This window comes from Nicotiana sylvestris, chromosome 10 (genome assembly GCF_000393655.2).
Source record: "Nicotiana sylvestris chromosome 10, ASM39365v2, whole genome shotgun sequence".
NCBI lineage: Eukaryota > Viridiplantae > Streptophyta > Magnoliopsida > Solanales > Solanaceae > Nicotiana > Nicotiana sylvestris.
In genome coordinates this window covers 169845290-169917378 of record NC_091066.1, presented here as the reverse complement: position 1 = coordinate 169917378, position 72089 = coordinate 169845290, and the positions used below count along the sequence as shown (strand labels likewise).

Sequence of the window (72089 nt, the reverse complement as noted above, 5' to 3'; positions counted from 1 at the left end):
AGGATCTCTGCATGACGAACAAAATTCCTTGCCTCTGAACCATGATTTTCCTCATGGAGGGTTCCTATAGATCGAACAAATTTTCCTTTCCCCTTCTCAAACCGCCTTTGTGCTGACAAAATTTGGGCATGACATTTGAAAAAAAAATCAATCTTCCAAGCTTTGATTTGGACACAATATTTGTCCATGTTTCAAACAAAGAAAACTTGTGAGTTTATAAATATGGTGGTTGCTTTGTGGCATTGACTTTGAAGGCGATTGCTCCTTCACTTCCCATGATAACTTTGGTTTCAACTTGAAAGACCTTGCCTGTTTATTGACTGACCACTTTCTCTGTCACCCTTATCACAGAAAATACCTCTGATCCGTTCAAACCCAATACCTTCTATCTGTTGCATTGCTCATGAACCGGCATCTACCAAACCTTTGTGTTTCACATGATCCACACGGTATATTGATTATTACCAACTTCAATGCACACATTGTTCTTTCCCGATTTAAATCACTGGCCTTGGTCTTGAGGTCTATTGCTCCATTGCTTGCCATGATAGCTTTGATTTCTGCATGGAAGATCTTGTTTGTCACTGGTTTACCACCTTTTTTTCCCTTGTATTTCACATGGATCCCAACGCATGTTGATTGTTACCAACTCAGTGTATATGCTGTTCTTCCTTGACTTAAACCACTGGCCCTGGCCTTAAGGTCTACTACTCCCTCGCTTGCCATGATAACTTTGATTTCTGCTTGGAAGACCTCACTTGCCACTAGTTAACCACTTTTGTCAATCTTAACACAGAAGATACATTTGATCCGTTCACCTAACACCCTCTATTTGTTGCATTGTCTATGGATTGATATGTACCAAAGCTTTGTATTTCACAAGGATCCCAAAGCAAGTTGATTGTTACCAGTTCAGTGCGCTTGTTGTTCTTTACTGACTTATGATGCTTTGATGTGCTAGCCAGATCTCATTTTGTGCACTTGGAAAGCTGGTGGCAAATTTGAAGTCATTTCTCACTTGTTTGGACCAAACAGACTCAGAAAAAGGAAGTAAACACGACAAAAGAAACAGAGTATAGGACAAGGGAAAGAGATGATTCCTAACAAGAAAACTACAAATGAGAAACCTATCAGATTGGATACCAACTTTAACGATCATGACATGCACTTGTGGCCTATTCTGTCAAGCAAGTCTGATGTTCAACTATTGTTGTACCCTCTAAGCCGTGAAATTGGGCTTCAATGCTCCAATTATCCAATCTGATTTACAATCCTTATTCGACTTGTAGTGCCCAAAGGGTTTTCACCATCAAGCCTCTCTCATTTGATTCTTTCTATCAAATTTCGTCGCCTCAAGGTGCCCGTGAAGGTTTTCACCAATAAGACTCTCTCATTTTTATTTCTCTCAACTCTCATAGCCTTACGGTGCCTGTGAGGGTTTTCACCGATAAGACTCTCTCATTTTCATTACTTTTCCTGCTTGGACCAGAGTGTTACCCTGATATGAATCACCTCTATTTGCTCGACTTGGAATCTCTCTAAGACTGATCGGAAGGTCTTTATTTGGACTGTAATGTGGGATTTTGGATGGGGTTAGAAAGAAAGGGTATCAAAGGCTCAAAACAGTTTGACATGAGTTTAAAATTACAACTTTTGGAATCAGATTTCTTACAGCAAACACAACTTCTGCCCCAGTTTCTTTGCTTAGGGACTTTTGGATTTTTATTTTGATGGGACCGAATCGTGAGGCTGCCTACGTATCCTTAAAAGGAATCAGGTCGAACATAGTTCATGACATAGGAATTGCTCTGTTGTTGTGATTTTTCTTTTCACTTTCTCTTTTCTTTTCTTTTCTTTCTTCCTTTTTCTTTTTTTTGTTGTTTTGTTGTTTTTTTCTTTCTTTCTTTTTCCTCTTTTTTTTTCTTTTTCTTCTTTTCTCTTCTTTTTTGTGTGTTCAATTTTCATTTTTCTTCTCTCCCTTTTCATTCTATTCTTTTCTCCTTTTCCTTTACTTATCTTTCACGCTTGTGTTTCTGATCTTTGCTACTGATTCTGAAAGAGGGGTATGAAAGAAAATAAATGAGGCTCAAAGGGGTAACTAAGGATAAGATGTTTAGATAGCAAAACAAAATGCCTTCGTCATTCCAATCTTCAAAACATGCCAAGTACAAACAACACAATTAAACAAACCAAGGAAAACAATCGTAACATCTTTTAATTGTACCAGACTTGATAACCATATCTACACATTCGCCTTCTACATCTGTTAAATATAAAGCACCATTGGACAACACTCTCACCCTCATTACCACGAACGACTCCTAGCAATTTGGGCAAACTTGCCTTTAGCTTCAATCCGATGCGGCATGATGCATTTTAGTAGGGTTTTCTTTACGTTCTACCTGCCCCAGTTTCACACAATTCGGGCTGGAAGTGATCTCAAAATGCCTTTACTTATTTCCCTCAAATGTCCATATCATCTTCAAAATTGTTCCATTACTTCATAACTAAACTGACTTTAAGACCAGGCCTAGAATTTTGCATGCATGTCATGTCACTAGAACCAGCATTAGACAAAAGACAACATGAAAGGATAGAAAAGAACTAAACAAAGAAAATGACTAGAAATAACAAAAGACAGGACATTGCATTAGACAGACGGTGAAACGGTTTGAATAACAAAACAAGTAAAACAAACTGAGATACAACCCTGGAACAAACCTAGACAGCACTAAATGAGATATTACGACTAAAGGAACTAAACAAAATAAAAGGATAGAATGGTTTGAGTCACAAGACAATATCCAGATTACAACCCTGAAATAACCCGAACAACAGAAATGACAACAAACTAAGCCACTAAAGCTCCTCCCCGGCTCACCAAGAAAAGAGCATCTTTCCAATCCTCAAACTCAACATCTTAGCCACTGACTTCTGCATCAACAATACTAGGAACTTCACACATCTTCATCACATTGTTCTTAACAAATTGCTTTTGGGTTCCTTCCGCCGACTCATTCTTAAGATCAACTTCTGACAGCGCTGAAAGCTTAGTAGCATGTGAGCCTCCGAGGCTCCCAGAAGAATTCTCACATTCCTTTTCAAAATAAATCATACCCACCATATGCGTCTCATTATGCAGAGGCGATGAACTTTGGCTGGTGTCTGCTGCATCTGGATTTTGCACGATAATGTCGCCTGCATCAATAAGCTTCTTAATCGCATTCTTCAGATTCCAACACTTCTCTATGTCATGCCCCGGGGCATCTGAGCAATATGCGCACCTTTGAGAAAAATCAAACTTCTTTGATAGGGGGTTCAGTAATTTTATCTGGATCGGCTTCAACATGTCCAATTGCTTCAACTTTTGGAACAAACTGGCGTATGACACTCCCAATGGGGTGAAAGCCTTTTCTTTTTTCAGCAACCTCTCATTCTTAAATGCTTGATTGGGCCGGAAACCTGATCCAGGGGGTTTTCGATAGGCTCGTGGGGGTGGATAGACATTTTGTGGAGTTGGGTACTGAGAGAGTGATGTACGATTTTGGGAGTTCCGTGGAGAGAAGTGGCATTGGGGATGATCACCAGGTGCATCAGGATATCCATGGGGACGATGTCGAGGCTGGAAGTATTGATCGGGAAAGCCCATCGGATCATCTTTTCTGTTTCTCTTTCTTCCACCCAAGCTTACTGGGATGTTCTGAATGTCTTTCGAACGACTCATGATTTTTCCTGACTTGATTCCCTCTTCTACTAGCTCCCACATTTTTAACACATCTTTGAAAGGCTTTCCCAAGGCCGGGATCAAATGACTGAAGTAGGTGGGCCCTTGGGCTCGTAGGAAAAGCTCAACCATTTCTTCTTCACCAATCGGGGTATTGACTCGAGAAGCCTGTTCCCTCCATCTGAGCCCAAACTCTTTAAAGCTTTCCTCCGACTTCTTTTCCATTCTGGATAGGGAGGAGCGGTCTGGGGTAACGCCCGATTTGTATTGAAAGTATCGAATAAAATCTTGAGCCGTGTCACCCAATGTAGGCCAATTACCAACATCTTGACGATTATGCCATTCCAAAGCTGCCCCAGTCAGGCTCTCACTGAAGTACGCCATCAACAAATCATCTTTCTCGCCAACACTACTCATTTTACTGCAATACTCAAATGGGCTACTGGATCTTCACACCCATCATACAAGTTAAACTTTGGCACTTTAAACCCCGCGGGCAGGCGAACGTCAGGGGACACAGATAGTTCTTTGTAGGACATGCTGCATTGATCTTCCCTTCCTTGTTTGTTCTTCGAGGATTGTTTTATGCCTTTCAGCCTCCTGGGTATCCCCTTTTTCCTTTCTCTTCCTGTGAACCTTTTATTTTCAACATGCAACTTATCCCGAGGGCTCTGTTTGTATGAGTTGGGAACTTCGTGGGCAACCTCTAAGGGGTAATATCGGGCATCGTGAGCTTTGAGTGGGTGCTCATTGTTGGGGATGGTGGAAAAGACAGGAGGGCAATTTTTAGGAAAGGTAATTGGAAGATGAGTGACGGAGCTACTAGGGTGGTTGGGAAAACCATGGTAAGCGGGTGAATCTAGAGAGTATGGGGGATCATTTGGCACTATGACCGGTGTTTGGGTAAGGGTAGCATTTAGGAAGCTAGTTGGTGGCGGGGGTGGTGCTCTCCCAGTTATCCAGGCCTGATACATGTCCGTCATGTGTTGTCTTAACATCCTCACCTCTTCAACCAACCCCTTATCCTATTCAACCAACTACTTTCGGGCACCGGTATCAACCAACTCAGTTCTGTTGTTGTCTGACATTGCCTTTTGACTTTGTGTTGTGGAGAAGAGTTACCACTTTAAAAACCACAAACCAACTACCCTTCTGCTCTTGAATATAACAAAAGGAAACCATCACGTTAGCGTTTGGGCATTTAACATAAGATAATCTCACTTCATGTGCAATGCACCTAGCCACAGTTATCGGTTCTAAAATGACTTCGAGGGTACAAAGGTCAGTTGACATAATCCCATTTTGTTCATTTCAACCTCTCTTTTCTTTGTTTTTCTGGTACTTCTTAGCTCGCTCATTTTCCTTCCCCTTTTTCTTTCTGATTATCGCTATTTTTCTTCCTTCTCATTTCTCACATCCCATGACTGCACCTTTTTTTTCTCTTTTTTTCCGTTTCCCTTTTTCCTTTCTTTTAATAGTAAAAAAAAGTGATTCGATCGAACCCTATGTAGGTTGCCTACGTATCATGACCCCGCATAAATCAGATCTTTGCGTAGTTCTGGAAGAACGGGAATAAAGTAAACAAACTGACATTCACCTTCTTCTTTTTTTACCTCAACAACTACTCTGATGAGAAAAGATAAATAAAACTAGCAAATCCCCTTTTTTTTTTGAATTTCTAGACTTAACGTTCTATGACCTATTCTAAACTCAAGCTTAACGGGCATGTTTTTTCTCTCTTTTGGAAACAAATACTCTATGGGAATTATTAAGGGAAAATCGTAGAGGAGAAAAATATATTTTTTTTGATTCTTTTTTTTAGGAAGAAAATCTAAAGAATAAACCACAGAAAAATATTTTGAATTTTCATTTGATATCTTGACGCAAGATTTTGAAACAAGCAAAAAAAAAATATTTTTGATTTCAATTTTGATTGTCTAAAAGAGAAACTCCGAAAATAAATTAAAGGTAAAATATGTTGTCTTTTTTTCTCTTCTATGTACAATATCCTAAAGAAAATAAAAAGAATTTTTTTTTTCATTTTTCACTAATTTCCCAAAGAAACTTCTCAAAACAAAATATTTTTAGATTTTGAATTAACACCTTAAATAAAGCTTTTAAAGAAGTACTAAAAGAAAATTCTCTTTTTGTTTTGGAATTTTGGTCCTAATATACTTAAAGGAAACATAAAAACAATTCATTTTAAGTCCTAGATATTGATTGCCTAAAGGAAAAACAACCTCAAAATTTTTTCTTTTTTCCATTTCTAGAATTAGTAATCTAAAGAAAACTTATAACGGAAATATAAAATGCAATATCTCTTTTTTCTGGATTTTTGAGTTACAACACATGTTTTTCAAATATAAAGAAGAAAATACAATAACAAAAAACTTGACATTATTGTACAAAACTAGAAAGTAAAAGACAGACATAAAATGAAGAACAGACTCAAAACATAAAAATAAAACAAATCTCCTTAAGCAACTCCTGATTGAGCGATCCTGACTGGATGGTCACGGGGTGTCTGTCATGCTCAAACTCCGATAATTAAATTCACACCTGTATGAGAAAACTTTAAACCAACACTATGTGAGACAATAACACTCCTTGCTGGATACATGCAAGACATGATTGAGGCTATTTTTGCAAAATGGCTTATTTGGCCAAAAGGTGGCTAGAAGTACAAAATTTGGCTAATACCCCGCAAAGCCAAGAACCTAAGATTTACTACGAAGACCGGACCCTATGTGGGTTGCCTACGTATCCCACCCCGAGAGACGAGAATCAAGTTCGCGTAGTTCGGGCTGATAGGATACGGGCAAGAAGTAAAAATAACAACTAATTTAGAGAAAATATATTTTTGTTTTCTTTCTCTTTTTATTTTTGAAAAAATGATGAAACATGTAAACTCTTTTTTTTTTCTTTTCCCTTTTTTGATTTTTGATTTTTGAAAATGATGAAAAAGTATAAAAATCTTTTGATTTTCCAAGCTCTTTTTTTTTTCTTTTCTCTTAACAAAATGTAACAGAAAACATAATTATGCCCAACTCGCTTTATCTTCACACTTCACCCTCTCTCTTTTTCTTTTTTTTTTATTTTTTTTTCATTTGCCCTCAACTATCATTAGTCCGCCAAATGACCCTTTTACCCTCGAAGAAATGCAGCATGTAGCACATAGGATGCATCAAGATGGGCTGTTATTTTGGGTACACCTGTCCTAGACGGACCCAACCCCTGTGTTGAGTCCCCAAAGTCAAAATGCACATGATGCAAACAAGCGTTCCTACTAGGGATCCGGCATGAGGTATTGTTATACTAGGTTTAAAACCTGGGTTTATTTGTTCTAGACCTGGCTTACCCGAGCGGACAACTCGATCCGAGGGGGGGCTGCGTATCGGTAACCAAAAGATCATCTGATTTTGCAACTTGTCCGAACCTCATTCTATTTGGAATAAGACACTAACAGAAAGAAGTCACAACCAGCGTGCACTCTTCAAGAAAGAGAAGAGAGGGATTTCGTAGCAGTTTATATATACAGTTCAGATAATATCAAAGCGGTAAAAGAAACATTTAGCACATTAGGCCCAAACATGTAATAAAATCAGATAATAAACAAAGCCAGATATAACAATTATTATAAGCTCGAATTCTGAACCCTAAACCAAAAGTTCTGGGTTCTTGGTCCCCAACAGAGTCGTCAGAGCTATCACACCTCCTTTTTCACACCCGAAGGTGATATAAGGGAGTTTTTCCAATTAAAGGACAATCGAACCGGAATTTATTATTAAAGATTTAGAGTCGTCACTTGGGAGATTTATGGTGTCCCGAGTCACCGATTGAATCCCGAATCGAGGAAAAGATTGACTCTGTATTACAGTCCGCGAACCAGAAATCTGAGTAAGGAATTCTGTTAACCTGGGAGAAGGTGTTAGGCATTCCCGAGTTCCGTGGTTCTAGCACGGTTGCTCAACTGTTATATTTGGCTTAAATTATCTGATTTTAACAATGATGAACCTATGTGTAAATTTTAACCTTAACCGCTTTTATTTATTTATAAAGAAAATTGCAACGTCATTAAAACAAGTCTTGAACCACGTCACATAAATGCACCCGTGGTTTTTGGACATACTTTAACATCGTTGGGATTTGGATTTGGGTCACATAAATGTGCACCCGAGTTTAGGGAGGTAATGTTATTAAAATACGCGCCTAAAGAGACTAACCCATTATTATTTTGGGGAAGGCCGTGAAATTCGCTAAACGGTCCGTCCCGAAATCTAAGTATTTTAATAAATACAATTATCGAGGGCCCCTCAATCTAGGTACTTTATTTGGCGAGGCTCATATCGTTCATTATTTAAAGGGCAAACCTAAGAGCAACTATGATTCTCTACTTTATTTGTCTCTAAAATAAAAGAAAGAGTCCTAGTTAATTATGTATTGAATTATAATACGTTGAACTATGAATTGAATTCTTCCAGCCAAGTCCAAATAATGAATTTGCTTGTGCACGATCGCAGCAACCTGGCATTTCAGCCACCAGCATTTGGGCTTAAAGTCGTGGATCAATTCTAGAGCCAACGTTCTTTTAATCTCCCCTAGGAGACCTTTCTGTGGGTTGGAAATCTTTGGGCTTCTTTGCCACACATTCAAGCCCAATCTCCATGGTCCAAAAATTTCAGACTTTAACCAAACAAACTTACACTAATGCCTCAATCCTTTCCTTCAATATGCAATTAGTGGGCGAATCATAATAACTCAATATCGAAGCTAGAAGAGATGTAACTTCAGAACTATGACTACATGATATCCAGGCTAGGATTATTGACACTAAACAATGAAGTATAAACCATTTCTACTATCTATTATACATGGAATTACTGGTACGAACATAGACATTCTTCCTAACCTTTTAGGCTCCATCATATTCCAGTTTTAATACTTTATAGAACAGGGTGCCATACTTGGACTATACTAAAATTGAACCACACTAAAGTCGATTCTATTGAAGAGAATAGGCATAGGTTAATAGTCCATATACACAGTATCTCAAGTATTCAATTAACTTTACATACCACAAATATTCAGATAAGAAAGAAAGAGCAACATGGTTCCCAGAATACACTACTTGTACTAGGATGAAACAGACTAAACTAACTACTTTCACATTATGCTACTGGATTCCAAACAAGTTGTTATTGAAGACTGAAGGCCAAAGATCATTCATTCATCAAGCTTCATGTAATTACAACTTTACATATTTCTGTATCTCATCTTCTATGGATTCAAGGGATACTTGGAAATGGCAATACAATGTGAAGAGAAGGAGGTCAACAACAAGCTAGTAGCAGTCAATACAATAGCAATACACCAGCAGCAGCGACTCAATCAATACTTCAGAAAAACCCAAAAAGGTTGTAAACCAACAGAAACAACAAATATCAAGACAAACAGACTCAACCAAGCTTGTATTAAACCCAAAACTGAATCAGTAGACCACTGAACCACTTAAGCAATCAAAAGGAATGAGAATCACTGTCCAGAATTCGAATTACACCTACGGATGCAATGAAACAGTATCTTTCTTTAATTTTTCTGTTCTTAAACTCTCCAGCACTCCCTAAAAGAAACTGACTGTTTACAACTCTCAAAAACTGGCCTCAACTATCCTCAACAATTCTTTTAAATTTAACCTCTGAAAACTGATCCTAAAAGCCCTCAAATAAAACTGATCTTTTGGACCCTCCAAACTGCTCTCTAAGACTGATTAGAGAGGAACCAAAAGCAGAACCTCTCTCAAACTCCTAAGGTCTCAAAATTGAGAACCTTTTGAACTCTTTTAACTCTCTAAAACAACTGATCAAAGACTGATCTCCCTCCTCCCAAAATCAGCCCTTAACTCTGTCCTAAGTCCCTCCATTTATACCCAAACACTGACCCTGCCAGCTCGTAAGAGCACTTAGGCAGAATTAAGAAACTAATTCTGCCCATAATATTCTTTAGAACTCTACTAGAGTATTTTTGTTCCCCATTAACCCTTGTCTTTTCTTTATTTAAAGTTCAAGCAGGTATGGGCAACATATTTTAATCAATTCCTTTTAAGCCTCCCCATACCATTATGTTTTCTTCCCCACTAACACATTATATTAATGGTTAATTAAGTACTTTACTGACAACCCACTTAGCAAGACCATTTGCCAAACTTTTAAACCCCAAAATACCCCTGAAGACCCTGTGACTGCAGCTATAACCAATTCTCCTAAGTTCCGATGCAACCTTATAACTCACTACTATCTAATTAATATTATCATACCAACACTGAATTCAAACCAATGTCAGATTCATTTCAGACCCTAAATAGTAGGATTCAATTCATCAAACTCAACAACAGCTTAAGCTTGAACCAGATTGAATCAAATAGCAACAAAATAAAGGCCAAGGATTTTAATGATTCAGAACACCCTTACAGGGAATGACACAGTAGGTTCAGGTGACAACCAAAACAACAGTTCATGTATTTTCAAAGCATTTCAACTGACCAAGTAATTCAAAACAATGTGACGACCGACTAAGCAATTCAAACATTGTGATGAACTAATCCTTAATTTTAGCAAACGGATAAACTTAGTTTATCGATTGCAAAATCGGAAATGTTCTAACAAATCGACAAACTGACTAGCTTCAACAATTGACTAAAATTAATGAGTCAACACCAATTACCAAAACAAAACAAATTGATGTGACAGGAAATTAATCCGAAAAGACACATATCGAATGAAGCCTAAAAATGAGATGAAACAGAGAATAGAGAAAAAAAAGAGAAAATGAGGAAAATGAAAGCTAAATGACAAACTCCGAATGGAAATGGGAAATACCTAAGATGAACGACCAGCTCGGCTTGAAAAAAATCCGGCATCTTTTGATTTTGGTCGGAATAGGTCTTAATCACGAGTTCTCAAACGAGAACACACGAATAAAACCTATTTCGGCCTCAAATCTTCAATACAGGCTCTTGATTTGAAAACTCAGCGTTCGTTCATTCGAATTGAGATTCGACAAACTCCGGTTTGATTCGAGGGGAACTAGGGGTGGTTTAGGGATGAGGGAAGTCAGGTGGACGTTGGGTGTTAGCCTGGAATCGATTGGATTAGTTAGGGTTTTTTGGTCGATCTTTGATTGAAGATTCGAAGGCCCTGATCAGGATTCGAGGGGAATGGTTAGAGGGGTTAGGTTCAGGATCCAACGGTTATGATCAAGCCCAAGCGAAACGGGGTCATTTTGTTTAAGTGCTGGGGCGGGTTTGGGCTGGATCGGGTACAGGGACGGGATTGGGCTAGATTCGGTGTGTTCTGGTTTGGGCCTAAAGAAATTTGGCCTGGTTTCGATTCCTCCTCTCTTTCTTTCATTTTGTTTTCTTTTATTTCCTTTTTTTTAATTCCTAATTACCAATAATTCTAAATTAAATTGTAAAACCAAAATAAACTTAAAAATACTAATGAAGTGGGTCTGGCGAAGCTGCTAAGGGGTTGGTTCAATTTGGAAAAAATATAGATGAACTTGTTCTATCTGAACAGGCAATCCTCGCGGACCTACTAATAGGGTTATAAATGGCTTCAAGACTCATACCATTCCCTATGGCTTTATTCTCACAATTGTGCTTACATATTTCAAGGTACCTATGAGAAGTGAGATGCTAGTACAAGGAAGGATCATTTTGAGGTTAATACTCTACTTGCTTGCGATTATGAAGTCAATGCCATTTCTAAAGAACCTAGTTCATCCAAAAGGTACCAGTAAATAGCAAGGTTAGAGCCTTGGTGCAAGAAAGTGGGGCTAAGGATGCTGAGATTGAAAGGCTAAAGAAGAGGTTGGTTGAGGTGGAGACTGAGAGATGCTCTCAGAACTGAGCTGGTGAGAGAAAAAGAGAAGAATGATATCATTCTTCAAGATATGCTAAAACTCCTCCAAGTCAAAAACCAAGCTTCCCAGCCTTAAGCCTCCTAGCCTAGTGTAGATCAACCAGTGACCCAATTCGGAATTTTTTGTTGTTTTTGCTCATGTTTCCAGTATTTTTATTTCTTCTTATGCTCTGTGGTAGAATCTTATTAATCATCAATGAAATTCACTGTCTTTTGCTCTAACTTTTGTTTATATTTCTTTAATGGTTAAAATTCTTATCTTGATCTATGATGATTAATCAATGATTGCATTTGAAGTATCCCCAGTGGCCATGAGTAAGCTTTAAAATCTGGTTATCTCACCTTTTTATGTAACTTTTCGATGATGCCAAAAGGGGAAAAAGAAGTTGTGCTTTATACTCTGAACAATGATGTTTATAACCTAATGTACATGGTCCTTGATGATAAGTGATAAAAAGGAAAATGTTTCTAACATTGTGTTATGTTGAGCTAAGTTGAAACATGCCCTATGCTTATGAAAAATACAGAGTTTGTCATCATCAAAAGGGGGAATTTATTGGCCCAAGTGAAGGTTAGTTTTGAAGATTGACAAATGAAGCTCAAGCATGAACCAGGTCCATCTCTCAGGTGCACAAAAAGGGGCAGATTCGAGCATGTGGGATGCACGTGAAGGGGATAAGATTAACTTGGTGTATTTAATATCTCGTGATCGAAAAGGTTGCATAATTGATAAGGAGAATGACTCCTTACTCAAAGAGAATATTATCCAAGATAGGTAAGGAGTTAGAAGTTGAGATCAACTAGAACTTTTCCACCAAGGAAGAGTTGCATCAGAACTCTATTTATTTCTTCATCTACTAACTTTATAAATTGTAGGATGTTCTCACATTACATGTGTTGCACAAAAACGCAGAAGTTAAACATGAATTGAGAGCAAAATAACAAGGCTTTTTGCAAGCAGTTCATGTGTGATTCAAGTGTGCAAACCTAAAGCTACGTGAACCAGATAGAAGAACCAGTTCCAAGTGTCTGTCTTTTATTCTAGTTCAATTATAGTAGGTGTTTTCATATTGTACCTTTCAGCTTTATCTAGAGGCAATTGTAATAGGTACTCAGAGTATTCAAGCTAGAGTTAACTTGAAGTTGTCACAACAGTTAGAGGCTGTGTGCTACAACGAGATTAGAGTTAATCCTAGGTTTAAAAAAATATTTTTATAAATGCAGTTTTTAGCTCAGTGATTTTAGTGGTGAGTTTGGGAAAATCCTACTGGGAAGTAGGTCGTATTTTTTTTCACCTTTTGAGCCGAGTATTTTTCACGTAAAAATACTTGTATTCTTTATTTTCTACACTTATTATTACGCAACAGTAGTATAAGAAACACATAGAAAAACCAGATCCTTCCATAATCAGTTTAAGCGAAAAATTGGTCATTACATAAATCACCCCCATCTTGTGTGGTATTGAAGTATAAAACATCAAAACCTCTATATTTCTCTAGAACCTTCTCACAAGTGCTAATCTATTTCATATGTAAGCTTCCACATGACATTAATATATATCAAATGGAACCTACGTGACACGATGATGTGGCGGGTCATGACAATGAATCCTGTAACATGAACGAGTGATATTATTTTGGCAAAATATAAATTGGCTTGCCAGTTGAAACTAATTATATTTAAGAGCAAAAATAAATAAATATATATATATATATGTATATATATATATATTATATTAAAAGCACGAAGGCCCTTAGCGAAATGTCGTTCGCCTTTTTTACCCTTCAAAAATAGATTTCACACTAGGCAAAATAGTAATTTAATTATTACATATATTTAAGAGTTTGAAATTGACTAAAATATATGATACTAAACATTTTCCTATTTTAACTATGTACGAGTCCTAATTTGTACATACATTGTATCTTTGATTTATAAAAGCTTTATTATTATTTCCTTGTATTTATTAATTAATTAATACTTCTAAGTTTATACAAGAAAATTGATTGATTTTTACGCAAAAAATCTCTTACTCCTAATAACTGTCTAACATAGTATAAACAAGTTATATAAAGAAAATATATTTCTGAGTAACTCATTCATTCATTAATCAATACTTTTAAGTATTAATAGATTTTTGTTATCCAACTTATGCGATTTTTCCCCCTAATTAATTTATATCTTTTACATAGACAAAGAAAATATTATCAAAAAATAAATACTCCTAAATCAAAAAGAAGTTCAAAGTGTTTTGTTTTTTTCTAAACCTAAAAGGAGTACAACGTATGAATGAACTTGAAATTTGAATAATATGTCAAATTGAGTTGCGTGTGAATAATATGCCAAAATTTTATTAACTAAAAACGACCCTTCTAAACCTAAAAAGAGAAATTTGATACTCCAACGTATGAATGAACTTGAACATGAACAAAACTTTCATAGTGTAAATTCAATGTACTTGAAATTCTAGAACATAAAGGTATTAAAACATAAAAGTTATAAATATTAGGAAATAATTAAATGATTACTCCTAAATAATAGGGAATTAATTAAATGACTATTCCTAAATAGTAGGAAACTAATTAAATCTTTATTCCTAAATATAGGAAAATAATTAAATAATATTTTGTTATAAAATAAAGACTATAAAGTAAAGACAAGTATAGAGAGAAACTGATATATTATTCGAATTCAAACTGATGTACATAATGAACTGAAATCTCTTCTATTTATAGAAGAAAGAAAGCTGCTCTATAAGCTGCTACTACAAGCTGCTGTGTAAGCTGCTACTACAAGCTGCAGTGTAAGCTACTATAAGTTGTTGTGTAAGCTGCTACTACAAGCTGTTGTGTAAGCTGCTACAAGCTGCTGTGTAAGCTGCTGCTGTACCAGATATGGATAATCTTCTACTGAGAGCAATATTTATCCATAACGGAGTACTGAATGGATAAGCTTATTATATCTGGTATGGATAATCTTCTACTGGGGGTAATGTTTATCCATAACCGGGTACTGAAAAGATAAGCTCATTATACCCGGTATGGATAATTTTCTACCGGGGATAATGTTTATCCATAACTGGGTACCGAAGTGATAAGCTTCTTCAGGAAGCTTATTTCCAATATAGTACTAAATAGATAAACATATTTACGGTGGAGTCCCATATGGATAAGCTTCTTCAGGAAGCTTATTTACAACGGAGTACTAAATGAACATCCATAATATAATATATTTATAACACTCCCCCTTGGATGTTCATTAAAAAGATAATGTGCCTCATTAAAACCTTACTGGAAAAAACCACGTGGGAAAAAAATTCCAGTGAAGGAAAAAGAGTACACATATTTAGTAAGACGCATTGTTAGGTGCCTCATTAAAAACCTTATAAGGAAAACCCCATGGGAAAAAACCTTAGTAAGGGAAAAAGAGTGCATCGCGTATTTTACTCCCCCTAATGAAAACCTTGTTTCAAATATTTGAGTCTCCGCATTCCAATCTTGTATGCCATCTTCTCAAAAGTTGAAGTTGGCAAAGATTTAGTGAATAAATCTGCTGGATTATTACTTGAACGGATTTGTTGCACATCAATGTCATCACTTTTCTGAAGATCGTGTGTGTAGAATAATTTTGGTGAAATGTGCTTCGTTCTATCTCCTTTTATCAATCTTCCCTTCAATTGGGCTATGCATGCAGCATTGTCTTTGTATAAAATTGTGGGTCTTTTCTCACATTCCAACCCACATATTTCTCGAATGAATCACTGATCTCAATCATATTCACTCCCTGCTTGCCGGTTTGAGATCGAGCTTTATGGGTATCGGATAAATAACCTGCATCTGCATTATCAATACGATCTGCACCACTTTTGTTAGCATTAGCAAGATAAATAAGTGCAACATCTACACCGAGATAGAGTATTTCAGGACCAAGGAGCTCTTCATCCTCTTCTAGAGGTTGGAACAGATCCTTATTCACTTCAAGTGATTGAATATCCAATGGTGTACTTAATGGGTACACTTTGTCCATGTAAAAGCATTTTTAAGACCCTCTTGGAGCTCTTCTGGAGTTCCAATTTATGTCACCAACATAAACAACAAGTGTAATAAAGTCTGATGATATTTTCTTTATAAAAATACATGGACAAATAACATAATTTATGTAACCTTCTTTCAGCAAATATTCACTAAGGCGATTATACCACATGCGCCCAGATTGCTTTAAACCGTACAAAGATCTTTATAATTTGATCAAGTACATTTCTCAAGACTTTGAATTATATGCTTCGGGCATTTTCAATCCTTCAAGGATCTTCATATAGATTTAGCCAAATAAGTCATATAGGTTAAGACTTGTATCTAAATGGTACGACATCTTCAAGTGTCTGGACTGCTAGTCCGATCCTCACAATCGTTTACAATATTGTGCACTATATTGTATTAAATATATCGTCGACGATCATTTTGTGTCAGTTCCAAAGCGACATAACTTGTGGAGATCTCATCACTTTCTTTATTTTCAGGTACCTGAACTTTTTCGGGAGTTTCATGAAATGTTATGTCGTGGGCTCTTCTAGAGCTTATTTCCTCCTCATTATGATCATTTCGATCATTAGCTCCTACTATTTTTCAAGGATTGTTACCTTTGGAACCGATTGGTCTACCACGCTTCATGCGTACAGTAAACTCTATCCTTCAGGGACTTTAATTTTAATAGGAGCATTTGCAGCTGAAATATGATATTTAATTTTGGATCAGCAAATGCTTCTGGCATTCGACTTGAATTATCTTCTAAGTGAGGATCATGATAATTCGATTCATATAGCATATTTTTCAACTGTTTATTCCATCCCCCAAATGTTAGAAAAACTAACATATATCCCCAATCATCTTTGGGAAACATATCTTTGTGTATTATGGTAGAGAAATTAATCATATACCACACAACAAAAGATAGTAAAAATATTTGGTTTCTGATCCTAAACCAATTGTGAAGGGAGGACTTATCATATATTGTTGATCTGATGCATACAAGTGCTGCTATATGCAATTTAGAAAATCTTAGACCAACACATGAAGCTTTGTTCTCATAAGCAATGGTTTAGACATTAATAGGAGGTATTCAATGCTAAACCAGCTTGGATATAAACCAGCATTATCAAGATGAACTGTCTTGATTTCATAATCTGAAAATTATGCTCTTAATCGAGAAAAGCAATTCCAAATGCCAAACTGCAGGTTGACAATAATTACACATGTAACCATCTCATATATGCACCTATAAGTGGTTCACATGATAGGTGAACGGGCCCATATTCAATCTTCTAGTTCTTTAGTATATGCTTATCTGAATTCTCAAATAGCTCATTTAAAAATGGCAAATGAAAACTTCAAGTTTATCATGTCATGTGCTATCTCTTAGTAAACTTCTGGTTTACTATGACATAAACTTTTGCTTTAGTAAACTTCTGGTTTACTGTGATACATGATATAGTACAAATTAAAGAATAAGGGTAGGTAACTTCTCACATACATATTATTTTACCCCCTATGATTGTGGAAACATGAAGATAATCAATCTTCCAATCATTTGTAGTCTCAATATGATAGCCATTTGTATTAGTAAACTTCAGGTTTACTACAACATATGTTTTGACCATAATCATATAATATGAATGACATATTTGTATATAAGCTCTTCGAGAGCCTTAATTTATTATCCACAATCTAATATTTATCTGGCACTACTGGTGTCATGTATTCTTTAGGCAAACATTTAGCTCTTCAGGAGTTATTGATACATTTTGTACTATCAAATATTGCTCAGACACTGCTGGTGTCATGAGAGAAAATCACAATCAAATAAACAATGTAAAACAATTGTTTAAGCACACGAAAACTCTTCTTCATAATATTTTTCCACTTCAGGAGGCAATTTCAACTGTGTTACTTCTTCAGGAGCAAATTTAAAATACGAAATATTGAGTATATATTCTCTCAATTATATTAACTCTTCTGGAGGTGAATTGTAATGTATTCACATCAAGAGCGCGTTCATATTTACCCGACTTATTAGTATTGTCACATTCACTTCAGGGAATGGATTAATATTATCAAAAGTTCTCATCCTTCAGGAAATCGAACATAATTATCTGAATGCGCATTAATCACATCAAATTGTGATGCCTCAACCTCTTTTAAAATATTTACTACTTCAGGAGCAAATCGAGGCGTGCATTTAATATAGAGAATATTTATGTAGCTTATCTTCAATTGTAACTATAGAAAGCCTAAATTATCACTTCTGGTGATCATAGACATATACCACTTCTGGTGGTTAACAAAATATAATTACAATGAGATATATGAAATATAACTACTTCTGGTGGTTGTATATTTCTTGCAAACTCTGCTAGAGTTTAAGTTGATCTAATAATATTATCCATATTCTTTAAAATGACATAAATAAGATATATTATAGTAAACATCATTATCAAATCATAATTTTTCTTTATGTACAACAATTACATAACCATACTATCTATTACAAATAACAAAAATTAAAATATTTATATTTCTACAGATTCACCACCGATTACATTTCTCCTTCTGGGAGTGCAAAGTAATCAGCTACATCCAAATGCATGAAGTCTAAATTATCTTCAGAAATAAAATTTGCTTTAGCATTTTTCTCTGTCTTCTTCAGGGAGGCTTAATAAAGCTCAACCAGGTGCTTTGGCGTACGACAAGTACGTGACCAGTGCCCTTTTCCTCCACATCTATAGCATGCATTTTCTACATTTGGCGCTTGCACCGCTTCATGCTTTTGTTTCTTCCTTTTCCACTGCTGGTGGTGAGAAGGCTTCTTTGGTGCATTATTATTACCATGATTGGGATTTTTTTCCCGACCACGGTCATGACCACGACTGGGGCCACGACCTCTTCCACGTTTAGCTTGGTGGAAGTTCGTCTCATTCACTTCAGGGAATGGACAAGAACCAATAGGTCGGCTTTCATGATTTTTCATTAATAGCCCATTATGTTGCTCTGCTATAAGAAGATGTGAGATAAGTTCAGAATACTTTTTAAATCCCATCTCTCGATATTGCTGCTGCAGGAGCATATTCGAGGCATGAAAAGTGGTGAAAGTTTTCTCCAACATATCATGATCATTAATATTATCACCACATAACTTCAATTGGGAAATAATTCTGAACATAACAGAATTATACTCACTGATAGATTTAAAATCTTGTAGCCTTAAATGAGTCCAATCATATCGTGCCTGTGGAAGAACGACCATCTTCAGGTGGTCATATCTATCTTTCAAATTATTCCATAGTATGACTGGATCTTTAACAGTAAGATATTCCATTTTCAGGCTCTCATCAAAGTGATGGCGTAGGAATATCATTGCTTTGGCACGGTCTTGGTTTGATGCCTGATTTTTGTCTTTGATGGTGTCTACCAGACCCATCGCATCAAGATGAATTTCAGCATCAAACACCCAAGACATGTAGCTTTTGCCCGATATATCCAGGGCTACAAATTCAAATTTAGAAAGATTTGACATTATTTAGGAAAAGAAAGTTCTTACCTCAGATACTTTCAAAATATTTGCTCGAGATGGCAGAGTCTCGTGCTGATAACGTGTTATAAAATAAAGACTATAAAGTAAAGACAAGTATAGAGAGAAACTGATATATTATTCGAATTCAAACTGATGTACATAATGAACTGAAATCTCTTCTATTTATAGAAGAAAGGAAGCTGCTCTGTAAGCTGCTACTACAAGCTGCTGTGTAAGCTGCTACTACAAGCTGCAGTGTAAGCTACTATAAGCTGCTGTGTAAGCTGCTACTACAAGCTGTTGTGTAAGCTGCTACAAGCTGCTGTGTAAGCTGCTGCTGTACCAGATATGGATAATCTTCTACTGAGAGCAATATTTATCCATAACGGAGTACTGAATGGATAAGCTTATTATATCCGGTATGGATAATCTTCTACTGGGGGTAATGTTTATCCATAACCGGGTACTGAAAAGATAAGCTCATTATACCCGGTATGGATAATTTTCTACCGGGGATAATGTTTATCCATAACTGGGTACCGAAGTGATAAGCTTCTTCAGGAAGCTTATTTCCAATATAGTACTAAATAGATAAACATATTTACGGTGGAGTCCCATATGGATAAGCTTCTTCAGGAAGCTTATTTACAACGGAGTACTAAATGAACATCCATAATATAATATATTTATAACATATTTCTAAATATTAGAAAAATAATGGAAAGACTATTTTGTCCAGTGTGAACATTATTTTAAAAGGGTAAAAAAGGCGAACGACATTATTTTTCGCAATTGTTTTGTATGATTCTAGATTTATTTAGGTTTCTGTTCTATATATTTTTCAATTTTATTTCGGGATTTTATCTGTATGATTGTAGTTAATTTCTCTATATATTTTTGTTGCTGCGTCATTGCTTCAGGTACGATTCTCCAATTAGTTATTTTTATGTTTATTTTTCAGATATTACTATCCTATTTTTCCAGAATCTCTAATTAATGGAGAAAAATAATTTTTGCTAAGTGCCAAATTATGAGGTTGACCAACAAGAACTTTGTTTCCCGTGTTAAGTAAATTACAATTCGTACGTGTAAATATCATAATGGGATACAATCTCTATCGCCCACGAATTGTTTACATTCAACCCTTTCTGGGGCAAGCTTCTTATGTCTTTTTTTAATAATTTTTATTGTACTCTTGGATTTTAACTATAGATACATCACTATGCAGACGATGAAATAAATCTCTTTCCTTAAATAGCATAATTCCTTCTAATTTTTAAATGTCTATAAAATATTACCGGAGCATATATTTCTCTCCTTATAAAGAAGTATGTTTGTTCATGAATTGTAAATTTTAGTACGATTTGTTGCGTAGTAAGTTTGAGTTGAGATGGGGATACACTGATTTGATACACATGAATTTGATTGCAGCAACATTTAATTTATAATATAACAATCTTCTTTAATTTTCCTTTTATCAAGAAAATTTTAGAACTTTTCTTACATGTATATTGTGATGGCTTGACATCTATACAAACTAAACTCAATTATTGCCTTTTTTTAATTGGCACTGGTCATAAATATATTTCTACTTAAATGACATAAAAGTAAAGAACTTGATAATTATAAATTTTTCAATCGTCACTCATAAAAGTCGAGAGATAACATTTATTATTTTCGATAACTTACATTTTTTAAATTTTATTTTATAACTCATGTATATTATTCAACAATATTAACATATCTCTTTTAACATTATGTAGTCATTAATATGATGTAGCACAAAACCCCATTACGAAATATTGATCTTTATATAATTTTAAAATATATTTTATATTGAAAAAAATTATTATTTTATTATTTTTCTAATATTTAGAACTTTAATATCAATTAAAATTTTACATATTAATTTTTTGATAGAATTATGCGGGAACTTCGAATATTTAGGATTTTTAAAGCAATTAAAATTATCTTATATAAATGCTTTCCTTATTTGACCAACATTATATCCTTTAAAAAGTAAATTTACAACCATATTATGTAACTTGTAACTATATTAATATCTTAAACTTTAGCTAAATTAATATATTCGAAACTTTGAAGTATAACTACTTTTTGGCTTTGATATATGGACTTTCAGGATCCAAGTGACAACAAGATATTTTTCCCATTATTGGATTAATTTCATTGCCACCATAAGTAAGAACAACAGTGGCTGCTTGTTCATTGAGTATTGTTTGCACTTCTTTTGGCTAAAGACTTGTAGAATATAAAAAATAATTGATAATCTTGAGGTTGGATGCACAACTATTGAGCCATAATTTTTGTAAACATTTTGTAGCTTTTTATATTTCTTTGTTATTTTTTCATCAAGGAACGATAAGCATGATTCAGGTGATAGGTTGGACTCTTCTTTTGCGATAGAAAACTTTTCTTTTCTAATTTGTTGAAAACAATTCCTAAAGTATATTTTATTGATTAATGAAATTAGAATATTGTGCATTTTGCTCACGAGAAAAAAAGACTGCTTCCATTATTAACTAACACCATTAAGTGTTTATGTCTTCTAGAATGAAGTGCGACCATAAACTCCAAGGTGATGGGGTATTGCCTTAAGAATATGCCTTTTCCAAAAAAAAAAAAAAACTCTTAAATATTCAAGAGCTATGTGTTTTTGCCCATGATTACTTCTGAAATTGAAGTAAGCAATTATAAAACTGGACAAATTTTAAATTAAATAGATTGACTGAGATGACTAAAGATTTTTACGGGGCTTCCTATATTAAATTAGCTAAATATGATCAATAGTCATAGTTTTTAAAAACTTACACTTTTTTAAAATTTTATTTTATAACTTAACACATTATAAGTATTTTTTGAAAGTTTGTACTCACTGAGATGGGATACACGCGCAACGCACGTAAGAATTCATTAATATTATATTAAAATCTGTGCTTGAGTTATAATAAAAGTGCAAGATATGTTAATGTAAACAAATAGGTTATGAATTTTTAGCCGCAGTTTTTTTACTTTGATATAATCTAAGTGTAAGATATAAAAGTGTAAGAGATATAGCTCGTCACAAATCTAAAATATTAATTGTAATTACACTTTTATCAAATGCATTACAAAATTTAATTTTTAAATAAAAAATTATTCTAAAATAGTAAAGAATCAATGAGTACTTTATTTTTGGATCTTTATGTTATTGAACCGCTAGTGTTATTTAATATTCGTGACTAATTTTCGCTCACTTTCTTACTCATTTATATTCTAAGTATTTTCTTATATATATACTACAACAACAACAATAACGACCCAGTATAATTCCACAAGTGGAGTCTGAAAAGATTAATATGTACGCAGACCTTACCCCACCCCGAAGGGTAGAGAGACTGTTACGGGAAACATTACCTCGGTAAGGAGACCCTTGGATTTTCTTATATATATATATATATATATATATATATATATATTATTTGGTAGCTCCGCAGCTAGAGTTGTCCGTACAACATTACCAGCGGACTTTTCGAGGAACCCAAAAAACAACACTCTCCTCTTGTTATAGCCGTCTTCACCAACCCCGAACGTCACTCTCCATTATTTAACAGCAGCTGTCTCTACCAATTCTCAACAAAAAGCACAAAAGAAGAGGCGATTCTCAAAAAAATGGCAGCAAGTTCCAGTCTGTTGAAGCTAAACGCCTCTTCATCTTCATGGATCGGTCAACAATCGTTTGATCAACGGTCCGGATCTTCCTGTCGTTTGCCTTCTTCTACTCGCCGTGTTAATGTTATCCGCGCCGGATCTTACACCGATGAGCTCCTCAAAACCGCCGTAATTTTTCTCTCACTTTTTTCTTTTAAAAAAAATCTGATTTTATCTGTTTGCATGTTTCTTGATCGGATCTAAAAAGCTTCTATTTACGATGCATTAATTTTGAGTTGATTTTATCTTTTTATTTTGTACATAAATATACTGAATTTTGGGTCTGTATTGTCATTTGCTTCACTGAATTGATGAAAATTGAAAAGGTTTAGTTTGTCAACTTTTTTTTTTTATTGATGTTGATATATTTGGCTGTTGTTACATTTATTTGTTTGCATGTTTCGTGATCGGATCTGAAAGCTTCTTTTTACGACTTAATTAATTTTGATTTTGTTTTTTTTTTCTAATTTTTTGGGGTATACATCATTCATTTTTTGTTGTAAGTTCCGCTAGTGTACTGAATTTTGAAACTGTACTACCATTTGTTTAAGTGGGTTGATGGAAATTGAAAAGGTTTAGTTGGTCAACTTTTGTTTTTAAATCCTTTATATTTTGGTTGTACTTACGAATTGGATTCCTTTATATGGTTTATTCTAGTTATATATATCTTCAAAATACTATCTTTTGATTGGATGTTTAGAAATCTTCCAAAGTTACAAAAAAATTGATTCTTTTGGCTTGCTATACTTTATTCATTTGGCCGCTACATGCCTACATATAAACATGCTCATGATGTGCCTGAATTCATATTTAGTTCAGGAAAGATAGATTTTTAGAAAATATTAGCTATTTTAAGGTTATCTTTCATCTAATTAGAGTGATGTCTTGTCTGTTTCATGCTGTAAATAACAAGAAAAAGCTGATCTTTTTGTTTTATGGTAGTTTACAAACCCTTTCTTGAAGGAAGGAACTTTATTGATGGAACCTCATTTCTTAAATTTAATGTAATTTAGCTGCATACACACTACCCTCCCAAACCCTTACCTGATTTTACTGGGTTGTTGTTGTTAGCTTTAAAGTTGATAAAAGTCAGAGGTTGAATCAGTGGGTTCAGAGGAAATGCAATTTATTAAATCTGTGCATTTGAAAGTTTTTTGCATATGTAAACATGGTCCGAGCCACAATCAGTGGGTTGGTAGTGTGTTCACTATTCGAAGTGCTAATCCGCCTCTGAATTAAAAGTGACTTTTCTGTAACATCCTTGTAAACTTAGACAATGTATAGTAGAATATGCTTGTGCAATATATAATGATTTTGAACTAAGCTGATCATTGTTTTGTTGATGTAGAAAACTATTGCATCTCCTGGAAGGGGCATTCTTGCCATTGATGAATCAAACGCAACGTGCGGAAAGAGACTGGCCTCAATTGGTCTGGACAATACAGAAGCAAACAGACAAGCTTACCGTCAACTCTTGTTGACCACTCCCGGCCTAGGTGATTACATTTCTGGTGCCATTCTATTTGAGGAGACACTTTATCAGTCAACTACCGATGGGAAGAAGATGGTTGACTGCTTGCGCGATCAGAATATTGTACCTGGGATCAAAGTTGACAAGGTGTGGATTTTAACCTGTTTCTATGTTTCATGTAACATTTTCTGTGCTTCAGGGATTATGCTGCTACCTTTGTACAAATATTTTGTTTGCCTGTTGAACTCCCAATTTTAACCCTTCTTTTTATTTACAGGGTTTGGTACCCCTACCAGGATCCAATGATGAATCTTGGTGCCAAGGGCTGGATGGATTGGCTTCTAGGTCTGCTGAATACTACAAGCAAGGGGCCCGTTTTGCCAAGTGGTATGTTGTGCCCTTTCTGCTTCCTCTATCATCTTCCTCTTGACCTTTTCCTTGGAAGACGAAGCGATCTAAATGTTTCTGAAGAATTATGGAACATAAATCATATGCGACTTTGAAATTTTCAGGAGAACAGTTGTTAGCATTCCTTGCGGTCCTTCTGCTTTAGCGGTAAAAGAAGCAGCCTGGGGTCTTGCTCGATACGCTGCTATCTCTCAGGTGCTTTTTAGGACTTTTTCTGTCTATCTTTCCAAAGCTATAACAAGAAAATAGGTTTCTCTTACTCAAAAGAAAAAAGATATAACAAAAAAGTAGGAGACACTAAGTCACCAGATTCACCAATTCAAGTATTTGTTGGTCGCACTTTTTTGAGATATTTCCCATCTTAAGAATTTGGAGAACAATCTTTAAGGCATCTGATATGTTTTGGGGAATGAATGGAAGTTTTATCTTTCTATTCATGGATTGCTGAAGATAATTTTCTTACATTCTGCAGGACAATGGTCTAGTGCCAATCGTGGAGCCTGAGATTCTTCTTGATGGAGACCACCCAATAGAAAGAACACTTGAAGTTGCTGAACGTGTTTGGGCAGAAGTCTTCTACTACCTTGCAGAAAACAATGTTGTTTTCGAAGGAATTCTGCTAAAACCTAGCATGGTTACTCCTGGGGCTGAACACAAAGAGAAGTCTTCTCCAGACACTATTGCTAAGTACACACTCAAAATGCTGAAAAGGAGAGTTCCTCCTGCTGTTCCAGGAATCATGGTACAAATTCCTTTCCCTTCTTAACTGATTCCAATAGATAGGAAATATATGCTGTCACATATTCACTATTTCAAGAGGCAAATAATCTTTTCGAAAGTGATATTTTAATCCTCAATGTTCTCATGGGAGCTGCGGTATCTTTTCTCTTTGATTCCTCATTTGTTTCTTTGCTTTTTGTTTCAAACAAATCTCAGTTGAACCCATAAGAAAGGTAAGAGAAACTTCATTCCCAGATCCCCCCCATAATGCCTGGAAAAGTAGGTTGGCATCTTCAACTTGGGGTCCTCATCTGGATAGTGTTGCCACCACCATCATTGTTAACATTTCGAATAGCTTACCTATATACCTATTACCAGGAAAGGGATCCTAAATTATGACATGATTGAATTCTCAGCCCTCTGAAAAAATATTGGAGGCATTATTCTTTTGCTGCTTATTGGTTTTTTTATTCGGTCTCATTTTCTTGGTCAACTATGCTAAAAATCGGTGTGCTTCTCACCTTTCAGTTCCTCTCGGGGGGACAATCCGAAGTGGAAGCGACACTCAACCTCAACGCCATGAACCAGAGCCCCAACCCATGGCATGTGTCCTTCTCTTATGCACGTGCACTCCAGAACACCGTGCTTAAGACATGGCAAGGTCGTCCTGAGAATGTAGATGCTGCACAAAAGGCACTCTTGATTCGTGCAAAAGCAAACTCCTTGGCTCAGCTTGGAAAATACTCTGCAGCAGGTGAAAGTGAGGAAGCTAAGAAAGGAATGTTTGTTAAGGGCTACACCTACTAAGCACTCCGCTTTGCTGCAACTTTATGTACTTTCCAGTTTTTTATTTGAACGCTGAAGAGAGTTTAGTGGACTAATTGCTCTTTCTTCTTTTTGATCTCAAATTAGTGTACTTGATTAATAAGCTGCAAGGGGTGATTCGTCGAAACACAATCCTAGAAATGCTCGGGTTTATACTTTATATATGAGGGACGTGTATGTCTACAAGAATGCTTAGAATACCTTGTATTATCCCTATATTGAGAACTCTTTAAATTATGCAATCTCTTCCAAGCTCTCATTGATTTTAAATTCTAATTTCCTGTAATGCTGCATTTGTTCATAAAGCTCTCATGATCCTTTATGGTTTTGTTCATAAACTTCACTGTTTGTTTCTTCTTCTTTCTGAACAGTGACTTGTGCTTTTGATCCTTTAAAAATTCCAGGGTACACGTGGATGTTTTTCAATTATTCCCTCCGTTACAATTTATGTGAACCTGTTTGACTGGGCACGAAATTTAAGAAAAAATGAAGACTTTTGTAATTTATGGTCCTAAACAAGTCAAAAAGGGCTCAAAGTATTTGTGTGGTTATAAAAGCTTTTCATTAAGGGTTGAATTGTAAGTTTAAGCTAAATTGTTACCAAATTTAGAAAGGGTTCATTCTTTTTGGAACTGACCAAAAAGAAAATAGATTTACATAAATTGAAACAGAGGGAGTAATAATTAAGAAATTTCTTATGGATCTGCCTCTCTACACTTCACTTAACTACTAAGTAAACTGCGATAGAGTTTTGAATATGTGACGTGTGTGTAACCCATACATTACTAAATGTGCTCTTGTCGTTAGACCAAAGCCCCGAAGTCTATAAGCTTGATTTGATAAATGAGAGTTTTGAATTTTGAAATCAGATAAATGAAATCACCTAAATATGAGAGTTTGTGTTAGACTTACATTTTGAATTTTGAAGCCACTTTGAGTGTGTAAAACTCCCATCCCAACCATCCTTGATTTCTTATATTGTGTTCTTACATGAGTGCTAGTACCAACATCCTACATCAAACAATCAAAATTAAAAATCTGGTAATTATTTGAAAAAGAGAAAGAAGACATTAAAGGGAAAAGCTTCACCTTTTCTTTAGAACCTTTGGCTTACCCCTTCCTCTTCCAGTACTTTGCTTTGGTGGCTTTGAACTACTAACACTTGTAGGCACTATCAGGCTTGCAGAATGTGTTGAAATACACCTTACTCCATCTTTCAATGTTGTAGTACAACAGTTCATCAACTATCTTAGTCCCCAATTTCTTCATGTCATCCGGATTTTTCTTCAACTCCCACTCATAGGTAGACCTTGCACACCTCCAGAAGCAGTTCCTTCTCTCTATGCCCCTCCATTTCTTAGACCAGTTAGCTAGGATGTGCCTTACACACATCCTATGCTCAGAATTTGGAAGCAGGTCTGCTATAGCATTCTCAAGCCCCTGGAAAAATTAACAATGGTAGTTAGTTTTAAGTGAAACAGCAGTAGAAAAATAACAACAAACTATAAGTTATTACCTTTTGCATGTCTGTTATTATGGTCAGATTTGTACCATCTCCAAGCTGAAGATCACACTTTAAAAGGTTGACAAATCACCTCCAAGTGTGCATATTTTCAATCTCAACTACAGCCCAAATAAGTAGAAGCATCTGATTATTTCCATCTTTGCAAATTGCTATAAGTAGTTGGACTCTACATACCCCTTTTAAAAAACATCCATCCAATCAAATGCATGGTCTACAACCAGCTAAGTATGACTTCTTCATTCCATCAAAACAAATGTAGAACCCAACAAACATTTTCTTCCCACCTTCAAAAGTTTCTTCACTAAGTTTCACTACACATGTACTACCTGGATTAGATTTAAGCAACTCATCCCTATAATCTAAAATCCTGCCATACTCCAGTTTATGATCACCCATTATCTCATTCAACACAATATTTTTTGCCCTCCTACAAACTGTCCTCCCAACATATAATCCCAATTTCTTTCTAATCAACTCTTGAAACTTGAATATTCTAATGTTAGGTTGTTCTTTTATCCTCTCATTGAACCTTCTAGCCAAGAACTTTGAATTACACAGCTTGTTTCTGTTAGTAGGGTCACATTTGTGAACTGGATTGTAGTTCTTGACTACAAAATCCTTAGTCCTAGAATCATAACTAGCAACTAGAAGCCAAGGACAGGATACCTTCTTGCACTTAACCCTCACCCTTGTAGGTTCATTTACATACTTTTCTATAGAAACCTTTTGTTGAATAGCATATTTAGTTACAGCTTCTCTGAAATCTCTCACACTTGCAAATGCAAGTCCAGTTTCCCAGACTATTTTCTTGCAGGTCTTGTCAAATATTACTCTTCTTTGAGTTTTTCTTCTCTACCTTTAACTTTCCGTTGAACCTCCCCTTCACCTTCATCATCAATATCATCTGGATCTGTCTCAAAACTAGCAGCTTCATCTGAGAAGTAATAAGGCTCATCACCACCTATCTTACCTTCTAAACTCTTCTTCTTCCTAGATTCATATTCATCATACCCCACATCTGGCCCTCTCTTACCTAGTTTAACATGTTCTTGTTCAGAAGCACTTTCTTTCCTCTTCTTCCTTTCTACAGTCCTTCTTTCTGCCCTAAATGCCTTGTATTCCTCATGTGTATCACTGCCATAATCAGCTTCTCATTCTTCAAACAACTCCTCATGGTCTGAATCTAAGCTGTTATCAGTGCTGCTACTAGATTCAGATGAGTTTGATTCAGATGAGGAGTTTGAACTATCATCAATAGTAATAGCTGTGGGCACACTATTATTGGCACTATTTTCAGTAGTATTGGATGCCTTTTCAGAAGTTCCCAAACACTCACAACCCCCCAAATCTTGACCAGATTCCTTCTCAAAAGAAACATTACTATCATCCACAACTTTGCTGACATATTCTAATAGAGGGGGACCAGTACAGCTTCTTCAACCAAGTGATCTACATAAACCTCCAAAATATCCCCATTTTTTAACTCTTCACAAATACCCATAAGGTCCCTGTCAACCTTAATTACTACCAAACCAGGACAATTAGGTGGTCTAACATAAATAACAGCAGAAGAACTATTGTAACCAAACTATTTTACATAACCTAAAAACTCAAAATATGAGAACATATCAACATCGACATCAACACAATCAGTAATCATCCCACCAACATAATCCTCCACTGAAAAGGAATGTAACTTATCCATGGAGATTTTTCCACCATGGAAAAACCTTAGTATAACAAGTACAAAAGACATTGAAATACCTGAATATAGTAGAAAATAAACTAATTAAGGATTAATAGTTACTATTAGACCCCTACATAAGAAGTTAGAATACATGCAACAAGAACAACAACAACAACAACAACAACAACCCAGTATAATCCCACAAGTGGGGTCTGGGGAGGGTAATATGTACGCAGACCTTACCCCTACCTCGAAGGGTAGAGAGGCTGTTTCTAGGAGACCCTCAGCTCAAAAACAACAGAAGCCGATATATTAGTACCATAAAAATGCATAATAAAAATGCATAATAAAATAACAGCAATACAATAGATATGAAATACAGAATACGAAATACGAAAAAGATGGCTGGTATAGTAAAAACTAGCAGGTAAAGCCCTGCATCAATAGACGACCAATGACATTCTTAGTCCAACTCCTAACTGGCTAGTCTCACTCTATTGTGCTGTAGAAATATTCACAACTCTCCCCTAACCTACAACCTTAATACTCGACCTCCATAATTCCCTGTCAAGGGCCATGTCCTCAGTAATCCTAAGTCGCGCCATGTCCTGTCTGATCACCTCTCCCCAATACTTCTTAGGTCGTCCTCTACCTCTCCGCGTGCCCACTACAGCCAGTCGCTCACACCTCCTCACCGGTGCATCAGTGCTCCTCCTCTGAATGTGCCCGAACCATCTGAGTCTTGGTTATTATTACACCTTAAAAATTATATTTCTGTTCCTCGATTTTACATTGAAAACATTACAGTGAAGAAATTTAAAGCAAGTTCAAAACCCTAGATACAGATTATATTAAAGAAACTAAAATAGAGATAACATTTAGGGTTGATGATAGAAAAGGCTAGGGTTGATGTGTTTACCTCCAAACTAAAACAAAGATAATGTTTGCACTTGATTCTTCAGGGACCTTCAACTTCGAACGACTTTTCAACCAAATCGTCAAATGAAACAATTAAGAACAAACGGAAAGCACCAGCAACAACGAAATCAAAGGATATTGCAACACGTCCCTTCGATTTTGGTCAGGCAAATTGATTTTGGAGAGGCTAATCGGATCTTTGAGGGTGGGGTAATAGGGTTCTTTACTTTGAGAATTTTTCACTGAGGGGTTAATGGGTTAATGAGTGACTGTGTAATGTTATGTTTATGTTTATTTACGGAAGGATTTAATTACGTGGCTTCATAATAAAAGCGCATGTTTTCCACTGAAGTTATTATAGTTAGGTCAGGCCTTAGGAAGGAGTAAATAAATACAGTTCTTTAAACAATAGTGGAGTGTTAGGACACCCATAAAGTTTAGGTGTGTGAATAACTTTCCAGTACAAGTTGAATGAGGTCTTTATGCATTTTCTCTTGAATGAATAGTAAAGATTCATATAATTGATCATTTTCACTTTCATGTCAAAAACTTTGACTTGCACTTGCAATATAGAATTAATCAAATTTGAATAATTAAAAAAAATAAGCAAATGAATTCTACTAAGAATTTTCACGTATAATACAAAATTTATTACAAAAACATAAACAATAATCGGTATTTCTTGTGGACACCTCGAGCTGACATGAGTATTTGCCTAATAAAAATAATCCAAAAAACAAAAATAGGTCTGAGGCCAGCTCCACACATCTAAACCCTACTTCTTCATCACCATCAACAAATCCAACCCTAAAAAAAAATGAAAACCCTAAATCTCCATCTGATAAAATGATCCCATAATCTTCACAATCCCACACTCAACAGAAATCCAAAACCACAATTCTCAACAATGTCTCAAGATGGCTCAGCAGCAGCAACAATGGATCGGAAGAAGGATTCTCAATCAACAACAAACCCTACCCGAAATGGTAACGGTAACGGTAACGGCGGAACAGCAACAAACGGCGCCGTTTACCCGTCACTCAATTCTCTGAGGTTGCGTTTAAACCCTAGTATTGATCACAAGTCGGATAATTATGAAGATCTTCAATTGGATTTTAGTCCATTGTTATTTAGCTCGCTCGAACGGTACCTTCCGCCTACTCTCCTCAATTCGTCACGTGACCATAAAGTTCATTACATGCGGGAAATTCTCCTTAAGTATTGTCCTGAAGGTGAACGTACACGTGTAAGTATAGCATTTTCAATTTTGTAAATTACATTTTTCAATTTTGCGTTTGTAATTTGCATGTGATTGTTGTTGTTCTTTGTACATTTTGATTAGTGTATATATTATGTTAGAATGTGGGTAGTGAATTGAGCCATTATTAACTGATGAGAAGCTGAAAAGGGAAAACTTAGAAGCTGAACTTTTTCTGTGCTTTGTATTGCAATTTTGCATGTACGTTGCCATTAAGCAATTTGCTGAAAAATCAACTTTTTTTATGTCGAATTAGTTTTCTCAATGAAACACCTTTGTTAGTATTAAAAAATAGTGAAAGGGTGGCTTGTGGAGCTCTAGGTACGCAGAGCTGTGAATTCAGCTGTAATAGAGTGCTTATATGCTGTTTGATGAGAATGAAAAAAACAAAAGAAAATAAAAAGCTAGAAAAATCTGGGCTTTTTGATGGTTATTGCTGAAAATCTCGGGCTTTGTTTTATTCTCATCCATTATTGTCCTGAACGTGAATTTGCATTTTGCACGTGGTTTTTTTTTTTTGTATTTTTTACCGTGGTATCTAGGTCAGCTTGTGCGTACCTCTATTATTCCACCGGATACCTGCTACCTCCACCGGCGCAGGTACTAGGTAGCTCTATCCACTAAGACTTAGGCGGATGAGAAAAAATCATCTAATATTATTTTGCCTCCGCTATGATTTGAACCTGATACTTCGTGATTCTCCTCCCACTGACCACTAGGCCACACCCTTGGGTGCGACATAGCTTGTTTCTCTTTTCAATAGGCAAATGATTTAATAATTCAGGGAGATGTGACCCGAGTATAGATGGATATAAGAACAACCAAAATTTTGGTTAAAAAGAACATGTGATCTAAGTTAAACCTACCTGGTTAATTTGTTTATAATGTGGTGGAATATTTACAAAACATGCCAGTCTCCTAATGAAGTCCTTGTTTACCCTTGAACTATTAGGAATGTTGTCTGCTGATATAGTCTTCTCTGAATGTCCTTTGCTTTCCAAACTTTTCCTTGCTATTTGTGAGATTGTACTCTCTCTCTCTCTCTCATTCCGAAACTCTATCAGTACAATATTGTTTCATCTCCTCTGCTTTAACAGGTGCAGAAGCATAGGGAATACCGACAGAAGATTATATCAAACTATCAGGTATTTACGTTCTGCAGAAGGGATTTGTAGGTTAATATTTCAGTGATGGTTGTAAATGAAGACATCAATTTTTATACTTTTTGTTGTTAAGTCTATTAAAGTAAGGTAAGAAAGTTTACGTAACTTTGCTTGCGTTTTCTCTGGAGAGAAATGCCTTTCCATTTAAAGAATTATAAGCATAGAATGTAATGCTCATTGATCTTCGTTTAGCATTAATCTTCTTCCTTTCTATTTTCTAATTAGCTTTCCTTTTATTCCAGCCTCTACACAGGGAGTTATATACCATGCATGCTGCGAATTTTTTTGTGCCATCATTTCTTAAGGCAATTAGCGAGAACACAGAGGAAAGTTACAGAAACATAATGTCGGAACCCTCTCCTGGAGTTTTAACATTTGAAATGCTTCAACCACGATTTTGTGAGATGATGTTGGCTGAGGTATCAACCGGCTTGCTGCTGTTATTTTGCATGCTAAATCTAGTTTTTCTTTGTAGTTTAGCATTTCTGTTTTCTTATCAGGTTCTATTGCTTAGGTAGAAAACTTTGAAAGGTGGGTCCGCGAGACAAAGTTCAGAATAATGCGTCCCAATACAATGAACAAATTTGGTGCCGTTCTTGATGACTTTGGCCTCGAAACTATGCTTGACAAGTTGATGGAAGATTTCATTCGTCCCATTTCAAGAGGTAAGAATTTTACTTTTAACTGCGATGCAGCAAGAAAGGAGAGAGGATCTGATTGTGAAAATTAGTTGGCTCTTCTCTTAGTCTTCCTCTTTGATATTTTTGTGCAGTTTTCTTTACTGAAGTTGGTGGATCCACACTTGATAGCCATCACGGTTTTGTTGTCGAGTATGGGATGGATAGAGATGTTGACTTGGGTAAATTTTTGTATGCTTTTGAGTACGGGCACACTTTTACCCTTTCTTTAAGTGAATTTTTTACCTTATCAAAAAAAAGTTATTGTTTGTTTAGTACTTATTGGGGTCAGCTATTGCTTTGAAGTGCCTCAAAGCCTTTTTGGCTCTGTGAGGGACATTGTCTTGCATCTCAACCAATTTAATTTTCAGGTTTTCATGTTGATGACTCAGAAGTAACTTTAAATGTGTGCTTGGGTAAGCAATTCTCTGGTGGAGAGCTGTTCTTCCGTGGAGTGCGGTGTGAGAAGCATGTAAATACTGAAACACAACCTGAGGTAATTATTGTTCCGTTGTTTGATTAACTGTGCACGAGAAATCTCTGTTTCAATAGGAAGCCATGTTTCCATTATTTCATATTTATCAACAAAAAAATTCCATTATTTCCTATGTATTTTTGTTTAAATGGTTATTGTGTTGTCGAAACTAGTAGCTTTTTGCACAGTGCCCTTACTGTCAACAACCTGGTAACCAAGTGTATTGCAACTTTTTCAGAGAAAATGCTGACTGTTTATTGTGATAATTTGAAGTCGTGATAAATGTTAAACCTGAGTTTCAAAGCTGGATCCATGACAATCTTCTTGATCACGTGCCGGAACGGAAAAAGGCAGAGGACTGCTCTTATCTCTTTTTACTTTTACAAGTCAAAATGATTCCATTGATATCCACCATACAGTGTGAATGAACGATAAGCTTCAGGTGAAAAAACGGAAACCTCCAACTATATAAAGAATATGACATGTCTTCTTTACACCAGAAGTACAAATGAAACAAAATGTAGATTTAACTCTCCACATTGGACTCTCAACCCCTTCAAACATTTCTTCTGCTCCTTCTCCATATTAGCCAATTAAAGAGGCACAACTTTCCATTATTCGCTTATACTGGCATCCAACTGGTGGTACCTTTTATTGGCACCTTACTTTGAATGCAGATTTGCTTGCTTTATTTCTCCATAGTAATCAGTGATGATGAATATATGCTGTGTTATTACCAAGTTTATCAGCTCATTCTCGAAGTCTACATATGGTTTAAATACTGAAGAAAGAATGTTGTTAGCTCCACGTTATTTGTGTGTTAGAGTATATATCATCAAATTCAAAATACAACTTATGCATGTCAAGAGCATTCACTATGGATTTGGAATAATTTAACAGGAGATCTTTGATTACTCCCATGTCACGGGGCGTGCAGTGCTTCATCGTGGTCGCCATCGGCATGGTGCTAGAGCAACAACATCGGGGCAGAGGATCAACTTGTTGTTGTGGTGCAGAAGGTATTAGATGCTGTTGCCTTGCTATTTTGATCGTTTCCACTAGACAATTTGCTTCAAACACAGTCGTGAAAATTTGTTATTGTTGGAATATCCTGTTACCGCTGCATTACCTACTGTTTGAAGTTTTAAGCTGTGCTTCATAATTGTTTGAGAACAGCAGTGGATGCAGCTCTTTGGCAACAGGTTCATCTGAACCTAGTATTTTTTCCGCGGTATGTGAAAACCCGCTAAATTTCAACAAATAAAAAAGGGCAGCCCAGCACACAAAGCATCTCGCATTCACACAGGGTCCGGGGAAGGGCCGCATCCTAAGGGGTGTGATGTAGACAGCCTACACTAATTCCACTGCTCGAACCGGTGACCTATAGGTCATACCGAGACAACTTTCTCGTCGCTCTAAGGCTCTCCTTCTTAAATTTCAACAAATATTAGATCTAAACCCATACTTTTTAGAAGAACAATGAGTTCAGAGCTAAGAACCTTAAAGGTCAAACCCATCTAAGTTTAAATCCTTGTCTGCCTCTGTTTAAGTATGCAATATTGATGCTTAACTACGGTCTCCATTTTATCTGCATAGTCCTCCTTGATGCAGATATTTGGATGTTTTCCATTTTATTTCTGGCATCAGTGCTTCAAGTACTGAAAGTAGTTTATGTATATCAACTTTCAATGATATGAGGAGAAGTAGTGTAAAGTGACGGTGGGGAAAGGAGCGAATACTGTCTTATAATCATGAAAACATGATGCTGATATTCCTTGAGGCACCTAAATATATGTGCCATGCTGAGTTGGCAACTGAAAATGGCATGAGTTAACTTGGAATAGCATAGTTTAGCATGTTTGTAGAAACGTTGATTAAATGGTTACATTATATCTAGATCTCAACTTTTTCCCTTGGCCATTGATAGTGGTTGGTCATACAGACATCTACTAGTTATCGTGATTTGTCAAATTTTTTATGGATACCTGATTACCTGGTGGTTATGGTATCACTCATTCTCCTTTTTCACAAAATAAAAGAAGAGTTTTGATAAACAGCTGAATGCATATCATGCTTTCTGGAAAAGCTTTTCTCAAGAATTGGAGATGCACATATTATTGATTTTCTTTTTCAGTGATGATAGGTAACTTCATATAGGATAAATTCGTTTTGCACTAACTGTTTTACATGGACAGTGTGCTTCATGGTATTCCTAAACCTTGAACCATGTTTTGCTCATGTTTGGCTTCAAACTTATCAGGATTAAAATTGCTGGAGGTATTGCTAAGATGCTAAGAAAAATCTGATTTATACAAGGCTTCACTTCATATGATGCAAAATCTTTGCTTGGAGTATCTAATTGTAACTGCTTTTTCAAGAGGGGATGGTCCGGTGTTGGTAAAAGTGCATAACATTATACTTGTTCCAACTAAATAATTTGTTTTACTTGTCAATAAAAATTGTATGTAAAGATATGAACTTCTTTGCTGCAACTCAATCAGACCAGATCTCAATAATTCGGATGTCTTACTTTTATTCATCTTCCAGAATCATTGAATACCTGATAGTTGCTATCTTTCCCTTACAGTTCTGTCTTTAGAGAGCTAAGGAAGTACCAGAAAGACTTTTCCGGCTGGTGTGCAGAGTGCCAGCGCGAGAAGAAGGAAAGGCAACGACTGTCCATTGCTGCTACTAAATTGGTAAGCAATAATTGTCTCTTGTAATAACTTTAACAAATAGTTGACAAGCTCTGCTTATGCATTATGACATTAAAAGGTGAAATATAGTTAGAGCTGGTTGAAGTATTTTTCTAAATTATTTTGTCATTTGTCCTTTATGTTTTCCAGGAGCTGCTGAAAAGAGAAGGGGAAGCTGCTACATAGCTGTTCATTCTGTTTTCCTGCTAATTTTTTTGTTCGTCCTTTTGCCTCATGTAATATAGCTGTATGCTCATATTCAAGGCCGAAGAACTTTCGTGTTAGATATAATATAATATAATATAATATGAAAGGGTGTTGTTTGTGTTACTGAAATAGCTGTACATGTAAATCGAGTAGGTACCCTTCTATTTGCCAACTGAGATGGTATCAGTACAAAACTGGCAATCGGGTAAACATTGTTTTATAGTTATGTTTGTTAATGGGGGCAATTTCTTTCTCAATTTAGGCTATGCTATTCTATTGTGTTACTATTTCCTATTTTACAAAACTGTGCATGTTCTCCTGTATATACAATCGAGTATTGCAACCTTCTGCTAGCAGGGGTATCAAGTAAGTAGTAACGTTGTTTACCAGAACTTAGACAAAATGAAAAAAAATTACCTTACGATTTTCATACTTGACTGTAGGGGTGAGCGTTCGGGCAGTGCAGATTGAATATGAAAATTTTGGTTTGGATTTTTCGGACTTCAGAATGAAGAAAATCCAATCCAAATTAGCTCGGATTGGATCGGATTTTTTAAGTTCGGTTTCGGATTAATCGGTTTGGATATTTTGGATTTTCGATTTTGAGCTTATAAGTTGAGGTGTTTCTTAAACAGCCTCTCTATCCCAGGGTAGGGGTAAGGTCTGCGTACACACTACCCTCCCCAGACCCCACTAAGTGGGATTATACTGGGTTGTTGTTGTTGTAAGTTGAGGTGTTTCTTCTTTTTACAAAAATAAATTCAAATGAAATACTCATATTAAATTGCTTGAAAAGTTCCTCTTTCTCACCATAATCATCCAAATAAAGTATTCAAGTAATGAAATTTTCAAGCAAATGCAACAAAGACATTAATACGGCAGATAAGAAGTAGCTATAGTAAAACCATATCCAAATAGAAAGTATCATGACAATAATTTAGCACTAATTAATATTGAATTGTGAGATAATATCTAATGGGTGGGGTGTTGAACTTATTACTACTGATATGTGGATAATGGACTAAATTTAATAGGATTTTCGGATATCAAAAAATATGAAGTACCAAATCCATTATCCACACCAAAATCCAATCCGTAATCTGAAAATCCAAACCAAAAATTCAAAAAATTCGAATTTTGGTTTGGATTTCTAGTCTGCCCAAACTATGCCCACCTGTACTTGACTGACAAGTTTTTCCACATATGGGAGTTGCCTGAGACCCATTTGTGAAGACTGACCAGCTTTTATAAAAGTGAAGTTATCTATATTCATTTCCTTTTATAATTGTCGACTGGAGACTCTGCTCTTTAATGCAGCTAACCTTGCATATTGCTTCCTTTCTTCTATGTTAATAAAATGAAAAAAGAAAATGCTCCTTTTTCTTGAATTCATTTGAGGGGAAAAAAGAAAAGGGTGAAATTAAAAAATAGCCAGATTTATTAGTAATTGAAAAATAGCCATAATTTCAAAAATAAATCGAAATTTAGTCACTTTTTATGTAAAGATAAATTTGAACAAAAATACTATTCAAAATCCGGAAATATTCTAGCATAATATGCTGGAGTTCGAATTTTTTACATGTAAACATGCTGGAATTTCATAATGTGCTAGAGTTCCAACAAAATATGCTGAAAGTTCATACGCAAGTGCTCCAATTTCCAGTATAATATGCTGAAACTTTCTGCATGCTGGAATTCCAACATAATATGCTGGAAGTTTATATACATATGCTCTATTCTCCGGTATATTATACTAAAACTTTCCATGTGCAGTAGTTCCAACATAATATGCTGGAAGTTTATGCGCAAGAACTCCATAATTCAGTATATTATACTGGAACATTCCATGCTGTAGCAAAACATTGGCTATTTTTAATGACATTACAAACACTGGCTATTTTTCAATTATCAGTCCGAAAACTAGTTAGCCCGTGCTATTTTCACCAAAGAAAATATATTGATCAAAATTATTAGTTTGAAGCAGTAAGATTGTCTATATTAACCTCATCAGCTAGTCTCCAGATCCACTTTCTATAATACACTTGAAAAGAGAGGCAAATCTCATAGAATAGCCAAATAGACAATACATCTTCATATCGTAGCATGCCTGATCATATCTTTTCAAGTACCAAAACTCATTCAACTGGCTTCCTCTTTCTTCCAAGTACAGAAGCTTTCTGCAATCTAGGACCTCCCATTCGCCACTTCTTAAATGCTGCTGTTGATGACTGACCAGCTTCATACACTTCGCCATCAAATTATCAATAAAAACCAGAAAATTAGTAATGAATCTTACAAGTATTTGACCAGAAATATTTTTTGAAAGTAACATTTTAAAGTTTTAGTTCAGTGGTGTTTTTAGAAGAAGTAATTGTAACAAAACAAAAGTCTTCTGGCCTCTAAAAGCAACCTGAGATGATTTTCCAAAAATAAATAAATTTGGGAATAGAACTTCTAAAAACAACTATTCAATCACATTTTTGTTTTCTAAAACTTCAAAGAAGCGTGTATGAGATTCTCAAATGAACTGTCTAAACGCCACTACTCAGAGGAGTTTTTTTTTTCTTTCTTAGTTTGGGGGAAGGGCGGGGGGTTGAGAATCAATAGATTATAAGAATTTTCTCACATTTAGTCTCTTCTTTTGTCAGAAGAGTCAAGTTCTTGGGAACCACAATTGACGCTGCAGTATGAGCCTTGATGAGGACTTCTCTGTATCTTGTTCGAAATGCAACTAGAAGTAGAGGTCCAATGGTCTTCTCACCAATCCTGTCCAATAAGAAAGACAGAAAGTATAAGGTAATGTCAACCTGAAGAAACACCAAATTAGCATATAGGTTTGAAGGAAAAGAAAATCAGGAGAAACAACAAACTTGAGGCAACAAGAGCTGCAACTGCAATCTGCAAATGTACTACTACCAGATACACTTAGATGTACCAGAATTTGAAGAGACAAGATGCCTACCAACCACATCATTTAATGTGGCAAAAGAGAACTGGGAATAGTTAAAACTATTGATTACTGGTTTGCTATCAAATTTAAAGTAGCTAAGGTCTTGCACTACCATATTGTGCCACAGGATGAGCGGAGATCTTTATGATTTCTGCAAAAGACAGCTCATAATCAAACAGGGGAGTGAACGACTTTGGGTTTCCCTTCCATGTAATTAAGTCCTGATTTTACACAAGTGTAAACAAACGAGAGGCCTGTTTCAACTCTGCTCAATTATATTTTGTGTGTTTCCGGCTTTTTCAAGCTAAAGAATCATGCAACAGTAACTGATACTCCTATAATAGGATCATGTCTACAAAGGATATATTAACCATGAAGCACACTCCTAAGTTTTAAGTACCTGACCTCAAGAAATGTCCTTTTCTGCTTTTAACAGGAACACTTCATTCACATAAAATTTCTAATAGAAAACCAGTCTGTACCCGTAGTCTACACAAAAGCTCTTGAATTCATTTGGACAATGCCAGCCTGTCAGAGAGTATCACCATATCTTGTAAGGACTAACGAGAGCTCCATCAGCGAACATATGCATAGCAAGGTCGGACCTTCTTTCCTTTGCTTTTCCTATTAGCTCGCATTTTTTTTTTGGGGGGGGGGGGGGGGAAGATAAGCTATATTGAAACGGAAGAGCATTTAAAGGTCCATTTATGCTCTAAATGTAGCATCGTTTCCTTTGTAGTCACCACCAATCACCATTTCCCATAACTCAGCTCATGTGAAAACTATTATCCCTTGGTACTACTTAGACTATATTAAGTTCTACCAGCAATCCTTTGGCTCAACTACCGGGTTGTTCGGACTCTTCACTTTCAGAGCCGCACCCGTGTCGATACGACGTGGGTGTGGGATCCGTGCCGGATCTGGTGAACCACTTTTGGGTACTTTGACCAAAATCGACAGAGAAATTTAGGACATTTCTGAAATCAAAACAAAAGCTAGGGTGAAATTGAAGAAAATGGAATAGCTTGTATATAGAAATTTCTGTGTCAATCATTTTCCTTTTATGTCTTTCTCAGATTCTCCTCTTGATCAATATTGTCTCCTTCTCGGAATACCTTATAAGTTTTCCAAATAATGTCTCATTATTTAAACATATTTTCATAACTCTATTTTAAGATATTTGAATTATTTTGAGCCGAATCTCCGCACCCGTATCCGTACATGGATTCGTACTCCTCAATCATTAAATTCAGATCATGACGGATCCGACCTCTAGATCCATACCCGTCTCGGACACCCACACTCGAGTCTGAGCAACTAACGCTATTAATGGTCAAGTAGAGTGCTTAGCATAAAGTACCATGAACTGCATGAGTTTCAGGATCAGACGCCATGCTTCATATAAAGTAATATGAACTACATCAGTTTCAATTAAAAGCTCTCTTCCGTGGCAGGGTTCTGGTCCACTCCTAGTTCACCTATAGAAGTTTGGCCATTTAGCATGCCTTCAGAACCCTTCTTCACATTAGCACAATCATTTCTCGCATTACTTGGCCACTATTGCGATCTAAGATCAGTCAATCTACATCAGCTTCCCCTACTTGGGGTTTTGGGAGGTTTTGCAAAAGAAGAAACAGGTGCAAAGTAACATAACAGTTGCAGGAAAAAAGGAACAAAGACAAGAAGAACTCACAGGCGTGCTATCTTGCATCCAAAATTATAAAAGTAGGGGCATAAACTTCTCAGATCCACATGTGCTGCGTCAGCTCCTATCTCATTCCTCGTTTTGGCTCTGGTAAATTAACATATAAGAAACAAATAGGTAGAAACTTCCAAATCTTGGAAATTGGATCTATAAAACAAGCATGGTGTGAATTATCATATGAGATACGTCAAGTTTTAGACGGTTCGTGCAAGTGTCTAAATAGCAGATTGTCATCAGTCTGAAGAGAACATCAACCAATCTAAATCTATTACTAATTTTTAAGGATAACTCTGCACAAGGTAAGATCGAGTGTCCATAAATATTCAACATCTCTTTCAATATCTGCCACTTCGCATACTTAACTAATTCCACTGGTGTATCAAGTAAAAGTAAACATGAAACCATGATGAGAAACACTAAGAACTTTACTTGGTATCAAAGTATGGAGGAACTTTAATCGACACGGCCTGTCTCACGTATAGCTCCTGGGCAAGCCAAAAGGGCATTTCTACTTGTGTGCCAGCTTCCACCTGGAATTGAATGGGGAAATAAACATCACAATTTGGTCCAGAAAATAAGAGTTTTAAGTTCTAACTTCTAACACCAACGGTGCAAAAATTATTTACACAAGCAAGTCATTTAAAAGGTAAATACGGGTAACTATCTATCTAATACTAGGATTGATTCGTAACCTAGAAGAAATGGTAATTTACCTGCTATAACATATTAAATTACACTGTTGGTTTAAAAAAATATTTTTAAAATAAGGTCATTTAAAAGGTTAGTACAAGTAACTATTATTTAATAGTTACTCCATAACATATTGTTAACCGCGAATTTATGGTAAATTAACTGCTATAACATGTTAAATTACACCGATGATTCAAAAATTAAACGGCCAATGTTTATAACTCAAATCCGGCAAACAAAACCAATTCAACATAAAAAATTTACCTTGTTAGTTTCATCAGCACAATCAAAAATCCCAACTTCATTAGCTGTTTGCAAGAACACAGCTGGAACAAGCTGATTTCCATTAAGATTATCAATACCCACAAATATTTTTACACTTAAACAAAACATAAGAAAATTCAAGAACTGGGAATTACCTCTTCTTCAGCTAATATATCATCAATGTCATAATAATTTGCCATCTTCAATGAAAAAAAGTCGACTTTTCAACAAATTGGGTTCAAACTCACTCGACAATTTGCATAAATCGAAAAATCAAAACTTTTTTGGTTCTAGTTAATTCAACAATAAATAAGTAGTACTGAAATTAGGGAAAACAGAAACTAAATGTAAACATTACTGTTTTATTTGAGATTTGACAAAAATAAGAAGATTTGCTATGCGAAATACCAAAATGAGATCGAAGCCCTAACCCGCCCTTTTTGGCAAATCGTATTGTTTTTTGAAAATTCAGATGAAAAAGGCGCTAAGTGAAATGAATTTGTGTACATGGCGCCCCTTTAGGTTTACTCTTGTTGCATTTATGCCCGCATGCTGTGGTAAATATGTATTACCTCACCATCCATTTCAATTTATGTGAATTTATTTTGTTTTTAGTCTAACAACAATAACAACAATCCAGTAAAATTTTATTAATGGGGTCTAAGAGGGTAGTGTGTATGCATATCTTACCCCTACCTCGATGGAGTAGAGAGGCTGTTTCTGAAAGACAATCGGCTCAAGAAAACAAAAAGACAAAAGGAAACAATATTAGTATCACCATAGAAATAATAGGGAAAATAGGAATAACATGAAATCCAGAAGAAAAATACAAAGCAAAAAGCGATAGCTACTAAATAGATCTTGCACTAAAAAGTGAAATAGTAAGGCACAACATATGCTTAAGGTTGTGTTAATAATTTGTATTCGAAAATATATTCAGATATAAAAAAATAAAGTGAAACCAGAAATGTAGAAGAACATAAATTAATCCGAGCCCACAGAATTCATAGCATTTCCTTTAGGAACTTCATCCCTCTTAGTACCCGAGGTATATGATTATTTTCTCCTAGGATAAGACGGATTACCCTCGCTGGTGTAGCGGTACTTCAAACCCCAGTGACCAACGAACTCAAAGAACAGTAGCAAATCACACTTACTGCTTTCTTTCTGTTAAAACAATGCAAAAGGAAGAAGGAGAAATTAGGATTTCATAAGGAAAATCTGAGGGAGAGGTCATGTATTTATAGCCAAAACGTTGGGTGATACCGAGGGATTGCAACTCTTCATAGTAAGCTGCAACTCAAAATGACAGTTTTATAAACGGCCATTTATGCAAACCCGCCAAATTCAAATTCAAATAGAAAAAATAAACGGAGGAAAAATTAAATTACCGTTACAGAAATGGTCTACTTTGGATTAAATAATATTGCGTTAATATTAACAAATAAATTTGGTCCAAATCCAAATCCGGAAGTGGAGCGACGACGACGACGGCGCGAGACTTGCCTTCTTCTCAGCTCTTTAAGAGCTAGAAAAAGTACAATTGTATATATATACCCGTCAAAACTCCTTTTCTGCTCCAATACGGGACAATGTCCCTTTGTCAAAGAGGGAAATTAAAAAAATTTATTTTTTCTCCATTTCTCATTCACTCTATTTTTAAGTTCTAACAAGCTTAAAACCCAACAGACTACAAATTTTAAAAGTTTTATACACATATATTTAATACTAGAGTTTCAAAAGTCTTATTATTATTTTTTAACAATTAAATAGATTTACATAAATTAAGTCGGATAAAGTAATAAAGAAAAAATAAGATACTTTGGAGTCCACTTCTTTTTATTGACAAAATAATATGACAACTTCTCACTGCTTTTGAGTCACATAAGTAGTAGATTGATTTTGGCAACATTTTATTACACATATAAGTCTTAAAAAATTCATACGATTAACTTTTTAAAGTATGTGAGTGTGATATCACTATTTTCCACTACAATTAGCTTTAGTTTTAAAAATAGAATTAAGACCTGAAACTTCAACTAAATTCGTGTGTTGGAAAAGCACATATCATTCTATGATTTGCGTCCAATAATGATGACTCATTGCGCCACTTTTATTGACTTGCTTTTTCTAATTTTACTCTTATTTTAATTGTAATAACTTATTATGTATATTTATTATAATTTATATTTCTGTAAATAGTTATAACAATAACTCGGTAAAATCTTACTAATACAGTCTGGAAAGTGTAGTGTGTACGCAGACCTTACCCCTACCCGAAGTACCAGGGAGATTGTTTCCGAAAAGACTCACGAAAATAAAAAGAATTCACCATTAAAGTTATGCATATAAGAATTTGAACATTACGTTTGTAGCACGAGAACAATTCCTTTTTTTTTTTTTTTTGCAGTCGATGGCATTCAAAAATAATTAGATATTTTCAAAAGCATTTATAATTTTCTAGAAAAAAAATTACGATTATCCGTTCACGTTAAAAAAGTTAATAAGAATAAGTCATGAGAATAAAGTAAAAAATTAATCAAAAGTATGAATTGAGTCACGAGAATAAAATAAAATTTCTTAATATATGAATCCAAATTAATTAGGGCAACGAATATAATACCATAAAGTAAAAAAAAAAAAAAAAAGAAAGAAAGAAGAAGAAATATGTGGTCAATTTCTAGTTCTTTCCTTTTCCTTCAGGAATAAGAATTTGGAAAAAATTAAGAACTGAAACTAAACAATAAATCACATACAATAAATTAATAAATAAAATATAATACAGATTCTCTATATCTCCATTATTCATTCATCAGTTCTCTCTCTCTCCTCCCCGCCTCGTCTCTCTCCTGTCAGCTTCAATTCTCTCTATATTATCTCATAAATTCTTTATATCTTTTGTAAATCTAACCTCAATTTTATTCTGTTATTTTTTGTTGTTAAATATTAGGGTTTCGATGGTGCGAAGAACCGGAAGCTATTAATCGAGAAAAAATCCGCGTCAATTGAGAGAATCACATAATTTTAGGGCTTCGCTTGCAAAATCAGAGGCTTTGTTGGTGGTGGTGAAGTTGTATTAGAGAGAAAAAAGAAAAAAAATCGATAAAGTTAGGGTTTTGATTTATTTTGTGTTAATTTATTGTACTTTTTGTTTGTTGTAGTGTATCGCAATTTAATGAGAATTGGTGTGAAGTGTAATACTGATAAATTTCCTTCTTTTTTTCAGTTTTGATTTTACCTTTTTTTGTTTCCCAGTTACATTCAATTGTTGTAGTGGATTATTCAGAAAAAAAAAGAGGAACACTTTGTTATTGAAGGTTAATTTTGTTATTATATGCAAAAAAGAAAAAAAGATAAAAGCTTTATTGAGTTAGTATTTTCAATTGAGTAAAAAAGAAAAGGAAAAAAAGGGAAAGTAAGTTATTTTGTGTTATTTGTGGAAAGAGGAGGCGATATGAGTAGCACTGCATATGGAGTATCTGAACCAATTTCAACTGGTGGACCCACTGAATTGGATGTTGTTAGAAACTGCGAATTGGAAAAGGTTTGTTCTTACTTTTTTAACTTGTTAAATTGTTGTAGTATATGTTTGGAAAATTTGACTTGTCAATTTTTGTTGCAAATATTGGTATGCGATGTTTAAATGGAGTAATGTGGTCAGTGTGGATTCTTATAGTTAACCCCAACTTGTTTGGGATTGAGGCGTCGTTGTTGCAGTTGTTGTTATGATTGGAATATTTTTTCCTCTCGTGTTTATAATGCTTTTCTAGATTATATGTACAGAGTAAATTAAGGAGTTCCCCAACATTGAGTTCTTGGTAAGGTTGAATTTGTATAATTCAGAGGTTAATAAATTGGGATTCTGTGTTTCTGTCCATTTGTTTGTTGAACAGATTTGTAAGTTAAAAGTTGCATTATATACTTGTTAATGATACTTGAGTAGAACACATGGATTAACTCCAAAAAGATCAAAACTGTACATACTTATAAGTAAAACAGTTATTGACCAATCGAGAAGGTAATTATGAGTGTTAATCTTTGTAAAAAGAGGTGATAATAATATATTTAAGCCAAGCACATTAAGCTATGGTTCTACCTAAATACTTGTATCGGTCGGTTATACTTGACATCAATACCCATTCAGAAGACTTATCAGCTATAACCGAGCCTAAACAAGCGTTAGTAGAAATGTTATGCATTTGCTTGCTCAATGGGATACGTATACAGTTTTGAAGTTGAACCAGACATAACCATGCTTTGCACTTATGGCACGAGAGGGTGATCTAAACCAGTCTAAGCATTTTGATTAAAATCAAGCTAAGTTTTTCTTCTCAACTATGAATTGCTCTTCTCTTAAATGATTAAATTAACACAGATTAATGTCCCAACGAATTGATGTCTGAGTCAAGAGAAAACAATGCTCGAACCTAAGTCGATATCCGAGATTCCTGATCTATATATGTGTGTGTGTGTACACACACACACTCACATATATACACACACTCGCATATACACACACATACACGCTTACACTCGCACTCAGATATACATGTGCTTGAGTGTGTGTTAGTCTGTGTGAGATAGAGAGAGACACATTGTAGTTTTTAAACCATATCTGACAAGGACTGCACCTTTTCAGTTTCTCGCAGATGCAGGTTTATATGAAAGTCATGAAGAAGCCATTAAGAGGGAAGAAGTGCTAGGGAGATTAGACCAGGTTATTCTTGTTTTGTGAATTGAGAATTCTCAGTCTACTATATCAAAGTCATTAATTACTGATTCTGGAGTAAAACAGATTGTGAAGACGTGGGTGAAAAATGTCTGTCGTGCTAAAGGCTTCAATGATGACGTGGTGCAAGAGGCAAATGCAAAAATCTTCACATTTGGGTCATATCGGCTGGGAGTATGTCTTTTTCTTGTTTACACCCTTTGTTGGATTCAACTGGTAGTAATAGTCTTGGTACTTGCATTATTGGTTCAGTTTACATGTCTGTGGCTCAGTATTGGAACAGCCTGAAATGAAGTGCTTTTTTTTTTTTTTGGGGGGGGGGGAGGGGAGGGGGGGCTTATTTGGTTGATTGGATTTTTGGGGATTACAAGTTAGCAGGTTAAATGCAGTTGCATGTATGATGAATTTGTCAAATCTAATATAGTACTTGATTGAGGAGAGGGTATTTGGTCTAACTTTTCTCCATGTTCTTGCACATCTTTAATTTTGTAACAACCTTGTGACAACCTCAATTAGCAAGAATAATTAGGTGTTGTTTCTTCTTTCCCCATCAATTCTATAGTGTTTCCTGGCCCTTGTGTTATTTATGAACCCTGCTGGTATTGATTTTGCAACTTGGTCTTTTTTCATCACTGTGATGCCTTAGTAAGTTAGTTTTTTAAATTTGGGATGTCAAGGGGAGGGATTGTTCAGTGATGCTTTATAGTATTTGGGGACCCTTTGTCCAGCAGGAGTGAGAACTGCAAGGAGAAACTTTCGATAGTACACATTTTACATTTTGGTATTGTGAATATATATGTTACTTTACAGAAGAAGTGATTTAAGTCGATAAAGGATTGAAGGAGTATTTGTATATTATGTTGCTTGGCTTCAAGGACTTTGGCTTTTTCTTGTTTGTCAGATAATTTTACCATTTCACTTATCAAGTTAACTTTTTTTGATTGTCTTTAACAGGTACATGGCCCCGGTGCTGATATAGACACTCTATGTGTAGGACCTAGACATGCGACTCGTGAAGTAGGACGACAGCTTTTTCAGTTTACATCCTTTAATCTTAGGTTTCTCGGCTGAAGATTGATGCATGAAATATTCCTCTTACATTGCAGGACTTCTTTGGTGAACTTCATAGAATGCTTGAAGAGATGCCTGAAATACAAGAACTTCATCCTGTACCTGATGCTCATGTTCCTGTTATGAAGTTCAAGTTCAATGGGGTTTCTATAGACCTTCTTTATGCAAATGTAGCACTCTGGGTTATTCCTGAGGTATGATTCTCCTGTATGTGACTGATTACACATTTTCTTTGAGATGCACCATCCTTTGAAGTCTGGAAAATCTATCTTCTGATGTGCGTTTAGCTTTGTTATATACTGCTGCAAATACTGCTGCATATCTTCTTCATAATTGGTTGAATTGGTGACCCTAACAAGGTGTTTCCCAGGGTTCCACATCTTACTTTGATGCATTTACCTTTTCATTTTCCTAATTAAATTTTAAAGTAGCCAAGGAAATGTGCGATATGCTCTAAACTTAGTTGGGATAAAGTAGGTTGTGCCACATATCCTTAAGTTGCTTCTTGCAGTTGGTATGGACAAAAGACAGAAGTGGAAGTAGGGAAATACGGAATTACAGCCTTTGCTGCATTTTGTGGATTTTGTGGAGATAGAGGATGATTTGAAAGGAGTTTGACTCCTACCGAGAAACTGAAGGCTCAATTGTTGTTGTCTTCAGCTTTTTTGGTATAGAATGTTACTTGTAAATAACATGGTTGGGTCGAAAGATTTTATTATCTTCCTTCATTTTTTATTTGGATGTAAGTAGTAGCTGGTCTTTGTAAAGGGAAAGCTACCACAGTTTTGCTGTATCTTTGAGCAGCCACTTGATGCTTATTAAAGAACAATGGATGGTTTTGAAAACTTCAACTGGTCATTTTATGAGGATATAGGTTTGGTTTAGGCTCTTAATAACAACTGAACATCTGAAAGGAGGGCCCGGTTGGGGGGTGGGGAGTGTGAATTTGTGCGTAATTACTTGCTACTTCTCCTGGCTCTTGCTTGTATATGCAACTTAGCATGCTTTTTTCTGGAATTGCATGAGGACTATTTCTGGAACTCTTGACTACTTCAAGGTATTAAAAAGAGTGTTAGATTCTTGTATACTTTTTCTAAATCTGAAATATTGAGAGGCCATTCCTAACTACTATTCAGTAACGTTAACAATTATCAGTAGTGTTCATTTATCTTCTGTCCTGTTGTGTGCTGATGACTATACTCTGTTTTCCTTGTGGTTTTAGAACCATCATAATTCTAATGTCGTCATCCTATTAATCTGAAATAACTTGTTATGCTGTTGAAATAAATTCTGTAATCTGTAAACTTCTGGATTTTACTCCTATTTGTCTCTTGCAGGATTTGGATGTTTCGCAGGAGTCCATACTACAGAATGTGGATGAGCAGACTGTTCGTAGTCTTAATGGATGCAGAGTAACGGATCAAGTTTTGCATTTAGTACCCAATATCCAGGTTGTTGCCTCACAATTATGTAAATTGCATTTGCTTTGAAACTTTATACTTAATCTTTCCCCCCTCTTTGGTCCTGCAGAGTTTCCGCACCACACTGAGATGCATGAGACTGTGGGCAAAAAAGCGTGGAGTTTACTCAAATGTAAGTGTCCAACATGACCCCTTGTACAATCTTATGTGTCCTTAAAGGTACAGTGCCTATCATCTTGGTGAAAGTGAGTCTGCCTCTCTAAAACTTGTGTCACTTCTGTTTTGACCAGGTTACTGGATTTCTTGGCGGTATTAATTGGGCATTGCTTGTTGCTCGGATTTGCCAACTTTATCCAAATGCAGTTCCTAGCATGTTGGTCTCTCGGTTTTTTAGAGTCTACAGTTTGTGGCGCTGGCCAAACCCAGTTTTGCTGTGTCCAATAAATGAAGGATCTCTTGGGCTTGCTTATTGGGATCCTCGGAGAAATTTCAAAGATAGGCAGCATCTAATGCCGATAATAACTCCAGCATACCCCTGCATGAATTCTAGCTACAATGTGTCAACGAGTACCTTGCGTGTTATGACAGAAGAATTTCAGAGAGGGAATGAACTTTGTGAGGTATTTATGCGTGCTCAGTTTTTGTGGGGTTTTCTATTGTACTGAATGCAATCAATGTGATCTGCCGGTTTTTTCTTCCTATTGGTTCTCCTATTGAGTTAATTTACCCCATTTAATTTCTATTATCTTAATACAGATAAAAACCAAAACTAAGATTTTGAATGTTGCTCAAGCATGTTTATTCAACTGAGTGGCATTCCATGTGGTGGGAGTACCATCTTTCCTTTAGTAGAATCATTTTGCTCAACTGTCTTCATCACTGGATAAATCACATGCTGCTTACTTTAGTTTCAGTGTTCCGTGTTTTCACAGCTTAATGCATGTCATAATTGCTGGCTTTTGATAGAGTCAGATTGAAGTAGCCTGCATCCATGTAGCTCCATATGATCCTGAATTTTCCTTAATGGCTATATTTATCTTATGTCTCTTTCATCTCTTTCTTACAACTAGATGCAACAAGGGAGGCATAAATTAGAGCTTTGTAAGCTCATCAATCTCTCTCACACTCTTATTTAATATGCAAGAGACCTTTTTTAAACATACAAAGCAGGCATAAATATACCAGATTTATGTCTAGGGAATGCTGCAGCTTAACCGTAACACCTGAGGATAGTAGCAATTACAATTAACTTGGTGATTAAAATTGATACTAATAAGCCTTCCGAGAACTTAATCTCAGCTATTGAGACAAAAATATTGGGCTTGTTTAGCCCTAATGTTTTAGTCCTGATTCATTGGTGACTTTAAGCATTCAACTGTAGTCTCTAGTGCATGGTGCAATCTAGGAAGGAAGACATTTTCACCATAAGAAATTGTTTCTTCCTAGATTGCACCGTATTTATCAGATTTCTAGGGATCACTTACCTCCAGAAGTTTTTAAACTGCCCTTCCTATACATATATGTAAGATAAGACCTTGGGTCTTATTGAAGGCTAAAAACTCCGCTGTCAACAAAAGATTACTTCATTGTCGGTTTTTCACCGAATTTCATTCAATTTTTTGCTCATAAAATTGATGTTGCTTCTTCCGTAATTTAGGCTCCTGCTTAACTTCGTAACCCCCCCACCCCCCCACCCACCCCAGACACAGACACAAAAAAAAAACGCAGCGAGTGAGAGAGCAAGTAAGAGGGTGTGTGGACCATGCTCATATCAAGTCTGCGTCCCCAAGGAAATTTTAATTGCTAAATTACGATTTCTGTAGGATAGAAGGCTAGGTAATTTATTTGTCTTTGTGTGTAGTTGCTCTTAAATGTTTGTTTTGGCGGTTCAAGCATGCGTATATAGTGAATTTGGTGCTCATGGTGAAGATACTTGGTTCTCTCCCTAATTTCTTTTTAGACTTCTTCATTTAGTTTTTGCGGCACCAATGCTCCACAGTCATGACTTCTATTCTAATCCTATTGCTGTTATCTACCAGTTTGTTATTCCTATTTTATTAGTTGAAGTCTTCTTTCCCTGACTCATTTTTGTGTGCATAGGCAATAGAAGCTAACAAAGCTAGCTGGGAAAGTCTTTGTGAGCCTTTCGCTTTTTTTGAAGCCTATAGAAACTATTTGCGGATAGACATAGCTGCAGAAAGTGAGGATGACATGAGGAAATGGAAAGGATGGGTTGAATCCAGGATACGCCTGCTCACTCTAAAGGTGATGTTTCTTTTCTTCTGCTTCACATTTTGATGACTTCGTCTCTATTGCTTCGCCAAAGGCACTGAATTAATGAAGTTTCCATGCTGTATTCATCCAGATTGAGAGAGACACTGCTGGTGTACTTCAATGCCATCCACATCCGGGTGAATTTTCAGATAAATCTAAGCCGTTTCACCATTCTTATTTTATGGGATTACGTAGAAAACAAGGTACAAATCCTCAACAAGGTGAACAATTTGATATAAGGTTGACAGTTGAGGATTTTAAGCGAGATGTATATGCATATTCTTTTTGGACATCTAGCATGTGGATTCATGTGTGTCATGTCAGACGAAAAGACCTTCCTAACTTTGTCTTCCCTGGAGGAGTGCGTCCTGCTCAGCCTGCAAGAAGTGAAAGTCGTTCAGTTTCAAAATCACTTGGTTCTGCTAAGGCAACATCTGTAGATGCTGCTTTTAGCAGAAAGAGAAAGCACGATGAAGTTAATACAGGTTTTACCTCAAAAGAGTCTTGCCTGGCCATGAGTAGCAGTGATGCCAGCTCACCAGGTGAGACTAGAGAGTTGAAGCGATTTGAAGCTGATATTGGTGATACCTTGAATAGTGGTGGGCTTGTTGATAACCAAATTGATGTTTCTGTCAAAAGCACATTGCCTGTGCCTTCATCAGGTGCAGCTGTAACAGAGACAATAGCAGTCAAGCAATCCGCAGAACCGACTGTGGGCCATCAAAGTGGATCTCATGGTTTTGAAGCTCCTGGGGATGAACTGGAAGTGACAAATGGAGTCAAGCATTTTGATGGGGCTAATGAACTGCAGATGGAGCCCCCAACAGCAGAGGAAATGGTTGAGGCAACAACATCAGAGGAAAAGGACAGAATTGGCGGTTCTAGCCATAAGGTCCTACAAAGCGAGGGCTTGGAAGAACTTGAGGTTGTCTTCAAACTTCATACACTTATTTTCTTTAATGCAGAATATATCGAATGTCTATTGAGATCCTGATTTTGTGCACCCTCAGTCTGTCCATCTGCAGTTGCATCATACAAATCTCCTTAATCTTTTTCTTCTTTTCAGCTTTTTGCGGTCGAGACTATTTTTTGGATAGATAATATATGATACCGAGACTAACATAGTGGACCTGTGGAATTTTACAAAACAGTTGATTAAACTAGTTAATTGTGCTTTTCTTTGATGTCTTTGGTGTGCGTCTTGTCCCGTAATTGAAGGTTCTAACACAAACTGCCATGTTAGGGAAAACATCTGATTCATATTGGCCCTAAATTATGAGTAGTCTTGTTGGAGTTCATTTAAAATATGGCAGCATTCTGTTGTTAGTTACTTGTTGCAACAAAAAAGTGAACCAGACTTTATGTGGAGCATGGAATATACCAGAAGGCCACTTTCCTTATTTGTTTTTCCAGATCGTTCCCTTTTTTTAGCTCCAAGGTCTTTGTAAAATTTGGTGCTTGTTGCGGTCAGATGTTTAATTGTTGATCAGAGGAATAGGAGTGAGCTTAACCCAGTCTTCAGAATTGGGATAAAAAGTGCAATTTTGCAAGATGCTGTGATAATTTGATAGTCCACTGACTCGTTCATTTTTTTTTTTTTGGTGAGTCCATTGTATCATCGCCCTTATGTCAGAGAAATATAGCGAATAAGAATGGCCATTTTAAGAATCTTACCAAAATATGTTTTGCATTGCTTTCTGTTCAAATCTTCCTTTGGACTTCCCTGAGAAAACTTTGTTAGTGTCACCTGCAATATGTGTACATTTTGTTGCTAGTTGTACTCTGAATTTTGTAATTTGGTAGTTTCTAAGGCACGTAATGTTGCATGTTGGTGTGGCCGGAAACATCAGACAAATTCTAATCTTTTTGCTTCTTTCCCCTTGCCCCTGAAAGCCGCTTGAGCTAGCTGCACCATCCTCCAGCATTGCATCTGATGCATTTGTGGTTCCTCAGAAGCCTCTCATTAGGTATTGTATCTACCCTGCCAAATTGAACGAGTGAACTTTTCTAGAGGCGCTTTTTGATCGGTGATATATGCACTTCTTGCAGGTTTAATTTTACTTCTTTGCGGAAAACAACTGAGAGCACATGACGAAATGTGCGCTGACCACATGCTGGAGATCGAAAGTATATCGAAATTGTTTTTACTGAAAGCATCAGAGATGATATTTTTAATGAAGACGACGCGGGAGAAGAAAATGGAATAAAGACAAAAAACAGAGCTAAATTCCATTTTTGGCTGGAGAGGTGCGAGTATATCTTGCAATTCTGAGGCTGAGCCATGATTTCTAAAGCAAAAAAAAAGAGGAAAGGAAAAAAGAAAAAAGAACTGAATCCAATTTTGACTGAAATTGGTATTTCTTGTAAATTATCAGTCGTCTGGAGACTCATCCTCAAGTGCCTTTTGGGTGCTGATTGTAAATTATATGGATAATATCTAAATAATGTGTACTTGAATACTATGTTTTGTGTATTTAAGTTTGGAAAATTCAAAGTAAAATAGTTGTCTGCGCGGTTTAATATGTGAATTTGCTAGTTCTACAATTCTACACATTGTTTGGTGAGTCCCAAATATGTACTTTTGTCTAAATACTCGAGTAATGTGTTGTTTACGTGAATATTTCATTTATATGAAAATCAGTCTATAAATGGATATACATGCATCCATTATAAATTTAAAGCTCGAACTCGAAATCTCTTATCGAACATAAAGGAATTCTTTGGAGGTTATTTTGCGGTTCATTGTGCGAATGCATAATCATTTCGTGGGCCGCACTTTTATCGCAGAATCAACATGGGAAAATTTCGCACTTCTATCGCAGAACCAGCATGAGAAAATTTCGGAGGGTGAACTCGAAATCTCTTATCGAACTAAAGGAATTCTCTCGATTCCATTACAACCCTTGATTGTGATCTATGGAAGATGGCTGTTGTCTTCAGTCTCTCTTTCTAGTTTTAAATGTAGTAACAGGTCGCTATGTATGCGATAAGGAGTTTCGCTACCTTAAGACAGTTAAAGTTACTACCGTCATTTATTGGGACTTTCATTCAAAATTTATAACACTTCTCCTTCCGATCTTCCAGTACTGGTCAGGTGTCAAACTTTATGCCTAATTCAGGTAGGTAAAGTTTAGGTGTTTGAGTTCAATGGACCTGTCAATTTGTATTTGGTATTTATACAGTTTCGTACCCTTGACTTATTGATTACTCATCTTTAAGTTTTTGTCCTGAGCAGAATGCAAACAAATTTGTTATAATGCAAACAAACTTGTAGTAATAATCAATCAATTTTCCAATGTTGAAGTTTCTCATTTTTCCTCTCAATTTCTTTCAACTTAGGAATCGTTTGAACATAAAATAATTCCAAATGTCGCACTTTGAAAGTGATGTGGACCAAATATTCTGGAATTTTTCCGATACCTATATTGGAGACCGATTAAATTCAAATTCGCGTCGGAAAAATTCATATTGAAAGTAAAACGCTCCATAACAAAGGCGATTTCATACCCCGATTTCGAATCCGAGGATCAATAAGGAGTTGTATCACAATGCAGTTCTATGTGATAACAATGACTGATATATTTTTTGTTTCCCTGGTGATGGATGCACTGACTCATCATATTCAAGGGGAGGTGCCATGGTGCATGCTATTTGCTGATGACATTATTCTAATTGACGAGACACGAGGCGGCGTCAACGAGAGGCTAGAGATTTGGAGACATGCTCTTGAGTCTAAAGGTTTCAAGTTGAGCAGGACGAAGACGGAATACCTCGAGTGCAAATTTGGAGTTGAGCCGACGGAAGCGGGAGTTGAAGTGAGGCTTGACTCTCAAGTCATTCCCAAGAGGGGTAGTTTCAAGTACCTTGGATCGGTTATTCAGGGGATCGGGGAGATTGACGAGGATGTCACACACCGTATAGGGGTGGGGTGGATGAAGTGGAGGTTAGCGTCGGGAGTCTTGTGTGACAAGAAAGTGCCACCGTTACTAAAAGGTAAGTTTTATAGAGCAGTGGTTAGGCCTGCCATGTTATATGGAACTGAATGTTGGCCGGTAAAGAACTCACACATCCAGAAGATGAAAGTAGCAGAGATGAGGATGTTGAGGTGGATGTGCGGGCATACAAGGATGGATAAGATTAGGAATGAAGATATTCGAGAGAAGGTGGGCGTGGCCCCCATGGAGGACAAGATGCGGGAAGTAAGACTCAGATGGTTCGGGCACATTCAGAGGAGGAGCACTGATGCACCGGTGAGGAGGTGTGAGCGACTGGCTGTAGTGGGCACGCGGAGAGGTAGAGGGCGACCTAAGAAGTATTGGGGAGAGGTGATCAGACAGGACATGGCGCGACTTAGGATTACTGAGGACATGGCCCTTGACAGGGAATTATGGAGGTCGAGCATTAAGGTTGTAGGTTAGGGGAAAGTTGTGAATATTTCTACAGCACAATAGAGTGAGACTAGCCAGTTAGGAGTTAGACTAAGAATGTCATTGGTCGTCTATTGATGCAGGGCTTTACCTGCTAGTTTTACTATACCAGCCATCTATTTCGTATTTCGTATTCTGTATTTCATATCTCTTATATTGCTGTTATTTTATTATGCATTTTTATGGTACTAATATATCAGCTCCTGTTGCTTTTTTTTGAGCCTAGGGTCTCCTGGAAACAGCCTCTCTACCCTTCGGGGTAGGGGTAAGGTTCACATAAATTGAAACGGATGTCTGATAGCATAAAGTTATTATTTTTATCAAATAATACCTAATACGTAATCTGATCATATAAATAATTCTTATGCAATCAATGCATATAACTTGCATTGTAATTGGTCGTTTGGTACGAGGAAGAAGGAATAAGTAATCTCGTGGTTAAATTTTAGATGAGTTTATTCCACTTTTGGTTGGGATAACATCGCGGTATAACTAGTTCCTGAATTAGTTATCCTGGAATATAGTATTTTTTTATTCACATGAGAGGATGGTCCTGGAATAACTTATTTCCCATTCAAACGACCTACTTAATGATAATAATAGTTCAAAATAGCGAGAGAAGTAAAATTGCAATCATCTTCTAAATTAATTATTTATTGGCCTAATCATCAAGTGTGGAATGATTTACCTAGAGAATAAATTGCAATCATCTTCTATATCACTAACATTGTCATTGTCACTGTCATTTTCATTATCACCTCTAATTGAATTCTATCAGAATTAGTGCCAATAACCTTTACAGGTTCTAATTTGACAATTGAAATTATCAAATCAAATTCTGATTATTCAAAAGGTTAAGTGGAACAGAAAGTGATTAGCTATCCATTTACAATTATTAAAATATAATATTAAAGTGTCTTTGCTGGCAAATTTTCAAACAAATTCTAAGAACATTCTTGAACATTCAAGATTGGTATAGGCTTTTCCCTCCCTAACTGCTAAATATCATCGAATTTAAGTTTTGTGCACTAATATTATGATAAAAATGAACTGTATAGCCGTTGTAAAAATAATAGCCGAAAAATATAAAATTTGTATATTTTTTTTGGTATATATATACATTATGTATGTTATATACAAAAGTTATACAAATTTTATACACTTTTCGGCTACCAAATATAAATAGTTCTGGCGCGGGCTAAAAGTGATTATGCCCCAATATTATATAGAACTTTTACAATATCAATTATTTTAAAACAACATTTATTTCATTGTCTTGATATGATAATTTAAAAGATAAAATTAACTTGTTATAATCGATTAAATTGTAATTATACCATAATAATTCTTTACACTGGTAAAGTTGCTTCCATGTGACCAAGAAATCACTAGTTCGAGCCGTGGAAACAATCTCTTGTAGAAATGTAAGGTAAGACTGCATACAATAAATTCTTGTGGTCCGGCCTTTTTTCAAACCTCGCGAATAGCGAGAGCTTAGTGCACTAAATTGTCTTTTATTAAGTGGAATCTCATGATTATCAAAATTTGCAATTTAAAATTCATTGATCTTTTGCTTAATTACTTTGACTTCTTTCCTTACCTGTTTAGGAGTTTCTAGAGATAATGGTTGTTGAATCTGATATTTTTTTGCTGTCCTTATGCCTAACTTTGAACAACCATATATAGCATGTTAGAACTAGGTACTAGACTTACTATAAAAAAGGTCAACTTGTTTAAGACCACTTTAATATAGTTGGTTCTGAAGTAAATACATTAATTAATCACTAAAGAATGCAGTGGCATGAATAAGATTTTTCCATCCTTATCTAGAGATCTCGAGTTCGAGATTTATAAATAAAAAAAATCCAGTAAAGAACACTTTCCCTTTTATAAATCTTATGCGCCACGACTCTAACCCGTTTGTCCATAGAATTTTTTTCGTTTTTCCCGAAATTTTTTTCTTGCAAAAATGTGTTGTCCATGAAAATTTGTAAGTTTTTGAAGATTTTTCGCAAATGAATTCAAGATTTTCGAAAAAAACTTTTTCCCCGCTCACGAAACTGTAATTTTTTAAAAGTAAAATCCATATCCAAACATTATTTCAAATTCCAAATACTATTTTTAATTTAACCCCAAATATTTTTTTTATTCGAGAATCACAATTTTTATGTACAAACTCCTACTGAATTAATCGGATCGAATGTTAATAAAAAACATAGTGTGAGAAACGAAAAAAAACTCAGAAAGAATCTAGGCCTAGACATAACACAGTACCTGGTGCTGACAACATGTGACCGAGCAAACCAATTGACTGGATGAATTAACATGTGATATCATAATATATTGAATGCGGAAGATAATCTAACACATGCTGATATAATGAAAGTATGAATGATATAAATCAAGTGCGGAAATATTAACATAAGTCTGAAACATATCTGTAGCTAACATTGCTTAACATGAAAAGCATGTAATTTTATCTAACTGTTGCTTTAGTCTAAGGAGCCTTTAATGAAGTATTGAAAATACTAACTGTCTGAAAATACGGAAGATTGTAAGGTAATGATAATGCCCCGAACGAACTGTGGATCACCAAATAGCTGGTACGAGAATCCTAGCGCTCTGAATCGTCAATCTGTAAATCATAGTTGCGTCGTGAGATGCAGACCGCGGGCGAAAGCAACGTCAGTACATTTGAATTGCACTGGTATGTAAAGCAACTAAACAAAAGAACTATAAATGTTGAAACTGAAATTAAACTGAGAACTGATACTGGTAACTGATAATTGATTGTTGAACTGATAACTGATAACTGATAAACAAACTGAACAAAGGAAGTAAGGATATGAATACTCCTTCTTCTAAATGATGAACCACCTATTTATTTGAAGAAATAAACTGCGGTCTCAGGCCCAATATATATGTGCACAAACTGCGGCGTCGAGCCTAAGCATATATATACATAACTGCGGCCTCATGCCTAAACATGCATAAAGCATAAATTGCGGCCTCAGGCCGAAGATGCATAAATCATTAACTGCAGCCTCATGCCCAAATATGCATAAACCATTAACTGCAGCCTCAGGCCATACAGGGGTTCAACATTCGAGGATTTAAAATCAGGAACTGAGAATCATACTGCAACACATGATACTAAAATACCGATCATATTGAGTTATATGATACTGGAATGCTAAATAGAACTAGACTAAGACATGTATTCATGAACTGATTATGAAAACTGAAACTTCAACTATTTATGACATGCTGAGTAATCTAGACTGAGACTCATGGTCATCAAACCCAAGTCTATATTGGTTACACACTGATTTCACAACGTTCAGAATGAAAGTCATGAACGAGTTACGAAGCTAGAGGATAGAAGTTCTGCAATTATTCAAAGAACTATGCTTAACTATATTTCTGAGGCAATTAGTAATGTCGTAAAAGAAACATAATGTAGGGAGAATCATTAATATTCCCAAACATAGAGAGTTAACATCACATAACTTCCCGCTCTTAAGTGTAATACAACATTCGCCAACCCTTTCAATTTTAATCTATATCAATACAAGTCAAAGGGATTCCATATTAGCAATAATATTCATTTTTTGTTACTTAGGTATTTTATCAAACACCTTATGGGCGTAAAGCCTTATAGCCCTCATTAATGGCATTTCTACACCCAACAAACCATTCTCTTGCTCCTAGATAAATTTTAAAATCTCAAATTTCTTATAATCAATATCATTCTTCTTTACCTATAAGATAAACAACACCCTTTTCCAATAATCAAGAATCAACAACCCAAACATATAATTGTTCATGCTTTTCTATCAAACCCACCAACTCATATCTCATGAACATAGAGTATAATAATTAATCCAATTGTATAATCAATTAGCGGGCAAAGACATTACCCTTTTGAAGTTCAATCCTCTTGAATTCTTGTTCTTTGGGTTTCTTTTCTCAACCATGATATACAAATCGAATATTTAATGATTTGGAGGATTTACCATGTTAATAAGGTGTTGAGAATTGAAATTAACTTAGAATCACCATTAGAACTTACCTTGGATAGTGGAGGGACCTTTGAGGAGTTAGGTTCTTGAGAGCTTCCCTTTCTAGAGCAAGTTTTTGTGTTTTGGGGTGTGGGGGACGAAGTAGGGCTTTTAAAATGACCCCCCTAGGTGCGCTCTCGCATAGCTGAAGGCCCAATCGCGTACCTGGACGCGCAACAAGGGTAAAAATAGCACTGGCTAGCCAGTTTTTGGGCTGGTAATTAAAAAATAGTCAGCATTTGCAAAGTTATTGAAAAATAGCCACTATTTTGCTGTAACTCGAAAAAGTCCAACATAATATACTGGAGATTGGTGTACATGTGTATGAACTTCCAGGATATTATGCTGGAACTCCAACACACAACAAGTTCCAACATAATATACTGGAGATTGAAGTACCTGTGTATGAACTTCCAGCATATTATGCTGGACTGGTATATTATGCTGGAACTCCAGTATATTATGCTGGAATATTTTTCGGATTTTGAACAGTGTTTTCGTTCAGATTTATCTTTACATGAAAAGTGGCTAAATTTTGATTCCTTTGAAAGCTATTTTACAATTATCACTTGTAAATCTGGCTATTTTTGAATTTGACCCACAACAGGGTTATAGCACTGCCACAAGCGCGGTCGCCCACGTGACCATCTGGGCGTGCATACTGCGCATTGTCCAGTAAAATGCACATAACTTTTTGCTCAGAAATTCGCTCGGGCTTCACAGTAGATCGTTGGAAATCTATTTTAAAGAGATACAACTTTCATGTTTTACGTTTTCCCAAATTCTCAACGGATTTTCATGAAATCCCTCTAGAAGACAGACCTGACATAAACTTAGTCGATTTTATTGAATCTTATGCACCTCACTCTCCGTCTTGATTCCAAAACAACTATTTTCACTCATACTCATCCGGATAGGACTTTATATGTCTAAGTTGTCATATTAATATCGTCCACATCTAGTCCGAATTTATGGAGTATTACATGTGTTGTGTTCGCACTGGTATTTATATCATGAATTGAATAATTTTACGTTGACTGTCAATCTACCACAATATTTCGGTATGTGACACACATTCATAAAGACAAACCCAACTTATTTGAGACTGAATTAAATATTGTTGTTGTTATTGTTATTTGCACTGATGAGCCCTTCTCAAATGGCCTAAACCTCCACTGTCTTAACGCGTTTTAATTTACTTGATTAACAAATTAATCTCTTCTTTGGTAATCGAATAAGATATTGCTGCTGAGTCTGGTCTTTGAAAACAAGTTAAATCTTTAATATATGTATTAATTTATTTAAGGAATTAGATAAAGGTAGAATCAAATTGATGATAGGCTATAATTACGTATTTTAGTCGCTTATTACACTCTAATTTACAGCACTTTAATTGAGTTTGAGCTTTAATCGCTAGTGTTTTGCACTAATTATGTGTTTTATGCCTTGTAGGAGGGATTTCGATCTATGTAGATGTTATGGAATGAATTTAAGTAATTTAGAGCTTTAAAGTCTGAGTAAAAGCCCAAGTAATTAAAGCGGGATTGTGTTCGAAGATCAACGGATTGTAGTTAAGAACGAACGACGAATCGAGTAGGCATATTGTATACTGTCTAGTAAAATGCACATAACGTTTTGCTCAGAACTCTATTTGGACTCCACAATATATGGTTGGAAATCTAACTCAAAGGCATACAACTTTCGTGTTTTACATTTTTCCAAATTCTCAACAGAACAGGATGAAAAGTGCGCGTCAAGTACGCGGCCGCACTTAGGCTGCGCTCGTCAGGCAGAATCAAAGTGGATATGCACGGTCCAAGCGCGGCCGCACACGTCCTTCCCGGGAAATGTGTCCTTTTTCGCACTGGAGAAGGTATAATTGTTTGGGCCCGACCCTACTTGGTAGATATACATGGAAAAAATGGTATTTTGAGGAGGTTGGACATATTTGAGACACAAATTCGACCTAAGGAGGCAGAGACACAATAGGAGCAAGGCGGAGAATTCTTCTACGAGTTTTTCCTTCCTCTTCCTATTTTTCATTGTTGGTTATGACTTTTATTATTGTAGTTTTACATACTATTATGAATAGCTAATTTGTTATCTATGGTTTTGATGGATCCTTTTGAAGGATAAATTCTTGCTATGTTTTTATATAATTGAGTCGTAGTATTTTCTCTATTTGTTCAACTATATTATTCTTGTAGTTGATTGAAGGGCCCTTAATTAGCTGTGCCTATTTAGTATGTATTACTCGAGAGAGAGTGCATATTTAGGTGGTCGTTGAACAACATCACTCCCGACGTATGTGAGGAACCAATAACCAAGAGTTTAAAAGTGGGATTAGGGATAACGAAACCTTGGGTACGATCTAAGTGAGCTGTAATTAAAGCCAGCTAGCGTAACTCGGGAGAGTATGTCTAGTAAATTATCGTAATTACTCGGGAGAGAATTACAACACACAAAGCGCTCATGATCGGTAGAGAATACTTAGGCGAAATTATAGAAGATATAGTTGGAAGGATTACGACAATTGGGGAAATCATAACTCTAGACCTCCTTAATCTTTTCTCCAGCCTATAGTATCATTAGTGTTAATTTATTATTTTAATTTGTTAATTAGTTAGTTAAACACAAGAATCTTAATATCTATAAGTTAGGAATTGTTCAAGCTTGTATTCTTGGTGATAGTGAACAACTGTAGCTAATCCTTAGTTCTCTATAGGATTCGACTCCGAACTTGTAAACCAGATTATATTTGCAACGACTGCTTTGTCCTTTTTATAAGGTATAGTTGGGCGTAATTAAATTTTGGCACCATTGTCGGGGAGCTAACGGTGTAGCTGTAGGTGTACATATTTCTAGATTGCAAGTTGGAACTGTTATTTTTATTTTTGTGTATTTGATTATTTATTTATTTTTAATTTTTTTATTTTTGATCTGAGAGACATGATATCTTGGAATTATAAGAGTTTTGATGTTGGTAATTCTATGTTTGATCCTTGTTATGCACGTTGTGGAGGAAACCACGCAGGGCAAAATTATCAAAATATTCCCGAAAGCGAGATATGTGCACCAACTCAATCTTATGTATGGAATGTGTGTGATATGTGTGGTGGTCGAGATGGTCACTTTTGTGGTTGTGCTTATATTTCTTATCTTCTCCCAACCCCTTACTTTGATGGTTCTTTTTTTTTTCTTGTAAAGTTAATAGGAACAAAGAACCCAGGTATGAGGACCTGAAAGAGATCGAGGATATGATAAAGTGCCTTATGGAACAATATGATGAGATACAACTGCGGGTACAAAGGCAAGGGGCAACTATTCACAACTTGAAGGCTCAAGCGAATAAATTAATTGAACCTTGTAAAGCGCAACAAGTTGATATTGTGAATAGTAGCCAATATGAGTATGAATTGGATACAGAAATTGCCATTATACTGGAGGATTTAAAAAAATACGAGGATGAGCTAGAGGAGAAGGCCAGAGTAGAACACCAACAATCAATCGAACTAGATTTTGAGGATGTCGATGTCGTAGAAGAGATACTAGAGCCAACCAAGGATATTGATGATACATGTTTAGTTTACTCTAGTGTCATTAGTGTTAAGGATGTTGACAATCCCAATGTTTATATGGTTGAGCACATTGGTCCACACTCCAAGCATTTTTCCACATTGTGTATGGATGATGATATAAAAATAGAGTCATCCGAGCCACTTGAGGAGTCAAGGAGTAAGGAACAAGATGCCTACATTCTAAAATTCTTTGTGCCAGAAAGTCAGGAATACACATCTCATCCAAAGGCCAAGAAGTGCAGAATACTACATTATTTTATTGGGCCAGTCAGATTCGTTCTACCACCCCAGGAGCATGATCACAGAGCAGAATCAAAACTTGGGATCCAATTCATAAGTTCGAAGTGGAGGCAGAAAGTGATTTACGTCATGCCGCGATGTTAAATCAAGCGCTTGTCGGGAGGCAACCCAACTTTACTGCTTTCTTTTGTTTTTTTAATTATTTTTTTATTATATTATTTTTGTAGTGTCGATTTTTGATTTTCTAGGAGCATGGAAAGAAAATATATTGGAAGAATACAACAGTAAACTAGATGGTTGGAACAAAGTGTGAGGTACTCGCACGAAGGACCAGGCATGTGAGAAGTCTGAGTACCCATGAGATGCTAGTGCTTCGGCCTTTGGCCTACCAAAGAGTTTCTTTTACCCTCTTGTATGTATGGGTGTGCATTGGGGACAATGCACAATTTTAAGTGTGGGGTGAGGAGATTGTCTGGGTGACTTTCTATGCTATTTTAGTTATGTTAGTTCAATTGAATATTTTTTTTAATAGAAAAGATTGGACTTTTTCCGACGATGGATCTATTAGATAATTTTCTTGAGGGATTTAAGTCTAAAAAAAAGATTTTTTTTGTTACGTAGTGTAACAATTCCCCTTTGATTTTTCTTTGTGCTGCGGTTCTTTTCCAAGGGTTTTATTTGAACCGGGTGTAGTTAGTCTTTTTTTAGGAATAAGAGCCATTGTGTTGTGTTTTGAAATGAGTCAATATCTCTTGACTTTGTTATGCCTTGACAATAGTGAGTACTTTGGTTGTGACGCTTAGGCTCAGTTTTTGACTCTTGTATAAGTACCTTAAATTGTATGATTTTAACTTTGCTTAACTGCTTTGACTAGAGTGTCTTGATGAATCCAATCTTGAGTGAGTTATGTGCCATGTGTGTGTGAGGTTTGGGTGTTATTATGTCATTGCAATTGATGCCTAGAACTTGCCCCGTGTGTTTGCAAAGCGAAATGGTAGTTTTGTTCAGTCTTAGAAGTGATATAGACGTTTCTTTGTTGAGCCAGATATGTATATTTTACCCGCCTAATTGTTAAGTATTGTAGTTAACCCCTTTGAGCCTGTAATCCTGTTTCTTTGGCAACCACATTACAAGCTTACTCATTTGTTTGAATTAACCATCTATTTGAACCTTCTAACCTCTCATGAGCACTTGAATTGTTATGAGCTGTGTAAAAGTTAAAGTGTGGGCTGACTGGTTTGGCTTTTGAGTGGAACTAATGAAATAAGGAGAAATGTGCACTATTTTGAAAAAGTAAGAGCCACATGAATAAATAAAAAAAGAAAGAAAAGGAAAAAAAGTTGTATTGTTGCAAAAAATATTCCTTGATAAGTGGTTCTTCTTGATGTAATTGTGCTTAAAGAAGTCTGGGATAATATACATTGATGTGAAGGTGGAGTTTTGGTTTGAAATAAATGTGGAGTTTTAAATGTTAAAGTATATGTATTAAAGTGCTTAGGGAGGTGTAGTCACTCTTATATCTAAATGTATCATACCCATCCCGTAGCCTACATTACAACCAAATAAAGTCCTACTTGATCCTAGGCTGAATGAGCTCAATTTGTAGAGTAGTACACTACGGGCAAGCATATGGTGCATCTTTTGTGGCATATGAATGTTAATTATGAGAGTGAGTTAATTCTTTCTATCTTGAGTTCCTAAATGTTTTTAAATTGTATTGTGTGTGGAACTCATCTCTTTTGTTGTGTGGGGGCACTTGATTCATGAAGGAAAGGTAATGTCAGTGACCTCTATGTTAGAGTAAGTGGGTGAGTTGTGAATCATGCGCGGTACTTGTGAGTCAAATCTTGAGGTTAAGCTGTTACGCTTTTGTGCTTGGTCTATTTTAAATATTCTTGGTGTGATGAGTTAGGAGAATTGTTTAAAAAAAGTCATGTCTATATAAAGTGTAGTTTGATTGCTCGAGGAAGAGCAATGGTTTAAGTGTGGGGTGTTGATGATAGGCTATAATTACGTATTTTAGTCGCTTATTACACTCTAATTTACTGCACTTTAATTGAGTTTGAGCTTTAATCGCTAGTGTTTTGCATTAATTGTGTGTTTTATGTCGTGTAGGAGGGGATTCCGAGCTATGTAGATGTTATGGTATGAATTCAAGTAATTTGGAGCTTTGAAGTCTGAGTAAAAGCCCAAGTAATTAAGCCGGGATCGTGTTCGGGGATCAACGGATGATAGTTAAGAACGAACAACGAATCGAGTAGGCATATTGCACACTGTCTAGTAAAATACACATAACATTTTGTTCAGAACTCCGTTTAGGCTTCAAAACATATTGTTGGAAAGATAACCCAAAGAGCTACAATTTTCATGTTTTACGTTTTTCCAAATTCCCAATAGAACAGGGTGAAAAGTGCACGTCAAGTGCGCGGCCGTGCTCAGGCCGCGCTCGTCAGGCAGAATCAAAGTGGATATGCGCGGTCTGAGCGCGGTCCAAGCACGACCGCGCACGTCCTTCCCGGGAAAAGTATCCTTTTTAGCATTGGAGAAGGTATAATTATTTGAGCCCGACCCTACTTGGTAGATATACATGAAAAAATGGTATTTTGAGGAGGTTGGATAGATTTAAGACACAGATTCGACCTAAGGAGGCAGAGACACAATAGGAGCAAGGCGAGGAATTATTCTACGAGTTTTTCCTTCCTCTTCCTATTTTTCATTGTTGGTTATGACTTTTAGTATTGTAGTTTTACATACTATTATGAATAGCTAATTTGTTATCTAGGGTTTTGATGGAACCTTTTGTAGGATAAATTCTTGTTACATTTTTATATAATTGAGCCATAGCATTTTCTCTATTTGTTCAACTATATTATTCTTGTGGTTGATTGAAAGACCCTCAATTAGCTGTGCCTATTTAGTACTCCATCCGTTTCAATTTATGTGAACCTATTTCCTTTTTAGTTCGTGCCAAAAAGAATGACCTCTTTCCCTATTTGGAAACAATTTACCTTTATGCAATGATTTATAACCACACAAAATATATGTGCTTCATTTTACACCACAAGTTCAAAAGTCTTCTCTCTTTTCTTAAGCTTCGTGCCCAGTCAAATGAGTTCACATAAATTGAAACGGAGGGAGTATGTATTACTCGGGAGAGAGTGCATATTTAGGTAGTTGTTGAACAATATCATTCCCGACGTATGTGAGGAATCAATAGCCAAGAGTTTAAAGGCGGAATTAGGGATAACGAAACCTTGGGTGCTATCTAAGTGAGATGTAATTAAATCCAACTAGCGTAACTCGGGAGAGTATGTCTAGAAAATTGTCGTAATTACTCGGGAGAGAATTACAACACGTAGAACGCTCATGCTCGGTAGAGAATACTTAGGTGAAATTATAGAAGACGAAGCTGAAGGATTCCGACAATTGGGGAAATCATAACTCTAGACCTCCTTAATCTTTTCTCCAACCTGAAGTATCTTTAGTGTTAATTTATTATTTTAATTTGTTAGTTAGTTAGTTAAACACAAAAATCTTAATATCTGTAAGTTAGGAATTGTTCAAGCTTTTATTCTTGGTGATAGTGAACAACTGTAACTAATCCTTAGTTCTCTGTGGGATTCGACTCCGGACTTGTAAACCGGATTATATTTGCAACAACCACTTTGTCCTTTTTATAAGGCATAGTTGGGGTGATCACAAATCATAGTTAAATCTTTAATATCTTTAATATTTGTATATCAATTGCGAAATATAAGAGCAGCATGGTAAACGAAGCATTCCGCATTTACAATGTGGTATAGGCAGCCTACTTTGATGCAAATATTAGTGGCTAATTTTACAATTCGAACCTGTAACCTATAAGTGACAATTTTACCGTTGCTCCAAGGCACCCTTCAATTCCTAAATATAAAAGAACCAAATTTTCTTTTTTAATTGTTTAAAGGGAACTGTGCTTGATCCATAAAATGCCTACTTAGATTTTTGTGTAATCGAGCATGCGATTCACTTTTTTTCTTTTTTTTTTTTTGGAAAAAAAGGAATAAAATATTGATTGCCACTCACTCAGATCTTTCGCATAAAAGCTACCTTATTCTTCAAAACTTATGAAATTTAATTTTTTTTGGAAACTTACAAATCGGATCTTAGGAGTTTTTCATGTTTTTCAAAAACTTAATATATTTTTCCGAAGTTTAAAAAATATTATTATTTTTTCTTGTGAAAACTATGAGCACTTTGAACATGCTTTAAACCAAAAAAAATTCACCTTAGGAAGAGTATTTTTTAAAAGGTGCGAGTTCAATTCTCTCAGGAACAAAAAACATGACGTGAGAGAGATAGCCCTTAAAAAAAATAAGAAAAACTGACCAAAAAAATACAATTTATCGTAATTTTTCACAAAATATAAACCAAAGCCAATAAAAAGTAGGCAATGAAGTCAAATGCACCTCATCATTTGAAAGAACTACAAATTAATTCTAAATTTCTAATCATATTAATGTGTATTAGAGCTTCCACAACACTTCCTGTCCTTTCCTTTTCATATTCTTTTTAGTTTTCCACCCGATGATCGATATTTGTTACAGGAGCCGACTAATCAGATCTCATGCCAAAAAAAATTCTACTTAAAAAATAAAGTCTTCTTTATATCAAAGGTAATTTCATACACATATCTCGACCCCGAAATCTCTAATTAAAAATGAAAGAAAACTCATCACTCCGTCTCACCTTTTTAGTGGTCTTTTCCTTTCTATTATGAGGAAGTCTTTATAATTATAATTTTCCACAAAATATAATAACTAAAGCCAATAGAAATAGGCAATGAAGTCAAATACTACTCATCATTGAAAGCACTACAAATGAATTCTAATCATCTAATTAGAGTTTACTAGACTTTCCACAAAGCTTCCTTTCCTTTCTATAACAAGAAAGTCATTTTGAAGACTCATTCCTTTGCATAATTGGTTATTTTAAACCTTCTAAAAATAGAGATTTCTATTGGCCAAAACATTTTCTCGAGTCCTTATTTTATGTTTAAATAAGGGTTGCAGTAGAATGGACATGATCCCTCTATCCTTAACGAGAGGTTTCAGATTCGAGTTATGAGAATAATTTTATTTTTTATTAAGAAACACTTTCTCCTTTAATGAGTCTCACACGATACAAATAGAGGCAAACTTACACTATAGGTTGAGGGGTCACCGACACCCAGAAATTTTGGAAAAAACTCCATATATATTTGCATGTCTTCAAAAAATAGTCAAATATTGGCATAGGCTCTCGTACTTGAATCCGCCTTTAGATACAAAGTCAGATTAGTTGGAATACAATACTGGATGCTGGACATCGAGTGAGAATTTATGTTTTAATTGAATAAACAATACTTATAACCTGTTTAGCCAAGTTTTTTTGGGCCAAAAGTATTTTTTTTTTACCAAAAGCATTTTTGGCAAAAAATTGAGGTGTTTGGCCAAGCTTTTGGAAGGAAAAAAAAGTGTTTTTGAGGAGAAGCAAAAGCAGAAACAGAAAAAAGTAGCTTCTATTCAAAAACATTTTTCTGAAAAACACTTTTGAGAAAAATACACTTAGATAGTTTTCACAAGCTTGGTCAAACACTAGTTACTGTTCAAAAGTACTTTTTAAATTAATTAGCCAAACACAAACTATTTCTCACCTAAAACACTTTTTGAAAAATATTTTTAAAAAAATAAGCTGATTTTAAAAACTTGGCTAAACATGCTATTAATATTTTTAAAGTGACTCAAGAGTTGCTCTCTTTACATAAAACTAATTTCATCCCATTAAATTGATGGAATATTGAAAGGAATATCCCTATTGCGTACAATTAAATATTAAACAAACTTTCTTCTCATTTATTTGTGTGGCCAGTAATGGACTAACAAAAAAAAAAGCAAAAAGATATGTCCAAAAAAGGACATATCTTTTTGCTGAAATTCTTCTAAAACTGAGTTTACCAAAAATTGATCCATTTTTGCAACTTGTTTGTCATACTATTTTTGCTAAAAAGAGAAATTACTTTTTCTCAACTTTATTTCTTAAAAATATTATTCGTTCATGGAATTTCGTGTTTTAAAATTTTTGATTTTTTTTTCAAGTTTCCAAAAACTGCAAAACTGGTTTGAGACAATTTTTGTATGAAATTTTTTCTTCCACTCACAACTTCAACTTCCAAAAATTAATTTTCAACACCTAAAAACTCTTTTTATCAAGTTTCAACCAAATTTATGTCGAAATGCTAGCTAAATATTTATAAAAACTCAAAAGCTGGTAGAAGGGGAGTGGTTATCTGAGAAAGAAAAATAAGTACTATCTTATTATGAACTGTTAATTATACTGATAATATAATTTTATATTATGAGTATAAACTAGTTAAATCTATATCCAATAGTAGTTAATAAAAAAATTAAAAGAACATCATGGCATCAGGCGGATCCAGGATTTAAATCATATGAGTTCAACTTTTAAAGTTTTAGCATTGAACCATTAAATTTTTAAAGTTATGAGTTCATATTTACTATTTTTGAAGTTTTAATGAATTTTTACATATAAATTGTGACTAAACGTCAAAAGTTATGAGTTTAATTGAACCTGTCGAGAATACACTATATCCGTCCCTGCATGACATAGGTGTTTTACATGTTCAATCTTCCAAAAAAGCACCTAAAAATGTGGTCTAATGGTTAAATAAGATGGGTGAAAATTTTGAAGATTAGGATTTAAATCCTAACCTAAACAAAAAACATGAGGTTATTTCTTTATATTTGCTTAAGCTTCAGTGAGACACAATTACTCTATACTTATGCTGGTGGAAGATAACATATAAGCATCGTTTAAGTCTGGGAGGACTCTTAAAACAACCCGACACTTATAATAATGAAGAAGAGGAACTTTGAGGTAACAGTAAAGTTATCTCCATGTAACTTATAGGCTACGAGTCCGAGTCGTGAAATCAGCTAGTGATGCTTGCATTAGGGTAGACTGCTTACATTACATCACATTGTAGTGCGACCCTTCCGCGAACGCTACGTAAACGCGGGATGGTTCGTGGACAAAGTTGTTGCTTCCTTCACATACTCAGCCCCCACCCCCACACACTCTCCTATCCCTTTCTTCTCCTACCCAAAATAACCCCCCCCCTCCCCCCCAATAACAGTATAAAAACACACACACACACTTCAACTATATATAACCCCTTTTCCATTGAAGAGAAAGAAAAAAAGTGTAAGCAAACACTAAAACCATAGAATAGTTACAATAGTATAGTAGTAGTAACCAAAAATATGGGATTACAAAACCAGTTAACTGACATTTCTTCTGAATCAATCCCAATTTTAATGGTAACCCTTTTTGCTAACTCCGTTAATTATCTCCGTTCCGTTATCTTTACTTTCTTTCACTTCATTGGTTTTGGTTTCTCTTCTTCCCGATTTTTTCCCGATCAGTTCGACGATTCTTTATACGAAGCCGTCGGGTCCGGTCTAAGCGGCGTTATTTTCCTCGCCGAGCAGCTCAATTTGAACCGGGTGTTATCTTATTATTACCAAGGAGATGAAAAAACTGGTTCCGGTTCGGGGACTTGTGTGGTTTGTTTGAACCGGTTGAGTGATGGTGAACCGGTGCGCAAGTTAGCGTGTCGGCACGTGTTTCACACGGCGTGTTTGGATGGGTGGTTCAATACGCTGAATTTTAATTGTCCGCTTTGCCGGTCGAG

General features: G+C 35.6%; 4 protein-coding genes across 6 annotated transcripts; 3 read left to right on the top strand and 1 right to left on the bottom strand.

Annotated features, from left to right (window-relative positions):
- Positions 1 to 22675: 22675 nt before the first annotated feature.
- On the top strand, positions 22676 to 26583 carry LOC104224289 (fructose-bisphosphate aldolase 3, chloroplastic). Its single transcript, XM_009775909.2, has 6 exons — positions 22676 to 23046; positions 24266 to 24535; positions 24666 to 24775; positions 24901 to 24991; positions 25269 to 25538; positions 26045 to 26583. The coding sequence occupies exons 1-6, from the start codon at positions 22879 to 22881 to the stop codon at positions 26321 to 26323; spliced, it is 1188 nt and encodes a 395-aa protein (XP_009774211.1). The 5' UTR covers positions 22676 to 22878; the 3' UTR covers positions 26324 to 26583.
- Positions 26584 to 31195: 4612 nt separating this feature from the next.
- LOC104224288 (2-oxoglutarate and iron-dependent oxygenase domain-containing protein CP2-like) lies at positions 31196 to 37204 on the top strand. The gene is made up of 9 exons (XM_009775908.2): positions 31196 to 31717; positions 32827 to 32874; positions 33135 to 33311; positions 33407 to 33557; positions 33665 to 33751; positions 33941 to 34065; positions 34945 to 35063; positions 36632 to 36743; positions 36891 to 37204. The coding sequence occupies exons 1-9, from the start codon at positions 31379 to 31381 to the stop codon at positions 36924 to 36926; spliced, it is 1194 nt and encodes a 397-aa protein (XP_009774210.2). The 5' UTR covers positions 31196 to 31378; the 3' UTR covers positions 36927 to 37204.
- Positions 37205 to 38884: 1680 nt separating this feature from the next.
- Positions 38885 to 43069, bottom strand: LOC104224287 (DNA replication complex GINS protein PSF3-like). Of its 3 annotated transcripts, none has more exons than XM_009775905.2 (7): positions 42965 to 43069; positions 42712 to 42756; positions 42557 to 42628; positions 42032 to 42132; positions 41591 to 41689; positions 39574 to 39713; positions 38885 to 39192 (listed from the first exon to the last, which is right to left on the bottom strand). In XM_009775905.2, exons 2-7 carry the CDS (start codon positions 42754 to 42756, stop codon positions 39083 to 39085), a joined length of 567 nt encoding a protein of 188 aa, XP_009774207.1. In that variant the 5' UTR covers positions 42965 to 43069; the 3' UTR covers positions 38885 to 39082. The 3 variants fall into 3 exon arrangements, with proteins under 3 accessions (XP_009774207.1, XP_009774208.1, XP_009774206.1); XM_009775906.2 differs by having other exon boundaries at positions 42915 to 43068; XM_009775904.2 differs by having other exon boundaries at positions 42988 to 43036.
- A 2258-nt stretch (positions 43070 to 45327) lies between these two features.
- LOC104224284 (nuclear poly(A) polymerase 1) lies at positions 45328 to 54551 on the top strand. Its single transcript, XM_009775903.2, has 13 exons — positions 45328 to 45407; positions 45507 to 46100; positions 47196 to 47273; positions 47352 to 47459; positions 48240 to 48302; positions 48392 to 48550; positions 49694 to 49807; positions 49887 to 49949; positions 50068 to 50397; positions 51878 to 52042; positions 52143 to 52976; positions 53945 to 54018; positions 54101 to 54551. Exons 2-13 carry the CDS (start codon positions 46011 to 46013, stop codon positions 54141 to 54143), a joined length of 2121 nt encoding a protein of 706 aa, XP_009774205.1. The 5' UTR covers positions 45328 to 45407; positions 45507 to 46010; the 3' UTR covers positions 54144 to 54551.
- Positions 54552 to 72089: the final 17538 nt, after the last annotated feature.

Coding starts and splice junctions, on each gene's coding strand:
- LOC104224289 (XM_009775909.2), top strand. CDS start 22,879: ATGGCAGCAAGTTCCAGTCTGTTGAAGCTAAACGCCTCTTCATCTTCA. Junction 23,047..24,265: donor ATGAGCTCCTCAAAACCGCC/GTAATTTTTCTC, acceptor TTGTTGATGTAG/AAAACTATTGCATCTCCTGG. Junction 24,992..25,268: donor GATACGCTGCTATCTCTCAG/GTGCTTTTTAGG, acceptor TACATTCTGCAG/GACAATGGTCTAGTGCCAAT.
- LOC104224288 (XM_009775908.2), top strand. CDS start 31,379: ATGTCTCAAGATGGCTCAGCAGCAGCAACAATGGATCGGAAGAAGGAT. Junction 31,718..32,826: donor CTGAAGGTGAACGTACACGT/GTAAGTATAGCA, acceptor CTGCTTTAACAG/GTGCAGAAGCATAGGGAATA. Junction 32,875..33,134: donor AGATTATATCAAACTATCAG/GTATTTACGTTC, acceptor CTTTTATTCCAG/CCTCTACACAGGGAGTTATA.
- LOC104224287 (XM_009775905.2), bottom strand. CDS start 42,756: ATGGCAAATTATTATGACATTGATGATATATTAGCTGAAGAAGAG. Junction 41,690..42,031: donor CCTCCATACTTTGATACCAA/GTAAAGTTCTTA, acceptor TTAATTTACCAG/AGCCAAAACGAGGAATGAGA. Junction 39,714..41,590: donor GGATGCAAGATAGCACGCCT/GTGAGTTCTTCT, acceptor CTTATTGGACAG/GATTGGTGAGAAGACCATTG.
- LOC104224284 (XM_009775903.2), top strand. CDS start 46,011: ATGAGTAGCACTGCATATGGAGTATCTGAACCAATTTCAACTGGTGGA. Junction 47,460..48,239: donor TTGGGTCATATCGGCTGGGA/GTATGTCTTTTT, acceptor TGTCTTTAACAG/GTACATGGCCCCGGTGCTGA. Junction 54,019..54,100: donor CCTCAGAAGCCTCTCATTAG/GTATTGTATCTA, acceptor CACTTCTTGCAG/GTTTAATTTTACTTCTTTGC.